This window comes from Cupressus sempervirens, chromosome 7, assembly GCF_028749045.1.
Source record: "Cupressus sempervirens isolate cs-2001-9-10 chromosome 7, ASM2874904v1, whole genome shotgun sequence".
Taxonomy (NCBI): domain Eukaryota; kingdom Viridiplantae; phylum Streptophyta; class Pinopsida; order Cupressales; family Cupressaceae; genus Cupressus; species Cupressus sempervirens.
The window spans coordinates 300,788,579-300,860,667 of NC_143124.1; the positions used below are offsets into that span (position 1 = coordinate 300,788,579).

A 72,089-nucleotide genomic window follows, 5' to 3' on the forward strand; every position below is an offset into this window, starting at 1 on the left:
AGGCTCTATATTTGGGAACAAATCTAACAACATATTTCTTTATGGCTTTAGCAATTTGTGCCTTATTGAATTCAAGCATAACATGAGCAAGTGATGTCTCCCTAATCTATCTTTCTAGGTTCAAACAATAATGTCATTTCTACTCCACTCTTTCATATAAAATTTTAGGCATAGAGTTTGTAATCTCTAGAGGGGATTTCTTAAAATTTGTCATCATGGCATATATTGCCTACTCTACTTGGTTCTTTTCAACTTTTCCAAGGTTTTCAAAATCAATGTGAGAAAATCCTGATAAATCTACATTATTCCTAACATTCTCACATATGTTGTCTAAATTTGAAGATGGATTGTGACTCACCACTTGGAATTGGCTGTTGTCATCAAATTATGTTCTTTCTTCATTAGAATTAGCTTGAGAAATGTACTTTCTCCTTGGTATTTTTAGTGCTCTTCCTTCTTGCTCTATAGGTTTTGCTTTCTCTTTAGCCTTTTGTGTTGTGACACGTGCACTAGCCCTTGTGGTAGGTGCAATAGGTTTGGGTTGGCTTGGTTTAACAATCTTCTTGGATTTTGTCACTACTTGTGCCTTAGCCTTTCTCTTCTTCTTATCAGTAGGAGTAGGTGCTTCCTTGACTTCTTCTTCCTCGGCACCTTCTGCAATTTTCACTTCTTCCTCTTGTTGATCTTCACCCAGTCGTTGAGTTGATGCAAGTGGTGCTTGAATTTGACTGTCTTCTTCTTCTTCGTCCTCTTCCTGCTCGACACCTTCACCAAATTTAGCTTTCAATTTCTTTACTAATTAGTCCTTCTTCTTGATGACAAATGTAGTCTTTAGTTCCATGGTAATCCTAGACTTGGCCATTTCATAATTACCAAATCCTTTAGCATTTTTGTCTATCTCTTCTGCAATTAATGTTGTTATTGTTGGAGAGGCCTCATCTACATTAATTTCATAGCCTAATGTCCTTATCCATCTTACTCTTGGAGTTGTTACTTGAACAAATGTATATTTAGCATCAACTAGAAAACAAACATCATCATAATGTTTTTCCACTAATAATACTGGAATCCTCAATCTTTTCTTCATAGATTGCTTGAAGTCCTCAAATTAACTGGTCATTACTGACTCAAAATTTTCACCTAGCTATTCAATGAACTCTCCTATTTGAACTGTCATAGACCAATTTGTCTTCCATGCCACAGTGCCAAATGTAGGAAATGTGTTCTGAACATAAAAGAAGATACATATCAAGATAGATACAAATTTTCACTAAACACTCTTTGTTCTCCTTATTGCTCCTAGGTTTTCAATCAATTGTTGTAGTTGTAGCTTGGCAAGATCATATGTATGATCCTTCTTCACAATCTTATAACCTACATCTACTGCAATATAGGGCACATTGTTTAATTTGCTTGATTGGTAAAACTTATGTGCAATTACCCTTACTACAAAATCTATCAAAGGATCTGTGATGGTATCTATAGTCATTCCCCTCTTATTTCACACAGCTCCTATGTTATTCTCAATAACTTCCTTAGATTAACTCCTTGTAGTCTTAGGTCAATCTAGGGTTTATGAAAATAGAAACAATGTAGCTTGACATATGATAAATACCTTGCAAAACCTGATGAAATGGTGTCGAATTGTTGTTTAGATCTTCTGCAATTGCTTTGGATGAATTTTTTGATCACCTCTAGCTCTTCTTGCTTTGTCTCAATTTTGAATGATGTAAAATGAGCTAAAAATTGATCAAATACCCCTTTGAAGTACTACAATTAATGCTAAGTGCTTACACGGTTGTAAGCTTGACATCAACCAATTTCAGGCTCACTTAGCATCCACTAGCATTTTCATTCGTTTGGGAATCATTACAAGCTCAGCAATAACTAGCCATTAGGTTAGCTCGACATCCTCTAGCATTCTACTCAACAATCAGAGGAAAGCTTTCATGCTCGGTAGTAAAATGAAAAACTTAAAGATTTTTCTTTGATTCCTAATAACATCTTGCATCTTTGTTCATCCTTTGGAACTAATGTATGATATAACTTTTGAATATCAGTCCCACATACCTCTTGATTGCTTAGTTTGATGAGGTGTGATCACCTGATCCATTGGGTGAAGTGATCCCTTCTACACTTGATGTGCTGCAATCCTCTTCTTTCTTCCATGTCTTGTTCATTTCATTTCTGACATCTTCAATATATGTCTTGCCTTTGCCTTTATCTTTATCGAACTCACAACTTAGTGCCTTTGACCTTGTTGGACAATATTGACTAATGTGACCAATCTTCAAACAACTAAAACATGTGGTTTGACTCAACCACCTTTTGTAGTCACTTTTGAAGTGTGTCCTAATACAATTTTTGAGGAACATGTCCATACTCTTAAAAATAATGATAGCTACACCTTGTATTATAATCCCAGTTATAAGAGTTTTCATTATTCTTTACCTTTGTTTGCTTGATTGATGACCACATGGGTTTGGATTTGCACTCAAACGCTCTATGTCCATACTTCTAACAATTATAGTAATATCCTTCAAATCTTTGAGTGTGCATGGTCATGGTTCAACATTCATGTGTTTGATGACCTTGTTTGTTGCACTTATGGCAGTGAACCATGCTCTTACGCTTGACATTCTGATTTACAATCTTGCTCCTTCACACATTAGCAATATGTCCTTTCTTACCACAATTATGACAAGTAGGTTTGGAATTCTTACCTGTGTTGCTCCTTTCTTCAGTAGTTTTGGATGACTCTCCTTCTTCAATACTTGTGTATCCCAATCTAGATGTATCATTATTGGATCTAGGGGATCTCAATAATTGCTCAAAGTATTTGATGGCTTCACTTGGTTTATTGAAACTTCCAGCAAATTCCTTTTCCCTTTTTAGGTCATTATGCAATTGCTCATTTTGCAACTTCAATGTTGTTATCTCAATGTCCTTGGCATTCAGTTCATAGTTGGCATTCATCATTTGACTCAAAGTATCCAATTGCATGTTAGAAATCTTAGTTAGTTCTGATGATTTCTCTTCCACTTTGTTGGTCAAAACTCTTTTGTCATCTTCAATCATGGCTTTGTCTTCCATAGCTTTCTTTTTCTGTTCAGTTATCTCACATAGTAGTATGGCTTGTGATTCTTGCTCTAACTTGAGATTTCTAATTTCTTCAGCTTGGGCTTTGTTCTTTTCCATTAGATCGACAATTGCTACATCAAATTCATTGGAGTCTCCATTAACAAATTGCTTAGTAGTGTCCATCTCTTTGTATTGTGTGTCATTCTCCTCAATAGCAATTTCCTTCCTTCTCTTCAAAGATTTCTTTAAATCTTCTCTTGCTTCATTCAGTTGATGTAGAATGAGTTGTATTTCAATTCCCTAATTCGCAATGATCTTTCCCAACTTGTAGACTTCCATTTTCAAGATCTTTCCTCAAAGCTGCAAAGCTTCTCTTTTATAGAACAGGGCTCTGATACCAATTGTTGGAATTACAATAGAAAAGGTAAACTTCTGAGGTGGGGGGGTGTTTGAATTAGTAGTTTAAACTTTGACACACAAAACATTTGCCACACTCATCTCATGCATTCAATAAGCAAACTAAAATACAATGTAAAGCATGTACATCTAAATCCTGTAAACAAGTAAACATTCACACATATATGACACCAAATATGATTACCCAGAAACCCTCCAATGAGAAGGTAAAACTGGGGTGGGGATGACACCCACAAATCTTCACTATTGCAATAATAAAGTGTATCCAATGAAGGTTACAATGTTTGATCATGAGACATGATATACCCTGTGAAAGGTTTGCCTTGTTAAAGGCTTACAAAGACTATTAGGTCTTACCTTGTTAAAGGATTTCAACACCCTATTAGAAGTGTGCCTTGTTAAAGGACTTTAACTCACAATTAAGTAAGCACCTTGTTAAAGGATTTCAATATAGCCTATTAGGACTACTCTGTTAAGAGATTTAATTGATTCACCTGTTAGAATGTCTCAACATTGATCCTATAGTTAGCACTTTGTTGCTTGATAATAGATCACGTCTAAATTGATGTATTCTTGATCATTCTTGATCAAATGACTCTTTGTTGTATGTTATTCCCTTCCTCTATTCTCCTTTAACTAATTCTACAATGCAATTTCAGATCACAATACCTTAGCCACCATGAATGCTCTGTTTGCACATGCAAACTTCTCTCTTCACTTCTTCCACACGCAAATGAAGTTTAGGGTTTGTCCTCCTTAAGAAGATCTTAGTGACTTAGGGTTAGGTGTGAATCAATGGCTGTGATTCATCCATTTTTCTGCTTAAACCTTCCCTTTACCTAATTGGATGCATGCACTTCATAGGGATTCCAACTTAAGATTCATCCTTGTCATCAAAATATCGTAATTCAATGTCAGTTGGTTCAAAAATAGTTTACATAGCAGTTTGTGCCAATACAAACAACTATGACAAAACTGTTACTCAACATCTGAAGTCTTTGATGCTCATCATATATTGATTTCTATATTGTGACTCATCATTTGAATGACTCAGCATGTGCTGCTTACTTGGCTCCTCAATCACTCAGCATACACTATCTGCTCGACACTTGAGTGACTCAGCACATGAGTGACTTGACACTCATTGTGGACTCGACATGCTCTATCTTATGCATGTTGTGCTCGACATGTATGACTTGTTCAACATGAACTAAATAAATGACTTAAGTGTATAGACACTCACTTGTCAAAACCAATCTAAGATACACTTCCTTACATGTCTGTGGTAGTCGTGGAACAAGGATGGCTAGTAGTAACTGACTCTCATGATCTTCATTGTAGTGGTTCTTGCTGAAAAGTGGCCACCATCAAGGCCATCATGAAGCTCTTAAATCATTCTTTCTATTTGATCTGTGTCAATACATCTGAGCATAACTCCATTGAAGTCCCTCCTAAAAAGAACATCATTAACTATACCATAGGGAATCGACTATAGTCTGAACTGTCTTCTTTTAGCTTTATCCAACCCTTGAGGATAACCATTCCTAGCTAAGAAGGTCTTCATATCATCTATCCAACTCCTTGGATTATCATTTCTTGCCTCTTGTTGTTCTGTCGACACCAAGACAATTCCTCATCAGGCTCATGAAATGAGATCATTTGTTTACACAACCCTTTCCCTCTTACTAGTTTGGTAATTTGGATGTCCACATCATACTCCATCACCTTGGTGGTCCAACCAGCCCTTTTCTCACTAATGTCTCTGCTCAACAAGAAATCCTTAATACTTGCATGAGGAACCAACAAATGGATTTTGTTATGAGACAATAGGTATCTGAATTTCTTCAAGGCTCTTATGACCACAAGGGCCTGCTTTTCCACATAGTTGTACTTATTTTCATACTCTTTCAACCCTTCACTAAAGAAAGCAATAGGCTACTCTTCATTTTTTTTCATTTGATTGAGTCAAAACAACAAAAAACTTTACTCACCTCCTAAGGTGTAAAGAATGAAATCCTTATAAAAGTTTGGATTGATGAGAGTAGGGGTTAAAGTTATGGCCGCTTTGATTTCTTCAAAACATGCTTCCCCTTACTTGGTCCATGAGAAGACCATATCCTTTTTAAGCATTATTGTAAGACATTTTACCATGGTAGCTAGATTAGGAATAAATCTTCTCATAAAATTTATCCTACCAAGAAAACTTTGCAGACCTTTTTTGTGACTAGGAAGAGAAAGGGCAAGTGTTGCCTTTGTTCTTTCCAGACCAATGGTCAAACCATCTTTAGATACAATATGTCCTAATAATTTCCCTTGATTAATGGCAAAGACACACTTACTTGGATTCAAAGATACTCCATACTCTCTACATCTTATAATCACTTGTCTGAGATGACCAAAATGTTTTGCTACATCTTTTGAATATACTGTGATATCATCAAGGTAGACCAACACAAACCCTTCAATCATGTTTTTGAAGGCTATCTCCATTTCTTTTTGAAATGTGGCACCTGCATTTGTTAGTCCAAAAGGCATTTTACTATAGGCATAGGTGCCCCATTTGGTGGTGAAAGTAGTTTTATATATGTCAGTTTCTTTGACTAACACCTGATTATAACCCGAGAATCCATCCAAGAAGGAGAATCTATCTGAACCACTAACTTTGGGCAATATCTATTCCATGGAAGGGAGAGGATGATGATCTTCAAGGGAGACTTGGTTAAGATCCCAAAAATCTACACATAGTCTAATTTCTCCATTCTTTTTCCTAACAAGGACAAGGTTTGCCACCCAAGAGGAGTGATTAATAAGGAAAATGATATTGGCCTTAATTAATTTGGACAACTCATTTCTCATTAGTGGCTCAATCTTGGGATTTACTGCTCTCTATTTTTGCCTAACAGGCTTGACATTATCCATTAGATCTATAGTGTGTTGAAACATACTAGGGTCAAAATTCTTTAAATCATCATATCTCCAAGCAAATATATCAATAAATTCTTGGCATAGATGGACAAAACTTTCTTGCTCAATTTCAGAACATACCTTCCCCATGTTTAACGTCCTTCCATCAGCAACTATAATTGGCGTATGATCTCCTTTGTTTACAACAAGATTCATGCCTCTATCCCTTGCTTGGTCATCAAGATTGAAGACACTATCTAAGGTAATGAGACCCTTAGGTAACTTATTGGAGCTAAGGTTGATGATTTGATCACCATATTGGCCATGCAATCTTGACTGATTTCTATCTGAGAACTCTGCTTCATCTACAAGAAACTCACAATTTGCGCATCAAATTCAAAGACCCACCAATTAGTATTATTATCAGGGATAGTAGGTTTAACCACCACTTTAATCTTATGACTCTTCTCATCTTCGAGGCTCCTTGGGACATCGTAAGATGCACCTACTATCGCAAGTCTATCAACATGTCTATTTCCTCTTTTAGGGATGCTCTAATTATTAAATGCATTGAAACCTTCAAACAAATCCCATACACTATGTTTATAAGACCTAAGCAAACCATTCTTAGTAACATTTTGATTCCTCACCTGATTAACCATGAACTCACTATCTCCATACACACTTAATGCTAGAATTCCTCTTTTTTGAGCAAGAGACCTTGAATCAGTGCCTCATACTCGGTCACATTATTGGTACAATAGAATTGAAGCCTAAATGAGAAGTAGTACCTTTCTAGTGCAGGAGAAACCAACATCACATCAGCCCTTGATCCATTTTTATTTCTTGATCCATCAAAATACATACTCCATATCCCACTTGTGTCTTCTTTGGTTTTCATTAAGTTGGGGACCAGAGCATCCTTTTTTTGATATACAATAGGTGCCAAGGCCTACCTCCAAGGTCTCTGATATAGGATCAAACTGATATGCATTAGCCCACTCATCCAAGAGGAAATCTAGTATCTTCGCTAAAGAAGTGGCAGACTCATTTTTTGTGTCATTTTCATCTATTTCTAGGATGGTACAATTCATATTGATGAGATTAGGAGTGTAGGGTTCAATATGATGGAGGGCTAGTGGTTCTGCTCTGATTGAAGCTTTAGTTCCATATCTAGTTCTAAGAACATATATGACCAATGAAAAGATATGTAACTACCTATTTGGGTAGTGAAATCTCTTGAAAGACAAATGGCAAAGTGTAGCTTAACCTCAACAATTGATATATATTGAACTACAATACAACCTAGGCATGCATGTAAGGCCATTTCAACATTTCTAAGGATTCCCACAGTCTTGAAAGTACTAACATCTAACTGCAATACATCTTTGACAATGGGTTCATATTTTACCTCTAAAATATTAGCAACACATTTGGGCATTACTGAACTGCTAGCCTCTGAATCAATCATGAGTTGTGGACCAACTTATCTCCTACAATCAGAGAAACATAAAATGGAGGAGGTCTAACCTTTTTACTTGTTTCTACCTCCTTTGATGGTTGTAACAAACTCATAACATTCTCCATGCTAGGCGACTGATCTCTGAGTTCAATGTTTTCCAACTCCTATTGCAGTAGCCTCTTTTGGGATGCTATAGTAGCAACAACATCCCACATAGAAATGTTCACATTGGTCTTCCTCATTTGATCTACCACACTAAAAGAGGCACTAGATGTTCTAGTAGAGGCCCTAGAAGTAGAAGCTTGAGGTGGAACAACCTGAGGGTTATTCACATCTCCTCTAGTTTCATTCTGCCTTTGTTGTCGAGGGACATTGGTAGGCTGATTCACATTGTGTTGTTGGGCAACTGTTTGTGCATGAGGCACTGCATTTGATGTTGAAGTTTGATTAGGAGGTTGAGGAGTAACCTCTTCCACAACTCTTCTCTTGCTCCTAGTATTGTAAGCACAAGAATCTTGGTTTACATTATTATGCTCTTCCACTAGATGGTTCATGAAAGAATAACCATCATGCTAAAAGGTATCAACAAGTTGATTACCATTGTGTTGTTGAGCAATTGCTCATTCTAGTGTAGTTAAATCCAAGTAAGATTTTGCCTTCTGACACATGCAATATCCATAGGAGTAGTTACAAGAAGGGAATAAATCTTGATCTTGGGCAAGGTTGTTCTAAGGGACTAAAGCCCTATTTAGGTTGGTGTTTGAAGACTAGGGGTGGGCAATAGGTTTATTCTGATTGTGAGGGTGGTCGATAGGTCTATTTTGATTGTAGGGGACATGACTCTGGTTTGGGGGTCTACCATGAATGGGACCTTGACTTTGGAGTTGGAGAGGCTTATTATTTTGAGCTTGCTGCCTCCTCATAGTCACCAACTCATTTCCCATCTTTTGTACTACTGCACTATTGTCCTGCATCTTCTTTTCTTGATCCAACATCCTTTTATCTACATTCTACATCAATGTCTACATCATGGCCTCAATCCTATCAATTCCATTAGAGGATGTGGAGGCTGTGGGGACCATAGCAAGAGATTGACTTACAGAGGAGACATGAATAGGGGCTATAGTAGGTTGATGATTAGTCATGTCGGGGAAGAAAGGAATTGGGGGTCTTGGAGCTAACTTCCCTCCCTATATCAAAATATTTTCTGCTCTTATGGCAACCTCATAAGCATTTGGTAGAGTGTCCCCTCCCATAGATTGTAGAGTGGTAGCAATATCACTGTTGAAGGTTCTGAGATAATACAAGAATGCATGACTAGGAGAGGGCTTCACTACAGTCGATATTATGTCCCATGTCTTCTGAAATCTATAATTGAAATCAATCATACATTCATAGGGGCCCTTTTGGAAGTTGTCAGCTGTTCTAAAAGTGATAGGTGATCACTTTTGTCCTCAAAATGCTTGCATAGGGCTGCCCCTAACCCATCCCAATCAGTAATAGAATTATGAGGCAAACCCTATACCATTGTAGTGCCTTCCCTTTCAAGGATGAGGCCAAAAGCCTGTTTGCTACATCATCCTTAGTGATGCCATGAATATTGTAGATGTTAGACACCTCTTGAATATGCTCAAAGGGGAGATGGAGGTTTCACCAGTAAACTCAGGTATACTTTTGAGAGCTGATACTAGTATATCATGCCTTTGGGCTAATAGGAGGGGGCTCCCACCATTAAAGGTGGTGAAAGCATGAGCTCTAGCCATGTAAGCAAGTGATCTATTGATATGAGCAGATGGTATTCTAGGCTAAGACCTAAAAATAGGAGGAGTGGAGATGGATCTTGCAAGGGTACGTGTTACTGTTGCACTTCTAACTAGTGACAAAGATATCCTAGTCTTTCTTCTCGAATTAGAAAAAGAAAGCTCTTGGTATTGGAAGTTACCTCTGGAAGATGCCCTTGTGTGTGTCTTGGGCATGAATCACATCAACTTTGGTTTGGAAGCTAGATTATTTTTGAAGGTTAGAGTCGCCAAGTACTTTTGAACAAATGAGCCTACTAAAGGCTTTATACTGAAGGCAGTACTATCTCCTCAGCATGCACATGGAATCTTTCTTCGATGCCAATGAACTTTAAATGATTTTATATATTGTCTCATCGGGCATGCCAAAAACTGTTGTCACAAAAGATTGCACCCTTGTCTAAAGTTTTTACCTAAGGACAACCTTGTGAAACATGGAAACAGCCTCCAAGCTGTGGGACTTGAACTACGAGGTTGAGTCTCCAAAGAAGGTCGGCTTCCTCTACTATTAGGATGCACTTAAACTATTCTTGAAGAGAAAAGGGAGAATGAATACATGAAACTACCTAATCTATTCTAAAAAGGTGATGCACCAAAGTAGAGTGTTCAGACCAATCTCTGCCCATACATGCACAGTATCATTATTATGACAGTCCAAAGATATACGAATTCAGACTTGCTTTAATCTATTAACTACATAGAGATCAAAAAACTACATGAGTGACACAAGGAAAAAATGTTTCACTTCTTACCATTCACGGGCCAATAGAGATACATAAATGTAGATTATAGATATCCACAGTACATTGAAGAGAGACAGAGAAAGCTTGCACAATACATCGATAGTTGAAGGAGATAAGACAGGATTTCATATAATTTAGAGGTAAAGAAGGAATTTATGGTAGCATGCTTAGGCAATATCATAGAATCATAGAAGATCCGACCCTAAGAAAGAGTACAACATTTGCTTTTATAGTGCAAGCATAACTTAGATAACTTCCACCCTAAGATATAATTCAACTACTTCAATCAACTTTACAGAGAATAATTACTGCAAAATTGGAAAAGATCTGATCACAACACAAATCCATACAGAAGAAGACCGCTTCCTCACCAAACAAAGCTCTGAGAGGCTAGGAACGGCGGTCATTAACTTCTGAGTGAATGGATGGATCAACAGGCAACGATGGAGCGTCTCTTTGCATTTATTAGACCTAGGGAATGATGAAAGTGGTTGCAGAAGGTCGGACAGATAAGATTCATCATCAAGGAGTTGCTTCCACCGTCATCAACTTGCCAAGTCAGTTGTGTTATTTGGTCAATTGGAGTTAACCATCAAGCCTTGCCATGTGGACCAAACATCTCTTACCATTCTACCACTCCATCAGTATTCAACTTTATATCTTATGTTTGACCGCCTGTGATCGCAGCTTCACCACCACCTTTCTTCAATAATAGTTCTCGCTTGCAAAACTGCGACCCATTGGTTATCGCTACTTCACAAACTGCCTCTAACATTTTTCATTAATCGCCGCAACCCTGCGAAGATTGAGATCCTGACCGCATCTGCACCATTGCCACCTTAACCCGAGGCTCACCTCCTATCCTTGTGACTGAGCGAACACAAGGCAATCACACCTTCTCCGCCTTGACCTTAGGTTCACCTTCTAATCCTTGCGACCAAGCGAAACAAGAGGAATCACTTGATCACGATTCAAACCTTAGCCTCCTCTTAACCTGTTGCAACCATACGCTGGCCATAGATCTGAAAGATCTAACAGTGTGAAATGTATCTTTAAAACACTGAAGACTTGCCCTTTTCACACTGTCGCGACTTAAGTCATAGTATATTAATATAATCTTGCGATCAAGTGAAATCAAAGCAAAATGCGCTTTTGCCACCCTGACCTTGGTTAAGCCCACTAACTCTGTGACAATGCGAACACAAAGTAATTGCGCCTCTGCCATTCTGACCTTAGTTAGCACTTAATTGACCGTGACCACGTGAATCACACGGTTGCAACTTGAAATGTTCTAAGGCATGACATGAAATAAAGGATATAGCCAATGTTATATTATTTCATAAAAAACCCTAGGTGACCGTTGAACGGATTATTATTTGAATTTGAATTTCTAGCGGGAGGGCACTTTTGGCTAACAAGAACATCAAAACACTTTGCATAAACTTTGAAAAATAATGACTTCCTAGCAGACCAAAATTGTCCAAACTCACTCTTGGGCTTGGAAACTTGAAAATATTGCCAACTAAAACTACCTAAGACAATGACTCCTACTTGCTCAAGTAAAAAGAGGGGGCTCCCATTTGCAATGGGGGGATGGTGTAAAAGCCCAACAACACTTGCATACAATTATAGTTGTGCAAATACTATGATTGGTTTCCAAGATTGAGCACGAGCGTGGGATGGTGTAAAAACCCAACAACACTTGCATACAATTATAGTTGTGCAAAGACTATGATTGGTTTCCAAGATTGAGCACGAGCGTGGGATGGTGTAAAAACCCAACAACACTTGCATACAATTATAGTTGTGCAAATACTATGATTGGTTTCCAAGATTGAGCACGAGTGTGCATACAAAATGTACCTTTGACTAAGATTTTGGTGGAATTTTCATTATTTGTATTCCCTATGTTGTAAATTTGTATTCCCTATGTTGTAAATCCACCAAAAAAAACTGGAAAAAAAAAGTGTAGCTTGGGCAATTTGAAATCCTCCATGAAGATTAGCTACATTGAAGAGAGTTAAAATGAGGTTTTTTTTTATAGTTTTAAGAAAAAGTATGGGGATTATTAAATCTAAACCTGGTTTTATTAGGATGGCTTTCTTGGAACATCTTGAAAATGACAACTTCTCGACTTGCGGTGCTAAGATCTCCACGTGGAAGGAAGTCGACAGCCTGATCCAGTCACTCTTTCGGACCAATAAAATTGTGAAACAAAATTCACACATCAATAATTACTCTGGTGTCGAATATGCGATCCCTAATGTTTGAGCAGTGCTGAGTTTGCACCTCTTCCGTTGGTCTTCCCTGCAATGCATATTGGGTCACTCACTCTAATGATACTCAACCACGTACCATCACTCTGCAGATTTAACTGATGTTCAAGAAGGGCACACCTGGTAAGCATTCAATCGACTGAACCATTTTTTTTCTGATGGTTTCTGTTTGAATTCCTGCCACATGTTAAGCATGCTTGAATGAATGCAAAACCAGACCTCCATTTACGACTCTACAACACGTAATAATAGTTTTGATAGACCATTGGTTTAAAGCATGTGTGCTCTGGTATCTATTGTAATTTGGCAATGGTGTTTTGACATTGCTATGTGTTTCTTAGTGGGTTTATGATACAGAGTTTCTTTAAGTGGTTTTTGCCAACCGGGTGTTGCATAGCTGGAGTAACTTTGTAAATGCTACTATGTTGTCCAGGGTTAGGAATGAATATTAATATCTGGGTTTTTCTGTTGCTTAAAGTTTTTTGATCACCGTTTTCCCAGTTAAGAATTTGAATGGGGTTACAACAGACAAAAAATGGACTATCTCGAGTCGTGTAAAGTTGTGCATGAGGTTTTAGCTTGGTATTTAAGATAGTTGTCCCTGTTATATGTTTCATGCAGTGGCATAAGACTATAGAACTCTGTTAACAGTGACGAGCAACTGAAGAAAGACAAAAGAAAAACGGTTCACATTTCATGCTTTCAATTTGTTGCCGAAGGTTATGATATCGACCAGCTTTCTAATGTCAGGGTTTCTTCTATCTTTGCAGGCAAAGAATAACTTGACTCTGTAAACTTTTTTTGTTAGAGCGTATTGGCAATGGCTTCAATGGCCATTGCGGGCAGTGGAGCTGTGACAGGAGTTATTTCTCTAAAAAACCCAACAAATCCATCTCTTAGGAGCCCTCTCAACCATTATCAGATGAGTTCGTTGAAACCCAGTTGCCGTGGTTTGTGCTTTTCAAATGCGAGCACCGTTGGAGTATCTTTGTCAAAATTGTATTTCTCCCTGCCCATATTGAAGAACAGAACAAGAACGGGTCCAGGAATTGCTAGATGCAGTTTATCTTCATCCAGACCAGCTTCACAGCCTCGGTTTATTCAGCACAAACAAGAAGCGTTTTGGTTCTATAGATTCCTTTCCATTATATATGACCATGTTATTAATCCTGGTCACTGGACAGAAGATATGAGAGATGAGGCCCTTGAGCCTGCAGATCTTTGGAGCAGAGATATGATTGTTGTCGATGTTGGAGGTGGCACTGGATTTACAACATTGGGTATTGTTAAGCATGTTGATGCCAAGAATGTAACAATTTTGGACCAGTCTCCTCATCAACTCGCCAAAGCCAAGAAAAAGGAGCCCCTCAAGGATTGTAAAATCTTGGAGGGTGATGCAGAGGATCTCCCATTTCCTACAGATTATGCAGATAGATATATATCTGCTGGAAGGTTGCCCCTTGCTTCTCTTTTCTCTGGTATTTTTGTTGAATTATCGCCCTGTTTATTTGCTTTCCAAAACTACAAAATTACTTGCGCAACCTTTTACACCGACTAAGGACAAGATTGCCCACTTTGTCATTTTTCACGAGTGTCTAATAGACTTCTAATCAAAACCAGTCTTAGCCCTACTGTAATTCAAAATCAGCACTAGAACAATCACACTGATACCTATATAGAGCGATGTCAAATATCTGTAGCAGTTAGTCGTTGCCAAACTCATTTTTTTAATCACATTGACAGTTCATAGAAGATTATGCCTCATGTTCTTGATTTTGTTGTTTTTATCTCTTGTTTGCATAGAATGTCCAGCGTTGACTCTTGTTTGTTGGGTGTTGTTTTTTAAGAAGTATAAATGGTGTTTATTCCAATCTCAGTTTTAATCGCCAAAAAATGAAGTCAATGGATGTGACTGCTCACATATTTTTTGTTGTTGCAAGGAACAAAATGTTCTTAATGTCATAGTTGTTCCCAACTATTTCCTGAAAAAATAGCAAGAAACAGAAAGTAGTAGTTTGATTAGTTACATACAAAATTGTACAAGTGATAATTTAAATTTTAAATTTCAGTTGAAGTATAGTTTTGAGACTAAGTCTCGTCTAGAATTCTTGTTTTATGTAAGGAGTTGAGTTTAACTGTAAGAATTCATCAACAATATTGTTTTCAAGTTCCTTGCATTATCCAGTGGTCTAATGGTTTTCATTTTGTGGCTGTGGTTTTTGGTATGAAAAATGGGGCAGTATTGGAGAATTTTAATGTATGCAAAATTATGCATTTAAAGCATTGTTTTAAATGAGGAAGTGAAAATGTTTCTAATATTCGCCTGTTTATCTTGAGAAATACACATTTGCATGCACTTATGTTGACATGAAGTTTCAAATCCATCCACAGTCCCTTGAAAACCATCATTGACTTCTCTGAACTTCCATTCATGTGTTACATCCCTTGGGCATTATAATGAATATTTTCTATGCTTATTGGTGGCTATAGAATGAAGCAGATTTTACCATCATTTAGATGCCCTAGCACAAGCATTCCGCACCATGAGCATTGTGATGAATGTTTTTAGTCTTATAAATGTTAAAGAATGAATTCTGATCACAATTTACCTTCTTTTGCATGCTCTGAGAAATACATGGTTCGTCATATCATCTCTGGGTTCCATAACCAAAGAATATAATTTATGTTCAGTCTTTTTTTGTCTCTGAAATGTGTCATCTCTAAAGATAAAATACATAACAAAACATTTAAATTTTGTTTTCTCTGAAATAAATAAGTTTATTTTCTTTTCCTTGCAATTGTGACAATATCAGAGTATTTACAAATAGAAAGTTGTATTCCTTAATTTTCAGCATAGAGTATTGGCCAGATCCCCAGAGGGGAATTAAAGAAGCCTACAGAGTTTTGAAGCTGGGTGGAAAAGCATGCTTGATTGGTCCAGTGTATCCAACTTTCTGGTTATCTCGCTTCTTTGCGGACATGTGGATGTTATTCCCAAAGGAGGAGGAATATATTGAATGGTTCGAAAAAGCAGGTTTTAAAGATGTCAAGTTAAAGAGAATCGGACCAAAGTGGTACAGGGGTGTCCGTAGGCATGGCTTGATCATGGGATGTTCTGTCACAGGTGTAAAACCGGCTTCTGGTGATTCTCCTTTGCAGGTATTATATCAGATTAGAAGTTTGTTCAGTCAATCATTTGATCATGAATTATGCTAGATTATGAATAGCATTGCTTAGTGAAATGACAAATATGTTAAGCATTGCATCATACAGTTTGAATTGATTACTCTAGAAAATCATCTATACACTGTGATGCCTTCTTTTAAGATTACCCTATATTTGGCCATAGAATCACAAGTTTAATAAAATTAATGTAATGGGCACCCTGGAAATGCCCAAAAACTGAACCAACTGCTGAAATAGATTTTTTATGCAAACTGAAGATTGAACCGATGCTGAAATTATATTAGTTCTCAAAATGATAAATCAAGTACAAAGCAATGTATTCCAAAGGCCAAAACCCAAGGGAATGATGTCTAGAATGTTACAAGAGAGGATGAACGTCCTCTAATGCCAAGAATGATATGTGACTCACACATCCAAGCTTTATCAAATGCAATTCATAATCATCTGATGCTCAACAATGACTCTCCCACCTCTATTTATACTTTTCCTACACCCTTCTAGAAGGAAACCAAATATTAATTAATTGCATTTACTAGAAGCTTCCACCTTCCAATAATTAATGCATTCTCTAGAAACTCCTCTCTTGCAATACAATAATTAATTGTGCTTTCTAGAAAATTAAATTACTAGAGGCTTCCCCCTTTCTAATAATTAATGCACTTTCTAGAAGCTTTTCCCTTGTAATACAATAATTAATTAAATATAAAGTCACCTTTTAATTTTAATTTATTTAATGACTTTATAATAAATTAATTTAATCAATTTTCCCGTGTTTCTCCACTTAGCCTTTGGAGAACATGAAGGCTAAGAACACTTAGTTGCTAAAAAAATGGGGACATTATAGTCCGCCCTCCTTGAAATTGCTTGTCCTCAAGCAATCTAGCAATACAATGAATTCCAACCTCCACTCGGATCCCAAATGAAGTAGTATGTGACATCTCTGTGGACACTAAACCAACTGCAAACCAACATCATCAAGACCAACCGCATGTCTTGTAGCCTAGCACCCAAAACTTGTTGTGATAATGTAGAAGTCAAAATGTCACCAGAAGACGGCTCCTTAGAAGATCTATGAAATCGCTTCTTCCTAACTGCTGCAACACAAAACTGAATCTTTGTAGATGGTAAAAACTGAGTCCAACTCCACTTAGGTGAGTGATCAACATCAACCTCAAACATCAAATTGTCATATGACAATGTTGCATCCATGTTGAACATAGTACTATCGCAGAAGTGAACATCAACATTTTGTTGATTGATAGTATAATATGACTCTATCACTATATCACTCACCTCATTAGCAATAACAAGTGTACTATCATCAGAGCACACATCTACAACCGCATGCATACTGCTAAACTCCTCGTTGGATGGTTCAATTGACACAGAAGCTGCTGCTAATATGATAGTTTCCTCGCATTCTCCTAATCCAACTATTGTTGCATCGCCATCCCCTGACAAAGCCTCACATGTGGACTCTTGACTATCAGCAACATCATAGCTGGGTGGCTCTATACATGTCTCGATCCCACCTGAAGAATCAACTACCTCCTGCACTGGAGCAACACCATGAGATCTCACATACAAATCTTCAATATTGATGCCCATCTGTCTAGCCATAAGCTGCAACATCATATCCATTTGCCTATTCTGCTCCTGTTGCATATGCTGCCCCTCCTCTAATGTACTCAGTAATCGTCTGAACATCACATCCTGATATGAACTGATATATATTTTGTCAAACACTTTTTCCTCTATTCGGCGATCCCAAATTCCCTATAAGACCTCCATAGGATGGCAGGACTTATAGCTCTGATACCACTGTAATAGGCTCCTACCAGTTATAACTTTGTGAAACACTTTGCAAGCAAGCTCTGATACCACCGTAATGGGCACCCTAGAAATGCCCAATAACTGAACCAACTAATGTCTTTGCATAGGTTTCAATCCACATAACATGAGCAAGAAGGTCTTTATGCAAATTGAAGGATGAACCGCTGCTGAAATAATATTAGTTCTCACAATGATAAAATCAAATACACAATAATGTATTCCAAAGGCCAAACCTCAAGGGAATGACGTCTAGAATGTTACAAGAGAGGATGAACATCCTCTAATGCCAAGAAAAGATATGAGTCACACATCCAAGTTTTTATCAAATGTCATTCACAAAAATCCCATGCTAAACAATGAGAGTCTCACCCCTATTTATCCTTTTCCTTCACCCTTCTAGAAGGAACTAAAATATTAATTAATTGCAAGTGCTAGAAGCTTCCCCCTTTCAATAATTAATGCACTCTCTAGAAACTCCTCCCTTGCAATACAATAATTAATTGTGCTTCTAGAAAATTAAATTGCTAGAGGCTTCCACCTTTCCAATAATTAATACGCACTCTAGAAGTTTCTCCCTTGTAATACAATAATTAATTAAGTATAAAGCCACTTTTTAATTTTTAATTTATTTAATGACTTTATAAGAAATTAATTTAATTGCTAAAGTGGGGACATTATAGTCCGCCCTCCTTGAAATTGCTTGTCCTCAAGCAATCCAGCAATACAATGAACTCCAACCTCCACCCAGATCCCAATTGAAGTAGTATGTGACATCTCCGTGGACACTAAACCAACTACAAACCAACATCATCAAGACCAACCACATGTCTTGTAGCCTAGCACCCAAAACTTGTTGTGATGATGTAGAAGTCAAAATGTCACCAGAAGGCAGTTCCATAGAAGATCTATGAAATCTCTTTTTCCTAACTGCTGCAACACAAAACTGAATCTTTGTAGATGGTGAAAACTGAGTCCAACTCCACTCAGGTGAGTGATCAACATCAACCGCAAACATCAAATTGTCATAAGACGATGTTGCATCCATGTTGAACATAGTACTATCCCAGAAGTGAACATCAACACTTTGTTGATCGATAGCATAATATGACTTTGTCACTATATCACTCACCTCATTAGCGATAACAAGTGTACTACCATCAGAGCACACATCTACAACCGCATGCATACTGCTAAACTCCTCGTTGGATGGTTCAACTGACATAGAAGTTGCTGCCAATATGATAGTTTCCTTGCATTCTCCTAATCCACCTATTGCTGCATTGCCATCCCCTAACAAAGCCTCATATGTGGATTCCTGACTATCACCAACATCATAGCTGGGTGGCTCTATACATGTCTCAATCCCACCTGAGGAATCAACTACCTCCTACACTGGAGCAACACCATGAGATCTCACATACAAATCTTCAATATTGATGCCCATCTGTCTAGCCATAAGCTGCAACATCATATCCATTTGCCTATTCTGCTCCTGTTGCATATGCTGCCCCTCCTCTAATGTACTCAGTAATCGTCTGAACATCACATCCTGATATGGAATGATATATATTTTGTCAAACACTTTTTCCTCTATTCGGCGATCCCAAATTCCCTATAAGACCTCCATAGGATGGCAGGACTTATAGCTCTGATACCACTGTAATGGGCTCCTATCAGTTATAACTTTGTGAAACACTTTGCAAGCAAGCTCTGATACCATTGTAATGGGCACCCTGGAAATGCCCAATAACTGAACCAACTAATGTCTTTGCATAGGTTTCAATCCACATAACATGAGCAAGAAGGTCTTTATGCAAATTGAAGGATGAACCGCTGCTGAAATAATATTAGTTCTCACAATGATAAAATCAAATACACAGTAATGTATTCCAAAGGCCAAACCCCAAGAGAATGACGCCTAGAATGTTACAAGAGAGGATGAACGTCCTCTAATGCCAAGAAAAGATATGAGTCACACATCCAAGTTCTTATCAAATGTCATTCACAAAAATCCCATGCTAAACAATGAGAGTCTCACCCCTATTTATCCTTTTCCTTCACCCTTCTAGAAAGAACTAAAATATTAATTAATTGCAAGTGCTACAAGCTTCCCCCTTCCAATAATTAATGCACTCTCTAGAAACCCCTCCCTTGCAATACAATAATTAATTGTGCTTTTAGAAAATTAAATTGCTAGAGGCTTCCACCTTTCCAATAATTAATACGCACTCTAGAAGTTTCTCCCTTGTAATACAATAATTAATTAAGTATAAAGCCACTTTTTAATTTTTAATTTATTTAATGACTTTATAAGAAATTAATTTAATTGCTAAAGTGGGGACATTACAGTCCGCCCTCCTTGAAATTGCTTGTCCTCAAGCAATCCAGCAATACAATGAACTCCAACCTCCACCCGGATCCCAATTGAAGTAGTATGTGACATCTCCGTGAACACTAAACCAACTGCAAACCAACATCATCAAGACCAACCACATGTCTTGTAGCCTAGCACCCAAAACTTGTTGTGATGATGTAGAAGTCAAAATGTCACCAGAAGGCGGTTCCATAGAAGATCTATGAAATCTCTTCTTCCTAACTGCTGCAACACAAAACTGAATCTTTGTAGAGGGTGAAAACTGAGTCCAACTCCACTCAGGTGAGTGATCAACATCAACCTCAAACATCAAATTGTCATAAGACAACGTTGCATCCATGTTGAACATAGTACTATCCCAGAAATGAACATCAACACTTTGTTGATCGATAGTATAATATGACTTTGTCACTATATCACTCACCTCACTAGCAATAACAAGTGTACTATCATCAGAGCACACATCTACAACCGCATGCATACTGCTAAACTCCTCGTTGGATGGTTCAACTGACATAGAAGTTGCTGCTAATATGATAGTTTCCTTGCATTCTCCTAATCCACCTATTGCTGCATTGCCATCCCCTAACAAAGCCTCATATGTGGATTCCTGACTATCACCAACATCATAGCTGGGGTGGCTCTATACGTGTCTCGATCCCACCTGAGGAATCAACTGCCTCCTGCATTGGAGCAATACCATGAGATCTCACATACAAATCTTCAATATTGATGCCCATTTGTCTAGCCATAAGCTGCAACATCATATCCATTCGCCTATTCTGCTCCTGTTGCATACGCTGCCCCTCCTCTAATGTACTCAGTAATCATTTGAACATCACATCCTGATATGGACTGATATACATTTTGTCAAACACTTTTTCCTCTATTCGGCTATCCCAAATTCTCTATAAGACCTCCACAGGATGGCAGGACTTATAGCTCTGATACCATTGTAATGGGCACCCTAAAAATGCCCAAAAACTGAACCCACTGTTGAAATAGATTTTTTATGCAAACTGAAGATTGAATCGATGCTGAAATTATATTAGTTCTCAAAATGATAAAATCAAGTACAAAACAATGTATTCCAAAGGCCAAACCCCAAGGGAATGACGTCTAGAATGTTACAAGAGAGGATGAACGTCCTCTAATGCCAAGAAAGATATGTGACTCACACATCCAAGCTTTATCAAATGCAATTCACAATCATCCGATGCTCAACAATGACTCTCCCACCTCTATTTATACTTTTCCTACTCCCTTCTAGAAGGAAACCAAAAATTAATTAATTGCATTTACTAGAAGCTTCCCCCTTCCAATAATTAATGCATTCTCTAGAAACTCCTCTCTTGCAATACAATAATTAATTGTGCTTTCTAGAAAATTAAATTACTAGAGGCTTCCCCCATTCCAATAATTAATGCACTTTCTAGAAGCTTCTCCTTTGTAATACAATAATTAATTAAATTAATTAAATATAAAGTCACCTTTTAATTTTAATTTATTTAATGACTTTATAATAAATTAATTTAATCAATTTCCCCTTGTTTCTCCACTTAGCCTTTGGAGAACGTGAAGGCTAAGAACTCCACTTAGTTGCTAAAAAGATGGTGACATTACAATTAAGGAACATATTATAGTTAGAGATATACTTTACTCAAATAATGTAAAAGCAAGATAGATCCTGGTTGAGATCTTGCAATCGTGTTAGACAATTATTGAAAATACAAATCATAAAATTAATTATTACTACTAGGGTTGAAGAACATGTATTCACAAGCATTTTCATTAATCATATAATATATATAAATCATTATTTCGGTTTAACCATAATGCAGCTTGGACGGGGTGACATGATAGAGTGTCCAAAGCGGTCCTCTTGCTAGGCAGAAGAGCAGATATACCATCTCTCTTGGTCTCATGTGGGTCTTCCACCATCCATCCTTCATGAGGTGGTGCACCTAGTGATGAAGCTTGTATCTGCCCTTCCTATTCATGCCACCTTATTCCCCCTCCTATGATTGAGACTCCTTTGAATCCATTCCAACAATCAACCACTGTAGAGGTTGGAGGGGTAACTACAATAGGGTGCCCAAGGCATCCTTCTCATCTAAGTCCAAGGGCAGGACACACCTTGGACCCCTGGCCTTATGTGGCAGGCCACCAGCCATCCACCATGAGGTGGTGTACTTAGAAGAGACCTCTTATCAGTTTCTCCTTCCTTGTATTCCCTTCCCTTCTCTACATGATTACTTGCTGGGTTAAAAAAAATATACATTTTATGCCAAGCACATAAGGACTTGCATGTTAGTCGATATCCTTATAATGCATACACTAAGTATTCATCTCATGCATACTACAAATGGATAAGATTGCTAGTGTCTACAGTCTATAGCGATCCCTGATCTGATCTATATGCTTGATTTCTGAAGATTGTTCTATTCTCTTATTCTGCTGACTGTATTGTTCTTCCCTTGATCGGTCGATCTATTTATAGGGTAATTGGATATTGTTTTCTCCTTATGAGGTTCAGTGTTCCTTTGAAACGATTTTTGATGGTTTGATGCTCTTCTTCAATTGAAGTCTTTTCTCTTTATATTTCAATATCTAGTTTGAGGAGACAGGTCTCTTTGAAAAGAGAAAAGAGGTATGTATCCCTTTAAATGGTCATATCTCCTGATCGCTTCCCTTTGAGAAAAAATAATTGTTATCATTATCAATGACTGCTTTATACTTACTAATTTCTGCCTTATCTAATATTTATTCATCTGTTATTTATTTGTTGTTATGATTTTATATAGAATCTCTGTTCTCTGCTTTCTGTATTCTTGCTTATAAAAAGCTTGGTGGAAGGGGCTGTCCAGGATTCCACACTTGATCTTGTTATCTGATTTTCCTTTTTTCTACATAGTACAAACATTCTTTAAGTTATCCCTAGCCTCGATGCCTCTTGCTGGGTCCCAAAACCATAGCTCCAGTATCCTAGTACACACTTCCACTTTCAAGGCTAGAGGGTGTCATCAAGAAGGTAGAACGAGGTTCATCAACAGATTGAAGAGGGATAGAAGCCAATTGACAAGAGTGACAAGCTCTCTTGCACTCAAGGCCGATGAGATGAGGTATCCCACATAGGATTGAAGGTGTTGAAAGACTAGACAAACGTTGTACTTGTATCCAATGCATGTTTGTCTCCAAAGATTGTCACTGCATCGCAAACTAACCAACTACATAAAACCTCTTATATAAGTGACGAGAAAATCATTGTAGGAAACAAAGATGAGGGCAAGTAGGCATGCTAGATAGTTCCTTGTTTGTACTGCAACATCACGAACTACAGATATACTAGAGCTAATTCTAAACTATAGGTAAAGGATTTTGTTTGTTTAATGTGTGATTGAATCATTTGTTTTCTAGACTGTCGATTTTCAAATGGTTATAGAATCAGGGTTCCGAGTGGGGTTTGGGGCTAATAGGAAGTTAAAATTGTTAGCAAGAATAGGATAGGGATGAGGAACTGTGGAGATTTGATGCGAAATAGACTTGGCACAAGGAATTTAGTGCCGAGGTTTGGGGTTCAATTGAGGTTTTGAGGTGTGATATAAAAGATAGGAGGAAAGTTGGAAGGGATGCAAAGGTTGGGGATTGTGGAGGACCTATTGGGGATAAGGTGTTAGTGTTTGGAGCTCCCTTGGAGGTTTGGACTCCATAGGGATAGCGATAAAGGGAGATGGGGAACTTGGGGGAATGAAGAATGCAGGGATTGGAGCATTGGGGAGACTGGGGACCTCAAGACATTATCCCTCGGTCCTCGTTCCTCTTGGGGGTCTACACTTGGTCAAACATTATAGAAGAATGAATGTTTTGGGGTTCAAGGAGCTCCAAAACTGTGTAACAATATTGTAGTCCGCATACAATGCCTATTGTTATGTTTGATAATATTGGTTATTCATTAATGCAATAATTGTTTGTTGGCTGTCACTCTTGGGTGGTTGTAATTATCGGTTGGTTGACAGTTGTGTCTCTCTTGGTAACCGTCAGGTCCTTTAAAAAAGTTGTGTACCGCCACGGAAGGGAGTAGTTTATACTCAGATGAATTGTATTCCATGGCCGTCCATCTATGGTGTTCTTTGTAATGAGTTAATGTTCGAATAAAGACATATTTTACTCCTATATCTGGTATCCACTGCCATTTGTATTAGTATTTCATGTTTGTAATTTACCAAGTATTGCAGTAAACAAATACATTGTGGGGATTGGAGCCTTTTAGGAACTTGAACCTTGGGACAGCCCCTTGGTCTTAAGTCCATTTGTGGCAATAAGAGAAAGGAAGGTTTTGAGGCGTGAGAGCTAGGGTCGTGGGGGAACTTGGAACCACAAAACTTGGTCCTTAGGTTCCATGTTTGCTTGTAAGTCCATTGCCTTAGGAAGAGAGAGACCAAAAGAACACACAAACACTAGAGACTTCACATTGAACATTTGACCTTAATGATACGTGAGGAGCCAAATAGGACCATAACAAGGCATAATTGGACAAAATTACCAAGGGCTTAGTTGGTTTTTATAAAATTTTGATGGGTCTCTCCTCTTTCAACAATGGCTCTATTTGGAGATGCATGCCTCTTGTAGGCAAGGCAAGAATCTAGTGAATTTCTTAGGAGAGACCACAAAAAAGAACGTGACAACAACACTTCATTGTGACAAAATAAAGCTCATGTCCGCACAAATATGAGAATACATATAGGACAATACAACACGAAACAAACATGCAATTCACAAGGCAAAACAACCTTTAACCAATGATATGGAGTTATGATTTGGAAGTACCATTGTAGACAAGCTGCTGCAACCACTTGCCTTTGTCAAAGACAAGCCTGATAAAGAAGTTAATTACCCTCAAATATTAACCATGTTCACCACCCAGCTACAACAAGTGATGCCTTTATCTGCATGCATCAACGTGTGAACATGGGCCAAGAAGTGGAGGTTGCAACCGCAAATAATGAGAGCTGGACATGTTCCATAGTGCACTGTTCATGTCCACAGAAGGATGTGTGTAATATACTCAACAACATGTCAGAAGCAAAAGAAATAAAGCACATGGAAGAAAGTAAACTTTCGTCACCTATGGGTGCATTGTTTTAATGCTTGTCGACCACTTTTTTTTTTTTATTGAAGAGCTTGTCGACCACTTTGAATGAATTGAGGCAAAAAAGAAAATACCTCAAATTCACAAGGCCTAGAAAAAGGTGCTTGGTCAGATTGCTGTTTTGCCCAAAAGAGATCACCTGCTAGTAAAACCAAACTGAAAATTTTGAAGCTCTGACTCATCATTGAATTGATTTACAGCTTTATCTTTAACTTCGCACATGTTTTTCTATGCAGCTACACAAGATCATCTTCACATGCATGTTGAACCCATAAAAAGGATTTCAATTTAGGCATAGAATTATCATCCACGGGAGTGTGACCTTCAAAAAGAAAATCCTCATAATCGGCAATATCCAGCAATATCGTTATCTAATTCTAGTACAATAGTTAGCCAACACACACCATTGTCATATTTGCTGATGGATTCCATGTTTAAATAGATGTCTTCATTAAAAGCATAAGAGTCATATTGAGACATCTCTAATGATGGACCAATTCCATCCCATTGGCTTTTTGTATCAATTTCATCAATACAAATTTCTGCATCATACATACTACTGTAATCATAGATTGTTAAGTTTCTCATCCTCCTACACATGAGCACAAAAGTCAGTTGTGAAGCAAGAAAGTAGCAGCTGGTATGGAAGTGAAATATGAAAGTGGGTATGACTATGAAGGCATATAAAAAGGCTAAATCATGGGATGGAATGGAATGTGAATGGCTTTCACCACTTGGATGGTGGATTATAGCAATTCAACAATATCTGTGAGCTTTCTAGCAATGTAATGATGACTTGATTCAGAAATTCTACGTTTCCAAAAATGGACAAAGATTTTATTCAATTTTGTTGCATTTTTCTCTTTCTATCTCACTTGGAAGATGAAGGGTTGATAAAGTTATAGTTACTCAGTAAAAATATACACAACCAATATTGATTTCATTGATATTAAGGACTAAAAACTTGATTTAGAGTTAATTAGTTAACTGGATTGATTAGTCAACTAATGTAACCAATTAACTAGCCTGATTGATCAATTGGTTGACTTGATTGTTCAGCCAATTAATTTGATTGAGAGTTTAAGTTGATTAACTAATTTTATTTTGATCAAGGTTGAAGCTTTAAATTGGAGGCATTAATTGGAAAGCACAGGAAGAACTTAGACCTAATTACGAATCAGCTAAGAAGGTGACGCTTGTCTTGCAAGAAAGACAAAAATCAACACAAAAAAGGGGACAACAAAGATTGATCGATGTGTTTGATTAGATCATGGAACTGAAAGTTGTCTTTGAAATAAATGCAAAACCAAAAACAAGGCTTAATTTAGGAGATGATTGATTGATCAATCTATCAACATTACTTTATAAGAGGGAGTGAGTTTAAGTAGCTATATAATATACTCAATTAAATGACAAGGTGAATTAACATGAAGTCGATAAATTGGTGGCATGAAAAGAAGATGAGAATAACTTAATAACACAATTATTCAATAGCATTAGAATGATGATACTATTAATTGGTTTGAATGACAAAATTAGTTGACAAGATAAGACTGGGATAATTATGCCAAAGTTAAGATAGAAAAATCTAGGTGTCTACCTTTACCCCTCATGGAAAACGGTTTTGCATCTAAAAGAAGTTGTGGCTAGTCAAAGATAATAGAAGGGAAAGAATAGACTCAGGAGGATGCCCTCAGTAGAACGATGTTTAGAGGGACACCCCCTTGAGAGGGCGTCCAAGGATGAAAGAGACAGATGAGTGAAATGTGAAATTGACTCACCAGTTAACTAACTTTGATTGATGAATGAAATGTGGATGACGATAATCAGAATTATTTATTTATTTTAACTGGATACACATGCATGGATCAATTAGAAACCAATTAATGGATAAACAATGATTAATCAATTTAGGTGGCAGTCTACAACACAACAGTAAGCTGTGAGCCTCTCATCTAGGAGGTCTTGGGTTTGAGTCTACTCAAGCTTAACAAATAATAATAATAACAATTAATCTCAGCTTCAGCCCATTGCCCAACAAAAAATAAAAAATAAAATAATGATTAATCAATTAATCAGATGTGGGGTGATACAGAGGGAATGCACTTTCTTAGTTAATATAATGTAATCAATTTATCAACAAAGCAAATTGATAAGATGAAGTTGATAGTTCAATAGAGTTGTGAGACAATGAGAACTACTTGGTAATAGAATTAGTCAATTGACAATGGAATGATGGTAGAATTAGTTGGATGTAATGGAAGATTTAGTTGATAATATGGAACCATTATATAATGACAGCTAAGATGTCAAAATGTAGGTGTCTACAGGGGTAATGATGCAGTTAATTTATTTTTCACTATTGCTTTTATTCATTTTGATCTTCCCAGTTTAGTCAATTTAGATTTGGAACCAGATTCTTGGACAAGTTGGATGCAATGTTGAAGAGTTAAACTGGTTTTAATTCACAAAAAAATGGAAAATAGGAGCGATGAAAGAGACATTGGTGCAGCTCTTGAGGGGTTATACTAGGAAGCATTGTAAAGCGTAGGATGAAAATTTAGCATATATCTAGCACTTACACGATAAGTTATATCATTCTTGCAATATTAAATCTGCTCTTGAAAAATACTTTGGTTACTTCTTTATAATTCTTTTGATGTGCTCGGACCTCCATATAGAGAGTGTGATTCAATTTTGAAATCTGCAAGTTGAAAATGTCATTAAGAAGAGAAGTTGAATACATCTCTAAGTGTAAGTGGAGAGTCTTGTTGATGTGGGTTTTAGTCCACTACAACATGCAGAATCAATAACTCAGTTTTTCGAAGTGAAACATCAAACATTGAACTCTCTCTTGATATAAAGTCACTTCTGCTTGTTGAACTTGTAGCATCTGTTGGATATCTAATATCTGATTATTGTTCAGAAGAAACAATATATACTCTCAAACACACACACACACACACTCAGACACGCACACAGAGAGAGAGAGAGAGAGGGAGAGACACACACACACACATACACAGAGAGGGAGGGAGAGAGAGAAAGAGAGAGTATTATATTTAACTATTCAAAATGATTTGATATGTTTGAATACTGATTGAATCTTAGTTATGATGCAGTGATGATACTGTGATAAGCATCACAGTTTGCATGAATTGTGGATGTGATTGTTCCGTCACATATTATTCTCCCACTACCGTGGGTTATATTATTATTACTCCATTCACCGACTATGGTCAGGTGCTCATGAATTATTAGAAACCAATTATGATCGGGCTCATGAGATATATAATCACCGAATGTGATTTGTGTTAATGGATTATAACAAATGTTGTAAGGGGTCGTCTCATGTAGAGACATGACCCTATGGGCCCAAAGGGCACGTATAGTCATGTCTCTACATGAGACATAACTGTTCCATCCCTTATATATATTGATTGCTATGATCGCTTGGAAACACATCAACTATCACATGTTAATACCTGCGATCTGCATATAGATTCATCAGCAATCAATAAAGGATTAGTATTGTTCATTGGAAGATTCAAACACAAGTAAGATATCAGAATTCACATAAAGCATTATATCTATATCTCTGCAGTTGATTGATAACAGAATTGAAGCATTCATAAACAGTCAGATCTATTGTTATCTGGAAATTAAATTGAAAGATAAACTCTACCATTGATTGACATTCCTTAACATGGTATCAAAACCAGGTTGGTAGAACAAGCATTAAACCGACTGTGATATTTGCTTCAAGATCACTGAAATATTTTTTTTATTCAAACAAATCAATCATGGTGAACAATATTAGAGTTGAGGATAGATTGGAAGGCGCCTCTAACTTTGTTTCATGGAAAATTCAAATTATAGCAATACATCAAGAACTTGAATTGGAGTGATTTATAGAAGAAAACAAGAAAATGCCAGAAGATGAATCAGAAAAGACAGCATGGAAAAGGTGTAATAATAAGGCTAAGAAAGTAATCATTGATGGAGTTAAAGAGCATATTCTTCCATCAATAGCAAAACTAACAACTGCTTATAAAATGTTCAAAACTATTCAAGTGACATATGAGATAAACATTGCAAGTAGATTGCTTACCTTAAACAGCAACACATAAACATCAAAATGGATAAAGGAGATACAATTTCATCCTGTTTCTCAAACATTTCTGAGTTAAAGGGACCACCTCTCTACTATTGAAAATAATGATCAAAATGGATAAAGGAGATACAATTTCATCCTGTTTTCAAACATTTCTGAGTTAAGGGACCACCTCTCTACTATTGAAAATAATGTAGACGATGTGGAATTATCACTAAGACGATGTGGAATTATCGCTAATAGCCCTTAGAGGATTACATGGTAATCCTTTATCTAGTGCAATTAGTTGTCCCACTATACCTAAATTTGATCAACTCAAAAATGACTGCACTCAAGAAGAGCCTCGACTAATCTCAAGAGGTATCATCTCTAATAAGGAGCAAGAGATCTAAACATTATATGTAAAATCAAATAATAAGAAGGGTAAATCCAAAATGAAGAGAGGGAAGAAAAATAAGAAGAAAAGAGATCTATCAGAAGTTCAATGTTATAGATGTGGCAAATTTGGACATACTAACGTGTATTGTCTAGAAAGGAAGAAAAATCACGTCAACATGGCTGAAGTCAAGGAATCAGAAAACTCACTATTCCTTCTTGCCCGTTCAAGTGAGTTAAACACCAGTAAAAACACCTGGATAATTGACAATGGAGCCTCTGGGCACATAATCGGATTTAAAGATCAATTTGAAAATCTTGAAGGATATTCAACCGAGGAAGTAACAATTGGAGACAACTCCACCTACCCTGGGAAAGGAATTGGAACCTGTTCAATACAACAAGTGCCAGATTTAACCTACACTTAAAACATGTCCTATTTGTTCTTGGAATCAAGAGAAATCTTATCTCCATATCTGGTCTAGCAGATCAAGGGTATCAGGTTGCTTTTCAAGAAAAATAAAATCCTATGCTGTCCTAAAAATACAAAGATTAAAAATGCAATTTCTATTGGATTAGAGAAGGGTGTCTATACAAATTTCGTAATTTCTCAATTTTAGCCCTAAACCATGAAATTGGGAAAACAACGAGATTTGGCATAGAAAACTAGGACACCTAAATTTCCAAGCTCTACCTTCTATAGAGAAAATTTAAAAGGCTTATCTAACCTTAAACCTAAACATGAAGGGATATGTAAAGGGTGCGCATTAGGAAAGAACTCTAAAACTTCCTTCCCTCATAGTGAACATAAATCAAATAGGATTCTTGAACTCATTCATACTGACCTATGTGGACATATGTCAGTACCTTCATTAGGAGGATACTCATACTACATCGTCTTTGTGGATGATTATTCTAGAAAAACATGGATATATTTACTTAAACTAAAAGAGTCAAATGAGATTCTATCCAAATTCAAAGGATTCAAAGTCTTAGTTGAAAATCAAGTTGGGAAGAAGATCAAAATTCTAAGATTTGATAATGGAGGAGAATACATTTCCCAGAACTTTATAGAATTTTGTATATTTGTTAGGATTAAGAGGGAGTATATTGTACCATATAATCCTCAACAAAATGGAGTAAGAAAGATAAAGAATATAACTATCATTGAAGCAGCTAAGGCAATGATGCATGATCAAAATATACATACATCATTTTGGGCCGAAGCATCTAATACTGCAGTATATATTCAAAATAAACATTGTCATGCAATTCTAGAAAACATAACACTTGAAGAAGTCTTCTCAGGGATCAAACTTGATCTAAGTCATTTACATATCTTCGATTGTCCTGTATATTCTATATTCCTAAGGAGAAAAGACCTAAACTAGAACCCTCAGGAAAGGAAGGCATATTTGTTGACTACAGTGATTCTTCCAAAGCCTACAGGGTATATGTGCTAGGGTCAAGGACAATTGAAATCAACAGAGATGTCAAGTTTGACAAAGATATTGCATACAAGACTTCTAAAGATATAGAATAACCTAATGATGATTCCATTCCTAAGAATAATGAAAGTTCTATGATTGAGAGGGAGAGTGGTACAGAAAATAATGAACCCACTACACCTAATGATAAGGATAATTAAAACTCATTGAATAAGAAAAGGTCCTTATGGGCAAGGAAAATGATTGAAGAAAACAATGTGGCCCTTGGTTGAATCCTTAGAGAAACCAAGAGGACAAGAAACCATTCATGTTATGAGACTCACATAAATGAGACTACTAATTCAGAACCTTCTGATGTTGAAGAAGCCCTAAAAATCCAAGCTTGGAAAGATGTCATGATTGAGGAATATCAATCTATATTGAAAAATAATGTTTGGGATATTGTGCCAAGACCCAAAGACAAATCAATTGTCTCCTCAAGATGGTAATTTAAAATCAAATAGGCACCTGATGGCAGTATTGAAAAACACAAAGCCAAGTATGTGGCTAGAGGATTTTCACAGAAGGAAGGAATTGATTATGAAGAAACGTTTGCTCCTACTACCCATTCCACATCTGTTAGATCTATAATTGCAATAGTTGCATCCAAAGGTTGGAAGGTACATCAAATGGATGTAAAAACGACATTCTTGAACATAGTCATTAATGAAGAAGTATACGTGGAACAATCAGAAGTGTTTATTATCCATGACAAGAAATCACATCTGTGTAGATTGAAGAAAGCTCTCTATGATCTTAAACAAGCCCCAAGGACATGTTTGAGAGAATTGACAGCTACCTTGTCAAATTAGGGTATTCAAGAAATGAAGCAGATCTCAACATATACTTCAAGAAATCAGAGAGAGACATGCTGATTCTAGTTCTTATGTTAATGATCTTCTGATTCAGGCAAAGACCACCTTATTGTTAGATGTAAGCAAGACCTCATATCTGAATTTGAAAAGATTTAGGTCTCCTACACTACTTCTTAGGATTAGAAGTAAGACAAAAGGAAGAATATAATTTTCTAATTCAAGGGAAGTATACTATTGACATATTGAACATATTTGGCATGATGGATTGCAAACTGTTATCCACACCTATGGAGACAAATCTTCATAAACTCAAAACTAGAGCACATGAGTGTGAGGCCATTGATCCTACATATTATAGACAGATAATTGGATCCTTGATGTACTTAGTGAACACATGTCCTGACATTTGTTATGCTACAAATACTTTAAGTCAGTTTAAGTGTGAACCTCAGAAGATTCATCTCATGGCAGCAAAGCACATTTTGAGGTACTTGCGAAGCACTATTGGACTTGGTCTAGAATATGACAAAGTTGAGTTATAGCGTCATGGTTTTTCAGATTCAGATTAGGTTGGATGTTCTACTGATCAGAAGAGCACTACAGTATGTTATTTTAGTCTTGGATTTGCAATGATATCCTGGTTTAGTAAGAAGCAATCTCATGTCGCTCTAAGTTCCACCAAAGCTGAGTACATAGTCATATCAATGGGTGCTCGAGAAGCAGTATGGTTAAGGAAGTTACTGGTTGGACTATTTGGGAATCCTCTAAAGCCTACAGTTATACATTGTGATAATCAAAGTTGTATCAAACTCTTAATGAATCCAGTCTTCCATAATAGATACAAGCATATAGAGATACCCTTCGACTACATCAGAGATATGGTAGATAAGGGTGTCATCAAGTTGGAATATATCAGCATCTTAGTTATCGGATTCGCGTATCGGACCCCGGATCCGGATTCGGGTCCAATCTAGATCCGGATCCGGACGTGGATCCGTGAGGATCTGGGCAAGGTCCGTGATCCTGCCTGTGGATCCGTGCCCCAAGGATCTTGACAGATCCATAGGCAGAATCAAGGATCCTGCCCGGATCCTCAAGGATCCAAGCACGAATCCTAAGGATCAAGCATGAATCCGTGGCAATACAAGGCACAAAAACATAAAATCATGAATGTGAATGATCTGATTTTCTTTATAATCATGAAAATAGATCAATTATCAAGTATACTAGATTCATAGATGCATACTAGAATCACAGATTCATACAATGAAATGATTTCTCTTAGTTTTTAGTGTGTATATATATATATATATATATATATATATATATATATATATATATGTACATGAATCCTCCACAGATCATTATTGGAAAAAATAAAAATTTCCCGAATCCACAGATTCGATTCGTGAACCCGAATCGGATTTGTTTCACAAATCAGCAACTAAGATCAGCATTGAAGAGCACATTGCCGATATATTTACCAAACCTCTGGCAAAGTTAAAAGTGGATTATTCCAAAGGAAAATTTGGTATAACAAAGTTATAATTGTAATTGTAACTCCTGAGATCTCAATTTTGTTTTTTATATATATATATTTTAATTTTTTTAATTTTTTAATTTTTTATGAGTTACTATAGTGCACATGTGTTTTATCTACGAAAGGTGATGATCTTTCAATGATGAGATGTTAGGTCTCTATTGTGAGGTGACAACCTTAACAATAGAATCACCTGTTATCATAGACTTCATTAAATTGTTGTCTCAGAATGTGTTGGATAGTATGATAACAAAAGCATCATGATTGACTTCTATTGTTGTCGTGGAATGAGCCGGAAGTCATGGCATTACTTGTGTTGATAATTTGAGTTCTTGATCCATCGTCATGATAAGACTACGTGAACTTGTTGTCATGAAATGTGCTAGAAATCATGACAATAAAAGATTCACGATAGACTACCTTAGTCCTGGAATGAGCCGGATATCACGATTCTATATTACCTTAAGATCAAGATGGGCATCTGATAGACTATACCTAGTTATTGTCCCGGAATGTGCCGGAGATCAAATTCTAAGATAATAGTGTTGATGAACATCTTAATGATGCCAACATAAGATTGATAAAACCTAGATCATCATTTTGTGAGATAGTCATATCCTCCCTCGCTAAACTTAGTGAGGGAGTGTTGAACTTGTAGCATTTGTCGGATAACTAATAACTGATTATTGTTTAGAAGAAACAATATACTTACACACACTCACATATATAGGGCTATACATATATCTAGAGAGAGAGTATTATATTTGACTATTCAAAATGATTCAATTTGTTTGAATACAGATTCAATCTTTGTTATGATGCAACGATCATCCTGTGATAAGCATCACAGTTTGCATGAATCGTGGATGTGACTGTTTTGTCACATACTATTCTCCCACTATCGTGGATTATATAATTATATTATTATTACCCCATTCACCAACTATGGTTGGGTGCTCATGAATTATTAGAAATCGATTATGATCAGGCTCATGAGATATATAATCACCGAATGTGATTTGTGTTAATGGATTATAACAAATGTTGTTAAGGGTCGTCTCACGTAGAGACATGACCCTACGGGCCCAAAGGGCACCTAAAGTCATGTCTCTACATGCGACATAACCCTTTCATCCCTTATAAATATCGAGTGCTATGATCACTTGGAAACACATCAACTATCACATGTTAATACCTGTGATTTGCATATAGATTCATCTGCAATCAATAAAGGATTAGTATTATTCATTGGAAGATTCAAACACAAGTAAGATATCAAAATTCACACAAAGCATTATGTCTATATCTTTGTAGTTGATTGATAACATAATTGAAGCATTCATAAACAGTCATATCTATTGTTATATGGAAATTAAATTGAAAGATGAACTCTACCATTGATCTTCATTCATTAACACTGCTAAGCTTGCAAAGTAAGATCACAAGGTGACTTCAAGGTTCCTTCAATCGTGAGCACTCGATTAGTGAAACAATGTATTTGCTGGTAATGACTTAGGGGACTTACGCTATTCATTCAAAGGATATCAACTCTTGTACTTCTAGATTTGGCTTTACAGTCCGCAATGAAAATATTTCCAACTTTTCCACTTCAACTCTAACTTAAACTTTGGACCTCGATTTCTACTTCTACTTATACTATGAATGCAAGGAATCATGGATGGACTAGGACTCTATTAGATGTAGCTTAATCAACAACTCCACCCACCTTGTGCAAGCTTCTAAGGATATACTCAAATGGTTTTCAAATCAATATCTACCCTCTTCAATCCCATCAATGGATGCAAACTAAAGATTGGATATCAATTGAAGTTAAGTACTCTCACTAGCTCACTACACAAGGCACTCCTACCATCAATAAGAGGCTGGTGGCCTAGTTTATATTCGAGTCAAGCAAGTAAACATCCACAATTCTTTCATTCAACTAAACTACTTCTAAACAACATGGAATGAAATCCTAAATTGAGGAAATATGGATCACCATACAATAATGCAAACTTGATCACAACAATTCACCATGCAAGACACAACAATGAAAAGTGGAGCCAATTTGGTATTATATTAGCAACATTCTCCAACTAGTCCTACTTTACAACTGAGAGGGTTAGGGTTTATATAGGAACCCCAATTACAATGAATGGCCAAGATTGATTTGAAATCAATGACGCAAATTAATCCATTACAAACCCTAATTAGGGCAACCAATAGTAGCCAATAGAAATGAAGCACCACAAAATAAGCCAATGAGAAAATTCAAAGGCTTGAGGACCAATAAGAATGAAATTGCCTAGTCACCATACAACTCATCATCCAAGATGCATACTCCTCTCACCTTTTCCCTTTTAGCAAAATCAACGAACTGAAGTAAAATTTCAGTAAATTCCTCAATGTCAATAATGGGAAGGCCTCCATGCGATAACCCCATGACCTCTAACTTATACGTGCAATCTTTATCTTAATTCCACCACCTTATCCTTGGAAATTTTTTATCATTCTTGGATTTCTTGCTCTTGGATGACTGGACTATACAATGCTTGGACCTTCGGTATTTTCACCTTCATCATTTGGAATTCTTCTTTGCTGCCTTCATCTTTGGATTTGATCCTTAGAGCAATCCCATGAACACATTAACTTCTTTCTTGGCATATTAAATTTTCCTTAATCCACTTCTTTGTATTGGATAGACATCATCAAGGTCACTCCCTGGATGAAAATCTTGTCCTTGGATTCTTTGTTGCTTTCGATCTCATGGCCTTACATGATGGAGGTTTGAACTTGGGATGATTCCTTAAGCCTGATTATCGCTGTGATTTCACCACAAACATTGCTCTACCATTATTGATTTTTTTAGCACTGGTAGAGATATTCACACACCCAAAGCGAAATGTTTTTTCTTTTCTATCTCATTTTCATTTTTTTCTTTCTTTTTACTTTTTCTTTTGATATCACCTTTTTCTTTCCTTTTCAAATTCCATTTTGGCCTATAAACAATGAAGCTTATAATGGGCTTAAAGCAACCACAGTACTACTGAAGCAGACGTATAATTTTCACTAACTCCAACTTCACTTTGAGAACTTCCTAGAAACTCGAATGCAATTAAGTGCAAGCAAAGTGTTGTAACTAAAAGACCTGGGTATCCCAGACACAACAACAAACTTCATACCAAATTTAGTACAAATCCTTTTCGAAAGACGAGCTATTAGGAGCAATTTCCAATTCAAGGAATCCTTTCAAAGAGATATTCAGGAAATATTGTGAGCACAACTATCAGGAGAAAGCCAGAGTGTTTTAAGAATACATCACTCTTGTTACAAATGGGATCCCTTGCCAACCTAGCCAACTAAAGTAAGGAAGCCTAAATTACAATAACTAAACCACCAAGCCACTAAATCGACCCACCAAAGGAAACTAAATGAAAACAGACCGAGCCACTTAAACAAATCTCAAGTCAATTGACTCAAGGCAAATTATTCTCTTGGCTGCTAACGAACGGAAAGGAAACCTATCCTACCCTTTATTGAACCAAGTGGCCCAAGACAAATGTAGTCTTTGTACAAGACTCTAAAAGGACTACACTTGAAAGAGTTATATACATGCTTGAGCTAACATAGCTTCTCAAAATGTTGAGGAGCAACAAGGCCTGGGTGATAGTTCTCATATGGAAAACTTATCCTTGTACTCTAAATTTTTTTACTACCTCATTTTCAAACTTAGGAAGTTTATCATGTAAAATTAACAACTAGGGCATGTCATGAGGTCCATGCTTGATCCAAATGGAAGTTGTCTTTCCTAAATCACTGTAATCGAAATAATAACTTTTGAAAATTTCAAGAATAAAATCAAGGAAAGATACAACTTGACGTGCTTCGAAAGGCATTTCTTGTTCAAATCCTTGTTGATCATCCACAACTTCAAGAGGTTGAAGTTGGTGATGGATCATACCACTAGCATCAACATTAAACTTGTGCACGATCAAGGCAAGATCAATTTTGAGATCAAGCCCATGAAATATTGCCTTTGGAGGCTTGTCCTTGTGTAACATGAACCATGCATCCTTGTGAGCCTCCTCGAGTGCATCCTAAAAAATAAAGGATTCCTTGACAATTTCTCCCTCAAATATGTCCTTAAGTTGTTCAAATGCAATATCAAATTTTAGCACCAACCCAAATTGTTCTTCATCTTCACCTTCATCTTCCATGAGATTTTCATTCGAATCTTCTTTAGGAACACCATGCAATTCTTCACACAGAATCTCACCAAGCATGGCTTCTTCACAATTGATAGGAGGATCATTAAACATTTTCATAAGTGGATCATCGAATAGTATCTCAAATAGCAATCTCAGAGGTTTGAGTTGACAGTGAATAATGCCACTTGTAACTTGCAACAACTAGCCTGTCTTGATATGCCTTTGGTGCCTTTGGCAATGATTTCCTTCATGAGATCTTATAGCACCATCCCCCCCTCGCAACCCCCCCCCCCCCCGCCAGCCCGCCTCCCAAAGAATATGGTGCTTATGACATCTTGTGTTACCTTATCGAATTTTTCTTCATATCTGGACCCATCCAGTGCTTACTTGAAGTTCCTTGTTCAACTTATCTATTTGATTGCGTTCATCTCCTAAGGCACTTGAAATTTCTTGCAATTAATCTTCAAGGATTCGACTTTGTAGCATCATGGAAAGTTCACCACTTGTGATGATCTCTTGCTAGTTCATGATGATGTTGTTCTTTGTCTAATATGTCTCTTCTTCCTTGGATGAAATCTATCACTTCCTTGATTTTCTTGTCAACTTCTTCTCCTTGTGATTCAGTGCATGAAATTTGATCCTCCACTTAGTTATCTTGGTCATTAAACTCAAGTGTGCTTCCTTGATGCAACCTATTTCCTTCTTCACCTTTTGGTTCCCAGCTCGGGTGATCAATGCCCTCTTTATTTGATATCCAACTTGGAAGCTGAAAGAAATCCTTGTCCCCCCTAGCTGATATTTCCTCACACCAACCCATTTGAAACTTGATTAAATCGATGGTGTCTTGGCAAGATGGACAAGTAGACTTTGAATGCCAGAGGCAATGTAAAGTACACCAAGAATGCTGACAAGTATTTCCTTAATGTTTCTTTAGTGGTTTACTATTTATATCTTCTTTGAACTCAATGAAGTTATGAACTCTGCCTCCGAATTGATAACTACCACTGCCTCATATACCTGTGGAAAATAAATTCTTCTCTGTAATGCCAGGTCCACTCGCAGGAGAAAAATCAAACAATGCATCTCATGATCTGTGGTACCATGGATCCTACACTGCCCTGATGCTGCAAGTTGAGTCAACCCATATGGATGTAATCGCTTGTTTAAATCAAAGCAAATTGGAAGAACATCAACCTGCCTATCCATTGAGAAGCTTTTCCTTTTTTATTTTCTAATTTTTTGGAATTTTGCTTTTTAGAGACATCTTCCTTTTTGCTTTTTAGAGACATCTTCCATCCCAAAAATAACTTGAAAGCTCATACTTGTTGATAGCTCCATGAACAACAATTTTTGTTGATGTGACGATGGAGGGTATGTGCACCAACAATGCTCAGATTGTCTAAGCTGTTCCAAGAATGAATTTCAATTCAGCCTTCCATCGTCACATCAACAGAAATTGGCGCTAGAGGGAGGGTTGAATTGAAATTCATTCTTGGAAGTTGGAACAACTTAGATAATCTGAGCGTTATCTGTGCACATACCCTCCATCGTCACATCAACAAGTCTCAAGTGGAAAATAATGCAAGATATGTTTAGCATAGTATTGAGCAGAATTTTAAATTGGGAACAAAGTGTTAGTAAAGTTTACCAAAGAAAGACTATATTATAATGCTAAAAGCGGAGTGATGAAAGAGACATTGGTGCAGCTCTTGAGGGGTTATACCAGGAAGCATTGCAAGTCTTGGGATGAAAATCTAACATGTATGTAGCACTTACACGGTAAGTTATATCATTCTTTTAATAATAAATCTGCTCTTGAATTTTTTTTGGTTACTTCTTTAACTCTTTTGATGTGCTGGGATAGCCACATAGAGCGTAATGTATTGATTTTGAAATCAGCTAAGTTCAAAATGCCATTTAGAAGAGAAGTCAAACACATCTCTAAGGGCAAGAGAGGTTGAGAGAGTCTCAAGTGAAAAATAAAGCAAGGCATGATTAGTATAGCATTGAGGACAATTTTAAAAAGTGTGGGTTTACTTAACCACAGAAAGATTTTATTATAATGCTAAAAGGTGAAATCAGTTTAGTTCATTCAAGATTCTTGAATGATCAAGCATGTATTCATTCAATGTATGATGTTCTATGTAATAGTCGGTTTTAGTCTTTTGTGGTATATGAAAAAAGAAAGAAAGTCTTTTGTTGCTTTACATTGGAGACTTTGCACCTAATGTTCAATAAGAGTTGGGCAAGGATGTTATGTAGAAGAAATGAGGACGTAAAGCAGGTACACTTGCTAGTTTGGTTGAAAAGACAATTACTAAGTAAATTCAAGTGGAATTCTAAGAACAATGTTGGAGATTATGTAACATCCCCAAATAGGGATAATGGAAATACAAAATCTCCAAGAATATGCTATAGAAAATTCGAAAATTTTCTTTGCAAATAGATAAACCTTCAGCATACTCAGATCTATAATCAGAATATTTTTCTGATTTTTCTATGAATTTATAGAAATTTTTGTATATCACAAAGATATAGAAAACACACCAAAGTTGCCTAGAAATTTCAGATACTGTTTACACAATTTTCCAAGATGAATGTAGTAAGCCATGTACAGGTTAATGCTCAAATACCTCAAAAAAAGTCTTTACAACTCTATATGTCCAAGACCTCATAAAATCAGTATCATGTCTCTCTAAGACGTCACCCTTATCCTTGTTGATGCTAGCCTCAAAGATGCGCAGGAAAATGCAAGAACTTTGCTGAAGATTGTCTAAAATCTGATTCTGCTATCTCTAAATCGCACCTCCATAATAGTTTCCAAAACCTGATAAGAATAGGCAACTCTGAAAATGATGTGCTAGGGCATCACAAACCAAAGCCCTTCCATCAAAAACACACCCTACTAATTGGGGGACTCATATGTCTCTTTGAAACCAAGGTTTCTCAAGAGTTTCAAGCCTCAAGCCCTGAAATTGTTACCGCTCTTGACAAGATGTACCTTGTTGGCCAAGCAAGACAACCGCCATACAGATGATGTCAGACAAGGAGTACGAAGAAGGGAATTCTGAATTGACAGACGCACTCCATTGCATTGAGTATCTTTCCATCTCAAGGGATCTTAGAATTGGAGGATCCAAACCAAAGACTCCTGGACAGAGGGAATACAACAACGAGTCAAAGCCTGCAAGTACCCAAGGTGTTGGGGATGCGGAAGGTGGACGTGTAGAGGATGCATGTGTGGCTGAGGTTGCAGGGGAAGCTCTGGAACATAGTGGTTGAATAGTGTATCCAGGCCGAATGCACAAGGGAGCAAGTAGGCGAGAAAGATGTTGACTCCTCTAACAAAATCAGTTTTTCAAAGAATTTAATTGGATTAAACATTGAGTTTTCCCTCTCCACCCACTTTTCAATAGTAAATCTGTGTTATACATAAATACTTTTGTGGTCAAGGTTAGAAGTAAACATAGATAGCTACAATAATAAGATATCTGAAAAACCATGAAGTCTTCTGAATAAGACTATCTTCTGAATAACATTACGAGATATAAGTCAAATTCCAAGAGGAATGATGTTCACATCCACACCATCAAGGCAACGATCACGTTTCTGGAGAGAGATGGTAAGGAACATGTTCATCACACCAAGTAAGGAGAACATTGGATAAAGACCATCTGTCGTATATGGGGAATATACAAGGGTGCAATACCCTCATCAGCACTTCATCAAGGAAACAACGTGATTGTCGCAATCAAGAGACATCATGAACTCTATGGAGATCAATCACATGCATCCGATAGATAATACATGTCAAGCAATTGTTCACTATGTAGACAATCATCATGGCATTGCAGCTCTACTTGAAGATATATTGACAGAAGATTAGAGCCAAACTATCATAAAATATAAACATGATAGCAGTTGATATATGATGACAACATTACCAGCATCTGATCTATCATGATTCTGTATCATGTTAATTATCAACTAGAACTGGAGAAGACCAATAATCAAGTATTAATAAGCCCATGACAATGTAATGATTATCTCTGAAGATGACAAGCACTATATGATATAGATTGGTAATCAATTAAGACATACAATGTAGGGAAGCAAAGATATAGATGAAATCTAGGAAGCATTGATTGATGAGGAGCAGCAGTGATTGTATCAATGGTTAGCAAGGCCAATAATGGGTAGAGATTATTTTTATCAAGGACGATGTAATTGCAAATGGAATATGATTACAAGTAGATTGATGAAAGCATCCTAACAAGCATCAATGAATGATGAAGATTAACAGATCAATCTAAGGTGAAGACGCTAATCAAGTGACAAGACAGAAATGATTAAGCAGAGATTTGCAAAGACAGTGACTTGTATAATGATTAATGATCAACATCTGTTAATTATAGAGTCAGGAATAATCGAGCATATCTAACCAATGATCAGAGGGAACATAAGAATAATCTATATTTATGACAGCAATTATAATTGGGTCATGAAAAGGCACAAACTATGGTACCAAAGGCAGCAATTGCAAGAACAATTGTTATGCCTTAAAATAGAAATGATTATGGTAATCATATTTCCTTGATCAAGCAAATCGTTAGTACTTTTGAGGAAGTTTGATTAGAAGAGAGGTGTCTCATGGAATTCCATAGAATGCCATCCTTTCGGTTTGGGAGATATAAGAGCGAGTTCAAATACATTCAATATATCATCAGTGGAAACTTATTGCTTCCTTAAATATCTCTTCGTTTTATCAATTTTTGGATCTGCTCAATTGAGCAATTGTCTTATTGGCATTACTGGTTGCATGCATACGAAGTAAGATTAGAGACAGCACCATTGTTGCAAGGATTACTCTGACATATTAGAAACAGTGACACATTAGAAACAGCTTCAGTACTTGTTGCAAGATTATAACTCCTTTTCTGAAGTAGTAACCATATTGCTATAAGCGATACTAACATTTCATATATTGCATATTTTTAAGGATTATATCAGCTTATTCAGAAATTGCACGAGCATATCAACATATCAGACACAGCAAGTACTGCTAGAACCAATAAGTGGTAATCAATTATACGATTTAGAGATTGTACTAGAGCCAAAAATTCATTTGCTATAAGCGATTATAAAAAAAATATAATATTATATCTCCCATTGCCAAATCAGAGAAAGCTATTGAACATCAAGATCATCTTGTGTATTCAATCAATCATTTCAGATATAGCAGAGATCATCTTATTGCACTAAAGGCAAATATATAAGATCAGTTTACTTGGCATATATCTAATTGTCCAATCAGAGATGGCAGGCATATTGATGAGAACAACTATCCTATCTTATAAATTACATAAGTTATAGGTAATATCATACATTGTAATCATAGTAAAAATAGAGAGTTCAAGGTAATGGTCTCAAATTCACTAGTTGTCGTAAAAGGGGACAATACAAATTCTACCCTCTTGCATCTCCTCAAGGTTTTTGCCTAAGCCAAGGATGGAGAGAACTATGAATTCTCATAAAGATAATCTTTTGCACCTGCTGTCTGAACACTTTTGCCATCTTTAGGAAGGTAGTAAGAAACTTGTTGAATGTGTGGACAACCTTTTATACAGCCACCATGAATTAGTCAACCTTATTGAAGTTATTGAGGTCATCTTAACTGCTGAAAAGAAAAAGAAGGAATTAAACAAGACGATTCAGCAGGTTGCACCCAAATTAAAAAAAAAAAAAAAAAAAACCATTGCATGTACACAGTTGAGCCAGTCACCTCGCCTCACCACTCCCTTATTAGTTTCTTTAAACCGACTGTCAAGGTGTCTGCTGCTCCTTGGAGATCAAATCAGAGGAGCACTGAGCCAAGCAAAACAATGAAAGAGACAGTAGGAGACTCCATTGACTGAAAGCACCTGCCCAAGACATACTTCTTTCTGTGATAGTATGATATATTGACTGACAACACCTGCTCAAGACATATTTCTTTCTGTGATAGTATGATATCTATACCTGTATCTCAGTGCTACATGATGTAGTTTTTATAATGTAACGTTTTCATGATTTTTTGATGATCTGGGAGCCTCTTGTTATCTTTGCAGTTTGCTTTGTCGTCCTTTAACTACTTACAGTTAACAGTTAGGGCATGTTGTAAAAAGCAACTATTTATCTAGTTCTAGAAATTCCATTTGCGCTGGGGATTTGTTTGTTGAAACTTAACTTTCTTAAGGCAAGAGGCATGGGAATGTTGTAAATATATAATTAGGATATGCCACATCTCAAACATTTTGAAGAATATTGTAAAGACTGACATATTTCATTGTTTTGTTGGTTGAGTGAGAATTGTTTATAATGGTAGTGCCCAATGAAAATTCCGCTCATTCCACTGTTCCGACTGGTTCAACCAATTTTGTGCCACCTACAATCCTCATTGAGAAGCCAAACATCTTTGCTTCTTATGGGTATGAAGGGGAACTATACATTGCAAAATTAATAAATATGCGTAATTAATAGGTTTCAACCACCCGTCTTATAATCTCCTATCTATTTTGGGATTGAAGTCTAAGTAGATGTTATATTACCACCAATTAGGAATGAGTATGCACCCTTTCAGACCTATAAAATACTTTCTTGATTTGTTGATTATGTTCAAGTGGAACCTCTGTATCAAAAGAAATATCCCTACTAATAAAATTTGTCAAAGTACTTTGTTTAATCTATGGCTGATAAATTATTTGCCAAGTTGCAGAATCTTTCTGCCACTCCTTATAGGCTGTCGATACAAATGGATCCTACATGAGAGATGGATCACAAGAGTAATGTGTTTTCCTTTTCCTGTGAGAGAGAATTTGTAATAACATTATCTTTGTTGGTCTTGTACAATGTAAATAATCTCAGTTATGGTGAAGCATTTTGATGACCTACTTTTTTGCCCTTTTGTTTTCAACTGTTGTTCTAAACATACTCGAATTTTTCATGGTGGGTCTCATGAATATCTTCCAGTAAGACATTCAACCAACAGCTTAACTTAATGCAACATGGACTTCGTTCTCTCACGAGTAGAATCAACCAATATTTTTCTTCTAAGTTGTCTACTTTCAAAAGCAACATGTTTACATTATGACGTCAAGGTTTCAATAAACTCTTGTTGTGAGGCATCACAATCAGATCATGAATTTCTTTCTGAAATCTTGCCAGAACATGTTTACAGGTGGTATCCTTGAGACACAGCATTCTGGGGTATCTGCATCAGAACACACCAAAAAGTTTTTCGTTATGAGAGTTCTTATTGGTGGAAAATGCAAGCATGATTACTAACAAAATGCAGTAGTAGCCAATATATCCAGAAATCTTTAGAACCCTTTAATGTTCTTAACTTCTTGAGGATAGGGAACTCAAACGGATGGGCGTTTGGTGCTTGATCAGCTGCATGATCTTGCACCTTTGCAAGTAACAATCCCTTAAAGCATCCTGGAAGACCTTTTAATGCTTATTATGTATTCTCTACAGGTCTTCTATAAGGTATTGCTGGACTATTGAGCAGCCATAGCAAATATTTCTTTGAGTTCATGCAAGACATTCAACCAACAGCTTAACTTCATGCAACATGGACTTTGTTCTCTCACGAGTAGAATCAACCAATATTTTTCTTCTAAGTTGTCTACTTTCAAAAGCAACATGTTTACATTTTGATGTCAAGGCTTCAATAAACTCTTGTTGTGAGGCATCACAATCAGATCATGAATTTCTTTCTGAAATCTTGCCAGAATTTACAGGTGGTATCCTTGAGGCACAGCATTCTGGGGTATCTGCATCAGAACACACCAAGTGTTTTTCGTTATGAGAGTTATTATTGGTTGAACATGCAAGCATGATTTCTAACAAAATGCAGTAGTAGCCAATATATCCAAAAATCTTTAGAACCCTTTAATGTTCTTAACTTCTTGAGGATAGGGAACTCAAACGGATGGGCGCTTGGTGCTTGATCAGCTGCATGATCTTGCACCTTTGCAAGTAACAATCCCTTAAAGCATCCTGGAAGACCTTTTAATGCTTATTATGTATTCTCTACAGGTCTTCTATAAGGTATTACGGGACTATTGAGCAGCCATAGCAAATATTTCTTTGAGTCCTCCTTGCACCCCTTTCTGATGAAGCTTCTCAGTTATATGGGAACTAATAACCTAAATGGTTGTGAGCACTTAAGGCTGCTAAGCTGATCTTTTTCTTTCAAGTGAACCACATGAATAGTTATCATTCTATTTGATAACATGCCAATTAACCTCACAGTCGATAATACTCCTCTTAGCAATTATCACTTGAAAGTTGGGAGAGATCATGTAAAGCAGTTTAGTTGACCACATGCCTTCTTGTCAATGAAAATTTTAATTATCCTTAAAGCAATTAAGAGGATCACTTTCTAATTCTTATTATAGCCATCAATCATGCTTGTGTGTAGTGTGTTGTCCCCTAGCAAGGTATGGAGGGAAACAAGGTATACCTTTCTGGGGAGGACATCTTGATAGTCACTTATAGGCTTATGCCTCCTCCTTTGGCTTTATCTTCTTCTGTTTTTTCAAAAAATCTGGCACCTCTTCTCAACAAGTGTAGGGGGCCTTGGCCTTGGGACCATTTTCTTTCTCATAAATAACACAGACCTTTTAGCACTTTAAAGTCAGATCCTGATAAATTATTTTTGGTTTCTTCAGTATTGTATGCCATCATAATTTGATCTTTTATGTTAAGGGGTTGCAGCTTGGTCTATGTGATCACTGAGAGAAATAAAGCAACTTTTACCTATCATTTTGGATTTGATGTTAGGATTTGCTTGGCTCAGAGGATATATGAGATTTCTCCAACTTTCAAACAACCTAAACAAGTGTGATTATTGCAAACAAACATATTTGGCACTTCCACAATTTTATGAAGCATCTCAATCTCTACTTGTGTATAAATGCTTTCTGAGTGTTTATCTGTTTTATCATTCATGTTGCACAATTATATTTTCCCGAAGATGCAACTAACCATTTTTCTGTTTTGTACTGTTTATATACACAGCTTGGACCGAAAGCTGAGGATGTCAAGCGCCCTTTTAATCTTTTTGTGTTTCTCACGAGATTCATTATAGGAGTCATTGCATCAACATACTTTGTCTTAGTCCCTATTTATATGTGGATAAAAGATAAAATAGTCCCAAAAGGTCAACCTATTTGAAGTGATGATGCCATCCTGAAATCATATCAGCATTACCATCGGCATGTAGTAGATAGCAAGGTAGTTGAGATGATTGTGCCAATAACGCCAGAGATGTATTGTGGCAAAAATATCTATTTCCCAGGAGTGACGAAAATATCTTTTAGCTTTGGAACTAGACCTCTTTGAGGTGACAAGTCCTTCAGAGTGGAATTACAATTTCAATCTATTTTCTATGGATTGAAATATTGCAGATATACAGAGCACTTTCATCTCCTCATCATAGATGATTTTAATTCATAAATTTTCTTGTGAAAGTGACTGAATCATGAAGCTTTGTTTCCTATTTGTCTGCTGAGTCCTATTGTGGATTTAATTTTTTTAATAGTATGATGTAGTTATTGGACAGGTTGGCCAAGTCCTTTCACTGTTTTCAGCAGCTCCATATTATATCTAGTCACAAAGATTTTGTGATTTCTAGGAGAGCCCACATGCAAAGTCATAAGACATGACAACTTCAATTGGTCTATAGAGGTTTTATGTTCTAATAAAGAGCACTTGTTAAGTTGCGTTTTCCAAATTTATAATCACAATTTATGGCTTTTGGAATATATTTTGCTTCAGTGTATTCCAGGGTTCAGTAGTCAAATTTTAAAATTATGATTGGTATAAACTAATACAATTTAAATGCTTTTGGTATAAAGCAATTGACCTTTACACAAGCTGCATTTTGGCCTGAACCTCGGGTGGGGACATCTCACGGTAGTTCAAAATTCTCATGTAATCATTGATTTTAAGTTGCAAAGTTAACTATTACAACCAGAATATGATGCATTCCAGTATTGCATGCACCTCACCCAGCTCACATATTTTCTCAAACTCCTATTAACAACATATTGCATGGGTGAAACAGTAAATGGTAATACACAGTAAGGAGGAACAATCCAATTTGTTCAATTCTTTGACATTTTGGAATTGCATTGTATTTGTATGCGGGCAACTCAATACTTTAGAGGGAGTCTGGTAGACAGATTTTTTCATATCCACAAACTTGGACCTGGGGCTATCCAACCAACTAAAAGCAACCTATAAAAGGGGAGCTTTTAAAAATGTCATATGGATTGCTTTTTAGTTGGCTGAATGACGTTTTCCAAACTGGCTTATGGAAATAAAGAACACCTAATAAGGTATAAATGTGGCATTCCAATGAAATAATACGTGTGTACTAAAGAAATTGGATAATTGTCTTTCTAGTATTTTTCTGTTAATTAGAAGGAACCAGAAGACTAGCAGTTGCTTATTACAGAGAGCTTCATCTACTTGTTGATGGACACGCAATCTGTGCTTGGTATTCTATTACACCATTTGGGCCCGCAAACAAATGTTCTCAGATTTAGTGAGCCATTTATTGATCATCCTAGAATCTGGATTTGAATCCCTCAGGTAGATGCTGTCTATACAGGGACCAAAATGCACTTTTATTAATTAATTTAAAAATTAAGTATAACAGTTTTATGTATTTTAATATAAAATAAATTGGTTATGCATGTGCATTTTGGTCTCTCCATAGCCAAAATCCATATCTTTAGCCATTGTTTGAGATTTAGAGTTTAGATGCTGAACCCAAAGAAAGACGCAATAGTTTCATTGTCTACCCAATGTAACACACAAAAGCTGTTTAATAAAGTTGAAATTTTAAAGAAAAGTTTAACATAGATGATGAGGAAACCAATTACCATTGTTCGAAGCTGGATAAAAAGCCATTGTTTGAGATTTAGAATTTAGATGCCAAACCCAAAGAAAGACGCAATAGTTTCATTGTCTTTAATAAAGTTGAGATTTTTAAAGAAAAGTGTAGCATAGATAATGAGGAAACCAATTACCATTGTTTGAAGCTGGACAAAAAGCATTAGCCATAGTTTTTTCTTTTTAAGTCAATGTATAATCCTGCCTTTTTTTCCACCCATAGCTGATCCCAATGTGACCTCGTGGTAAGTTGGGCAATTTGCTGCCTTCTTTATAATTGATCATCAAATTGAATCTCTTTGACACTAAAGAGTTCTTTTTATTCATTATTATTTAACTATTTCATTTATCAAATACCCATTATAATCTTATTATTTATTTAGCATTATTTTGTTATCAAGTAATTAGAACAATTTCTTGTTATTTCATAGAAATCACAAAATTTTCACTTCTAAATAAATAATATAAATTCTCAATATCAATCTATTATCGAACAATAATTAAATAAAATATTAAAACCCATCTCATACTTCATATGTTCTATTAAATCAATTATCAAAATCTATAAAATCTATAGCATGAAATAACTGTACGATCAAAGTAGATGATTCACTAATCTACTAAATGCTCATTGGTCAAAACAAATTACTCATGAACTTGTTGGTCTGATTTTTCACATTTTGCAGAAATTATGAAGATTTAGTGAAAAATCATTTGAGTATTTAAATATTGCAGATTAGGGTTTTGTTCCTTGTATTTTTCAAACCCTTAGATTGCCCTAGTTTTGGAAAACCCTCAAAGTATTTTTAGAAAAATGTTTTAATGGTATATCTTTTCACCTAAGGAAGGGCTTGTGCAAGCATGAGTTCATTTTAATTTTGTTTAAACCTTACGTGGCCGTGCTTGGCTTGAAAATTGCTTAATCATTTTATTAGGAAATACCTCTGATAACACAGTTTTTATAATCGTTGATCTTGTTCTGATCAACGGGTATCGCATGCCCGCAATTTCGAGATGCAAGGTTTTTAAATAATGCGGGCATGCGACTTGGTGACACGTAGCCCTTACTTTTCTAAATTCCAGTAAACCGTAAAAGGAGTCATAAGTTGTCAGAAACTTTTGCAGGTTTGTTAGTACTTTTGAGCACGTTTTGGATTTCCCGCGATATCATTGGTTGAGTCACCAACAGAGATGTGCCTTTATCACCAAGAAGCGTCAACCATTGATTTCATTTGAATCAAGGGCTAGCGCTTTCCCGCAAGAAGAAGATGCTCGTCAAATAAATAATGCGAGGAAGCGAAAATTGGACAAGTGGCAAGGTCTGACAAGATGGGCCCACCAATCTCAAGGATGAATGTCTTCAATGGCAAGTGTCAGACAAGTTGGAATGGTTGGAGAATTTTATTCATCACTTTGCCCAACGTGGTGATAAGGATGCTTGATTCTATAACCGTTGATCTGTCAAGGATCAAAGGCCAGCGCATGCCCACAATTTGAAGCTGCATGAGAGATAAATAATGCGGGCAAGCGGTTTTTTGACGAGTGGCAAGGTGGGGTCAGATAGTTTTACTTGTATGTTGTAGTGTGCCACACTGTAAAACGATTGCTGACATGTACTGCCAGATGTGCCATTGAAGAAGTTTGACTGCCGAATGGAAGTGAAGTCCTATTAGCCGTAGATCTTTCAAAGATCTACGGTTAGTGCAATCTCGCATTATGAAGCTGCAAGTCAGATAAGAAAAGTGGGTATGCGCCTTTGCGACGCGTGTCATAGTGGGGCCAAAAAATGGAAGAATGCTGAGTGACGCCATGTGGTCTGCGACTTGTGCTTAGCTGGAAATACTTATGATGTGGGCACGGAAAGTGTTAGAAATTAATGCAATAGTCAGATGAGTCAGAACACACGAATTGAAAGCAATCATTTCATTGGCCCAAGTGGATGATGCAAGTGTAGAATGCAGAGTTGTTTCTGATCGTTGATCTTATCCTGATCAACGAAGGGCGCTTGCTTGCAATTTGAACCTGAGTGAAGTTTAAACAAAGCGGGAATGCGCCATGCAGACACGTGTCCATGGTGATGTTTGAATTTTTAACTCAGAAGCTCTGCAGGGTATAATCAGTGTCGCCGTTGATCTTTTGAAGATCGACGACTGGCGCAAGCCCGCAATTTGAAAATGCTCGTTAGATAAGAAAAGCGAGAATGCGCCAGCACGACACGTGGACTAAATGATGTCAAGTACTTGCTCGCTCAGAAGAAGATATGGGATCTGCTGGCGTGGAATGTTATCAAAAGGTGCAAACTCATATGGAGGTTTCCTATTGGTCAGTATAGCTGACTGGATTTTATTAGAATGTGAATTGACTTGATCATTGATCTTGTCTTGATCAACGAATGGTGCTTCCCCGTAATTCTAAGGTGCAAGGAATTTAAATAATGCGAGTAAGCGCTATTGTGACACGTAGCCTTGTTTTTAAAAGCCATAAGGCTTGTTGCTTTTTAAATCAGAGCCGTCCGATCTGGTGAAAATCTACGGATAGGATTCAAATTTGGTTGCAATTTGGAGGTAACGGTTACTAAGAGTAAATATGATTCAGATTTCATGCGTGCGATTTCAATGTATGAAAAGAACCCACGATCTCACCATTAATGAATCACCAAAGCACAGAAAGAACATCAGGGCATACAAAGTTTTTAGAGCCAGGGCATAGAAATTCTTAGCTAGCACTCCAGTAAAACTGCAGAAGATATCACATAGTGTAGAAGTGCGAGTTCTAGCGGGTAAGTACTCTGTGACTTTCTAAGAATTTCAAAGTATCTGCTATTGTGAAATTTCTAGGGTTTTATTCAAAATGCCTCCTTGAAAAGAGTTCACTGGGCAAACAGATTATTTGAAACGTTCTATGCACGATGACTTTCTTGAACAATTCCCCTTATCGGTACATGAAATAACTAAGGGAAGGGAACTCATTCCAAACATCCAAGAGTAGTTGTAGCAAAAGGTTCTTACGACAAAGCTAATTGGGTAAGAGATGCCTAGGTTTCCATGGGGGGTCTGGAGTTGTTTAAGAAATGGTTTTCAGAATGAAAACTGGACACTCCTATGAGTAATGTACGGGAGTTCGATATTGGTAAATTAACAGTCCCCACAATTTTCTTTGATAGTGATTTATTGATGGATCTGGCACAGAAATATGATCCAATTACAGGGTGGGTAAAAAACCATGTTGGAGTGAATCTGTTTAGGGTTTGTCCTGAATTATTTAGTGAGGTTTTCAACCTCAATCCTAACCATGCCGTACATGAAACTATTGACACAGATGACCTTCAAGCAAGGTATGATGCACAAAGAATTTACCTGAGAACAAGGCCACTGCAAGATCATGCTGCTACAATTGGCACTTTGCCTGTAATTATAGCCAGTACCCCAGAGCCATTGTTGAGAAGACATTTCAACCTGAGAACTCAAGGATTGTATTTTTCTCTTTGCAAGATGTTTGGGATAGATGAAGTTGATCAAATTCCAGGCTCTATTGTCCTTATCATGGCTCAAACTCTTCAATTTGGAATGAGTACTATTCTGAATTTTGCTACTTTTCTTGCAAAAGAAATTCACAATGGCCTAGTGGAGATAGCAAGGGAAAAAGTGGGCAAACCATTCTGTTGGTATTCATTGCTTATGCATGTATGCTTGTACAAGGGATTCACTTTTTTCTCCAAGGGTATGGAGCTAGAAACAACCAGGGATGGAGAAAGGAATCCAGTGCAGCTGTGGAGTGTAGATATGACTTCAAAAGCTACAGATGCCAGCTATGTGAGATTTGATAGATACTTTGCTTCAAAGCTTAGGTTGCTCTTGAAAGGTGACAACCCCAAAATTCCACAAGCATTGTTGGAATTGATTAGACCTAAGGACCATGCACAAGGACTATTGGTTAGTCATAATTGGGGGGATATAATCCCTTATAATGTTTGAACTGTAATAAGAGTATATGGTTTTGTGGGAAAGCCACATGTGTTGCCCTTTCATGTGCCTTTGAAGATAGGGATTGCTGAGCTCTTATGGCAGATAGGTACTGTAGATGAGAGGGAATTGTCTAAGAAGGGCACCTTCTTTCCAATTGTTTTTATTTATTTATTAGATTGCAGGAATCGGGTGCAACACGACCCCCCCTATAAATTGCAGTGCGTCGGGTAAACTTTTTAATGTGATCGGTAGTGCTGGCGCGACATGCCCACCGATACCATGGGGATGGAGGAGACTAGAACTCGTGACCAACCCCCTGCAACAGGGAAGATTTAGCCGACCGAGCTAGGGCCCCCGCCCACCTTCTTTCCAATTGTTACTGTAGTGCATGATTTTGACTTTGTCAGAAAAGGGTGGAAGCACCTTAATTTGTTTCTAGATAAATATAATATGGTAGAATCTCATGCCAGATTTATTGATCCTGAGGGATTCTATGACCTCTTAAGAGAGAGGGTGAAAGCTTCTCGCATGGTACAACAAGTCTACTATCCAGAGGATATAATCATAAATATTTTCACTTTGCAAGAACAAGAATTGAGGAAAGAAAAATGGATAGTATTCAGTAAGACCCTAGAATTCATTAATGCTTTTGAACCCTAGTATGACCCATTGAAAGATAAGAAATACTGGGGAGCTAAAATGCAAGCATTAATGAATAATTTTGCTGTAATAATTCAAACCATGAATGAGAAGAAAGCCATATATGTTGAGACACATCCAGACAAGGCTGCAGAGGTACAAAGAAGAATAAGCAACAGAAATGTGGTGGCTCCTGGCCAGTATACATTGCAGAGAAGGGCAGGTTATGTCATGATTCAGAATGTGCAACTGGCACCCCTTCATCAAAAGCCAAGGTCAAGAAGTCCATCTGCAGCCAGCTCTCCAAAAAGGCAAAAATTAGAGTAGGGGTCTTCTTCTCAAAAAGAACAATACTCCCCAAGCCAGTCCCCAATCTAGATAGATGATGAAGTATCTCTAATAGAGCAGCTTAGACAAATGGGTGGAGAAGGGGATGTGATTGTTACTTCTACATATTTGGATGTTGGAGAGCCACCAGAACCTCCTACACCTTCCTTGGACCTAACCATTGCTGATTACCAAGGTAAGGAAATTGATCCAATAGTTGCCCAAGCTTCTGAAAGGTTTATTAATGATGAAAATTTTGTAAAGTCTAGGGCTTTTGCTCAGTTTTTGTGGAGATTAAACATGAGCAATATTGAGAAAACCTGTGAGAAGATAAAAGCAGAATAGCCAGACAAACTTGATCTAGATATTAAGGAGGTAAAATCTAAATTTTTGAATGATTTTTCCCATTTTACTCCTGATGCTGGGAGGCAAATAGTTAGACAGTTAGGAGTCCTCCTTTTGCCGGAATGAGACATAGCAAATGCCAATGTTTTTGATTCAGTAAGAAAATAGAGGGATGTTCAGCTGAGGACTACTGAAGAAATACTACAGGCTCATAGAGGAGTCAAATTTAGTGATGACCACCAAGCCCTTGTTATATGGTCCATGGAAAAAAGGGAGAATACCAGAATGCATGAGATTCCAACTACAGAGCATACTGGTGCATTGACAATGTTCAGGGCTGGTGAGGTAGGTAGTAAACAAATAATTGGAATGGCATCAGAGATGCTAAAATTTGGTAGCATAGTGTCTGGCCAAGAGGAGGATAAATTTGCCCAACTCAATGCTAGGTTTGAAGAAGTTTTGAAAGCATATGAGGAAAGGGGTATGCAGATACAGTCACTGGAAAACAAAGTATCTCAAATGGAGAAGGTCCTTGGGAAAAGAAAAATAGGAGAATCTAGCAGACCCAGGATTGTATACCCTACTAGGCCACCTATTGAACCCTTCAAGTCTACTTCAATTATTGAGATACCTGATACTCCAGAAAGGCCTCAGTTCTATACTGCAGAGGATTTTGAAGAGGAGAAGAATAAGTTGTATGCAATGCATGTAGAGCTTAACAATCAACATGAAGAAAAATTGAGGCAGGATATCATGTATTTAATAGACAGGATAGAATGGCCCACATTTTTTGATCAATTATCAAGGATTTCAGCAATTAGGGATGAATTGAAGCAAAATGAAGCTATATTCAGACCCATTGTACAGAAGTGGACAGAGAGAAGTTCAAATATCACTGCTATGTGTAGATCTATTATTCATCTAACATATCATCAGATAGAAGGAATTTTTGATTTACTAAATAAGATGCAAGGTTTTGATGATAAACAGGATTCTTTCTATAGAAAATTAACTAATTGTTTTTCCAAGTATTTTGCAGAAAAAATTGATTTATTCCCTTGTGTTCTAAAGTCAGTTGATAAAATAAAGGAAAAGGAAGAATGGAAGAGGGAGCTAGATGAAGCCTTCTGTGAGAGAATAAATAAGGTTATAAATGAAGCGGGCCATCTGTTGTGGGCAATGACAAATGAGGAGTTGGTAAAAGTACAATTATTCTATAATATCATCAGAAAAGATTTTTTTGATTTAGAGGCAAATGCAAATTCTTTAGTAACTGTACAAAGAGAAATTCTAAATTTTGATTGGCCGGAGGACATTATTTACAATAAATGGAAGGAAGAATTTATGTCTACAGAACAGACAGAAGGAGATGATGAGGTGGAAGATGATGACAAAGAAGAGAGTACAAAAGTAGAAGCCACCTTTGCTACTAATGATAAAGACAAAGAGGATCCTCAGATAGTGGGAGATGACTCGTCACTGTCACATTTGATGGCCACCTATCCTGAGGAACCAGAACAATAAAAGAATCCGATCAAAGTATTCTTGCCTTTCCAAAGGAAATAACAGAAGCGGACCCACAAAGGAAAGTTTGGTGTATCAGTTTTTCTATTATTCACAGTTTTGTCCTTTTGTTACAGATGTATGTAAAAATCTTTTTGAAGGACACCTGTCAGTCACATTTGCCCTTTTCTTGTTGCAACTCATGCCTATATAAATGAGTTTTCGAGGCAATGTGAGGTTCTGAATTTTGTACAATTTTAAGTCTTTGAGAGAATACAGTCGGTCCAATAGGGTGTAGCTGTTCTGAGTTTATTTTTTAGTTGTACTTTCTGAAGATATATTGAAATGATAGAACCAACAAGTTGTTCTGGGCTGTTCTTTGAATTCTATTGGTCACCGTATTAGTCATCTGAAAGGATAATACAAAGGGGCATTTACACTATATTTGTGTCATCAATTTTTGTCTCCTTTTTATGGGTTTGTTTACTTTGAAGTCATTTTAAATAAAGTTTAATTTGGCTGAATGCAATTTGGATGGGTTGTATGTCGATATCACTGTTGCTTTTAATTCAAGGAATTATGGAAACACTTCAATGAATCAGTAGGGTTTATGAGTTTATAGAAAGGATATTTCATAAGAATGGAAATGGGTGATTACAATTGATTAATTCATTTACAAGTTAATTAAATTAGATCTCCCACCAATAGTCAATTTTCTACCCAATGGATAAGGCACTGGTCATATAAGTCAGAAGTGAACAAGAATAAATTCTGCTGCTGCATATCATAACAATTATAAAATCAAAATCATTTTTCATTCAATATTGTTCAAAGTTATAAATGCTGGTCAATACTCGTTTATATCTATTCTCTGAATCTTAGGTAGCTGCTATTGTCAGGAATATTTGTAAATTCAAGGAGAATGACAACCAAATCTGCTGATAAGGGATGCATACAAGTTTGAGAACATTAAAGGAGGCGAAGTAAACTGCTCATGTGTTAGTAGGTAATAGATGAGAATCATAATGAAACTAAAAGAATCTCTGCACAATAGTTTGTACTAAGAATCATCCCTAGGTATACCTGCCTTGGTTTAGCAGAGCCAAAAGTGTAGGAAACCATCCTTTAGTTTTGTTGAAGTTGGGTCCAAATGGTTTACTTATATAATTGATAATAGGAATTGGCTGATCCTTAGGTTATATGAGTGTTATCATTCTGGTATTGAACATTTTGTTGTTCAATAGTTTTCAAACACCAACATAACTCATGCATGCAATTTGTGGATTCCTTCATGCAACTACTTAATTGCTTTATACATTTAGTCAACTTTTTTGCACAAGCACTCTTTAGTGTTAGAATTTGTAAAAGTAAATATTAAATCACAATTTCATAAAAGAGTTAAATTAATCATTAGGAAATGAAATTGACAGAATAATAATCTGAGACCAGTTTCTAATGTAAATGTTCAAAGGCATAATAACATCAATATCTTCTGATGTGTTCGAATACAAAGAGCTAACATATTTATATATGCAAGAGCCACCTACCAAAGTTAGGTAGCTCATGGTCAGGGTGCCACTTACCAAAGTTAGGTAGCACATGGTCAAATAGTGTATCACCTAGCAAAGTTAGGTACCACCTACCAAAGTTAGGTAGCACAAGGAGAATGTGTAACTTCCATAAGGAATTAAACCTACGACTCATTATTAGCCTAATTAAAAAACTAACTTCACCTAGGTACACCCAACAATGAAATGGAAATTAACCACTTATTCTAACACCCCCTCTTAAGTGCAACTTACGGAGTACATGAAGGCAATATATAGCTTATGGGTTTGACAACAAAGACATGTTAGACCCCCATTTACAATATGCAAAAACAAATGCACTATCTCTTAAAGTGGAGAAAGAGGGAAAACCTCATGGGAAAAACCCTCCCCACAAAGAGATGAAAAACAAACAAAATGTATGGATGGATGAAGTAATCAAGACCCCTCTATTATGACATATATCATGTATATACAATCAAGAATCTCCCCATGGAAAGTATGAGAGGAGATATGATATCACTCACATAATGAATGGATCTCCTACAAGAATGGTGAGTGCTTGAAAATGAAAGGTAGAACAATGCCACAAACAACATTTCTCCCGTTAGGAAGAAGATATACCAAATACAAATGCAAGAGTGCTTTCCATTGTAGATAAGAAGAAGGAAGATAAATCCAAATGAAGTCATCTTATGTGCCACCATAGCCTTAATGATGAATATGCCACTAATGCATTCGAATGATGCTCAAAGCTAGCCAAGCCACTCCTAATGTGTGACTTATCATGTACCATGAATGACTCAAGAACGAGGACCATGGATGCATGATGATGTTTGGCCCAACGTGAATCTGATACTGCTGCAAATGAAGATAGTTGAGTTGGATATTGCAAATTATGAATATTTGCACAATTTGTCACGCATGGAGCTGATGTAGGCACAATAAGAGCAATGCCCAAAGATGGAAATGATGAGGCAACTTCATTAAAGTTGTCATCAAATTGAAAACAAATGTCTTTAATATTGTCATCCAAATCTTCAAGATGGATTTATGGAATGTCTGATAGAAATTGAACCCAATGATTTGAATCTAAAACACAGAGTATTCAACTATAGAGAATCATCAAAAGCTTTCAATGAAGCAACTCTAAACTCTAAAGGAATAACAGGTGGATATGGGTTACTAGTATTATGATCATCCAAGAAGGACGTGTCCAAATAATACAGAGAAACATAAATCTTAGTATCATTCATAGAAGCCTAGATATCCAAGGAATCATCACTTTTAGATGAATATTTGATGGCTCTATACAATTGTTGGATGATTGTCCAAGTAATGAAAGGACACTCAATGTGCTCAATATGATATAAAATATCCTCAGAAATAGTGAGACATATTAGTCTATAGACCATATCATTACTATTGGACCATGCATTTTTTTATTCATAATCATTGGGCTTAGGAATGTGTCCAAGGAGCTATGGTAATAGATCCTGCTCAAGGCAGTGATTCTTTATCCCTTGCTTCTATGACATATAATTTTATGAAGTTAGCTTGACAATAAAAGGATGAAAATAATCACCAGATATGATTCAACTCCCCTTTGTAGTAGATCTAACAATCACCCCCCTCCCCACAAAATGTGATGATTTGACTCTTTACAATTCAATGCACTTACAAATGCTACTTGCCCAAATGAATCAAACTTGACTTCTACTTTTGATGTTTACAATAACTAATATGAAGCTATAGAAGATCATACAATCAAGACACTTGATCTCTAAAGGCTCTAATAAATTACAAGTGCCAAATTAGGCCAATTTTGATGTTGTTATGCCTCTGAGCATTTACATTAGAAGTTGGTCTTATTTTGTTATTCTGCCAATGTCATTTCCCATTGATTAATCAAACTCTTTCATTATATTCTAGTTTTATATCTATTTTCACAAATTCTAACATGGTATCAGAGTCTTTTTTGAGTTAAAATGTTTAATAGGATCATAATGGTCAGAGCTAAAATTTCTGATACAAAATGAACCAAAGATAAAATTTAGGAAAAAAGACCTCTATACATGTGTAGCACTCTTAACCAACTTTTAAACGATATATCGCTTTCAAAAAATAGAGCAACAAGGAAAATGTTATGGCCAAATGAAGCAAGTGGTGGGCGCTAGAAGTGGACCCCACAAGAGGTGGGCCCTACTAGAGGTGAGACTCGTTGTAGGATAATTCTCTATTTGGATGCTATCCTCAAGATCTTAATCCTTTAAAGTCTTACAGTCTCCTGATCAAGAAAAACAACGTATATGCAAAATAAATTAATGTGATTTCATAAATCTTTTTTTGTCTTCAATTTGTGTAAAAATGCAATAGAAGAGCATACAAGAATTTTCAAGACCTCTAAAAAATATACTAATATTTTAAAATAGGCTTTGACACCATGTTGGAATTGTTAGAGTAATAAAGTATTTTCTCATTAATTAAATCATATTGATTTAATTATTAAGTCACTTATTATCTCTAATTTACTTAAGCTAAACTTTGGGCATATAATAATAATAATTTTTATTAATTAATATCATGCAACCTAGGTTAGTTACCTGTTAGGGTTTTGATCTCCTTTTATAAGGATTGATCTCTTTGTAGTTCATTCATTCACTTTTGATTATAGCAATCTCTTTTTTTGCTCATCAAGAATGTCTCATCTATGGATTTGACAATATTAGTCTCCTTAACTTTTTGCTTCTCTATTCTGTGACAGGTGTTTACATGCAGGTGATTCTTGGGAGTTGTGGGGTTGAGCTTTCATCAACTTCAACATAGTATCAAAGCTTCAAATGTTCATGCCCATGATCCTGTTAATAAGAGGTTTTGGCTTGGCTTTCAGATTTGTGCTTTTTTTTTTTTTTTTTTTTTTTCCAAAGGGTTTCATTTTTCAGAAGATATTTGTATTGGATTTGAAGGGGTCACTAATTTTTGGTGCACTTTGAGCCCAAATGGACATCACCATTGACCTCAGAGTGCCCAAAAACCAGTATTTTCATATAAATTTTATTGAATTTGGACATAGTTGGAATATGAGGCAAACATATATTTCCTTGAGATTGGGCACGTTTCCTGAGGCAGTGATTTTTGGCATGGTAATTGAGATTTTTTGGCATGGAAATCATGATTGTTTTTCTCAAAATTTGAGATTTTTGACATAGAAATCGAGATCTATTAGCATGAAAATTGAGATTTTTCAGCACAAAAGCCGAGAATTTTTTTGGTACAAAAATCAAGACTTTTTGGCATGAAAATCAAGATTTTTGACATGCAAATTGCGATTTTTGGCATGTAAATCGAAACAATTTTATACAAAATTGGCACACTTCTTTATGTAATTTCTGGTGCTCGTGGGTACGCTTTTTGAAGCATTTTGGCACGGATCCTATGGTGGTTTTTTGCCCTTCCAATGCTCTTTTGACCTACATGTGGTTTTTTGGCCATCACTTGCTCATCTAGACTCTGTTTTTCACAAACACGATATCGTTAGAAAGTTGGTTCCAAGCCCGTCGTGATGGTGTAGTTTGTTTGGACTTTTGATGTTGTTTGGTTACCAGTTTATGTGGTCAAAGTTGGAGGTTTTGTTTTGCACTTCGGGAGACATATCTTCAGGCATTTTATTTCCAGATTTTGCTCCAAGCACATCCCATTCAATTTTTTTTCTTTTTTGCATTCTAGTAGATATCTTGGTTGTTTCAAGTCTAGAGATCGATTGTGTTGCTCTAGATGATTTTTCATGGGTTGTACTATCTCATGTATAAGCCTTATGTCTCTTTTAATCTTTGTTGACATCCTTTTGTAGTATATTTGCAAACACATTGAGATAAAGTGTCCCTCTATTGCATTTTGGGATTTACCACATCTTTGTGTTTTGTTGTACTCACACTACATTATAAAGTGCCTTGGGGGGTTTCATGTTGGCCATATTCGCCATCTTCCTTTGTCAAGCGAGTGTTCCTTCCACTACATTAGCCTCATGATGTGTCGATGACATGTTCCATTATAGGTGTTTGTACTTCTTTTGCACTCTCGATGTTCCTAGTTCTTCTTTCTGCAAGAGATATTGCATTCAGTTTCAATGTTCATGTCTTATCTCTCAACATTATAGGGGGGTTATGTTGGTTCTAATGCTTTCTTGGTTTGATGGAGTGAGCTATGGATTCAATATTTGATCCTACGTACTAGGCGATTGCTAGTGGCTGGTTACCTATGCATTTCAGTAAGATAGATCATTTACCATATATACATTCTTTCATTCCTATTTTTGAAGGCCATGAAGATACCTTCCATCTTCGATTGATCAGCTCTTCAGACTTAGTCTTCTCTACCTGGTCATGTTCTATATAGTGAAGGTTCTTCAGATCAACAGTTTGGCAATGTTCGCAGCTTCATGCTTCAATGATGTTCTTCATGATCATCCTTTTGTTCCTATCTTTTGGAACATTCTTTCTATCTCTTTTTGGAGTAGGGTTTTTTCGATGTGGTTTTCTCTATTTTTCCTCTTTTCAAATATTTGGTTGTGCTTGGGTACCTCATCAGGCCTTGTTACTGGGACCCAAATTTACTTTCAATAGTAGTTTCTAGGTTCTTAGCTACTCCCTAAGTTTATCTTAAGGGGGGGTGTTAGAGTAATAAAATATTTTCTTATTAATTAAATCATATTGATTTAATTATTAAGTCACTTATTATCTCTAATTTACTTAAGCTAAACTTTGGACATACAATGATTAATTCTTTTATTAATTATTATCATGCAACCTAGGTTAGTTACCTGTTACGGTTTTGATATCCTTTTATAAGGATTGATCTCTTTCTAATTCATTCATTCAATTTTGATTATCGTGATCTCTCTTTTTTGTCATCAAGAATGTCTCATCTATGGATTTGGTAATTCCAGCCTCCATAGCTTTTTGCTTCTCTCTTTCATGATAGGTGTTTGTATGCAGGTGATTCTTGGGAGTTGTGGGGTTGAGCTTTCATTAACAATTTGTGAACAAATATAAAACTAGAATCAAATGAAAGAGTTTGATCAATCAATAGGAAATGAAATTGACAAAATGACAATATGAGACCAATTTTTGTTGTAAATACTCATAATAACATCAATATTTTCTGATGTGTTCAAATACAAAGAACTAACATGTTTATAGAGGCAAGAGCCACTTACTAGGATTATCACCTACCAAAGTTAGGTAGCACATGGTCAAATAGGGTATAACCTACCAAAGTTAGGTAGCACATGATCAAATAGTATACCAGCTACCAAAGTTAGGTACCACATGGAGAATGCGTAATTATTATAAGGAATTAAACATCCAACTCATTATTAGCCTAATAAAAAACAAGTTCACCTAAGTAAACTTGAGAGTGAAATGGAAAACAACCCTTTACTCTAACAAGTAGTTAACTTCTTCTCACCCACTCATTGATTTACACAACATTATAACCATTATTTTAATTGAATATTAAAATTATTTGTAATTACTTTACAATTGCCCTATCTCCATAATAGTTGTAATTTACAAATTTTGATTAAATCATAGATATTATTTCCAATAAAAATCTATAAATTGTGCTTCTTACTCATCATATGCATCACTAATCATAAATGCAATGTAATTATTGTTGTCATCATTCAATAACAAGTAACTAGAGATTGACACTTTGAGCACATCACATTTGATGCTCAATAGTAGTCATGCAAGGATTAGAGTAATATTATTTTAAATTATTTTTTAATACATATTGTTTTTTTTAAGTCCTTGCTCACATATTGAAAAATCTAATGTGAACATGTCTTGTGCTAATTTGTCGATTAGAGGGTTGATTTTTTATTAATTAGGTGTTAATTGTTGGATAATAATCAAAGTGAATCCTTTTATTCGTTGTGAGCATTGAATGACAAATTACCATCCTTAATATTATAATACATTGAATTTATAAAGCTCAACAATAATTTTGAAATGTGATAACCCGACATGTTATCCTCTAAATGAATGTTTTTTTTCTTTATTTTCTCAAACTTATAAATGTCGTGTCCAACTATTACTTCCCTAAAATGTTTAATGCTTGAAAAATCCCATATTGTTAAATCTCTAAACCTTTTCAAATTCAGTAGTCAAGTTATTGATGATGCATTATTGGGCCTTGGCCTTTCCCATCATACTAGCAACAAACATTACCATCCATTGGGCCACCAACTTTACCAATTGTACCACAAAAAGTTTGAAGACCTGCCCTTAACTATGAAGAAAAAGAGGGACTTACAATAAGCAGAAGTTCACACATTTCTTCATAAATTTTCTAGCTCCACAAATTACTCTTAAAATAATTTGCAATGATTGTTAGCAAAAACAAACTAACATCATGTTCTCATGCGACTCCTTAAGAGCAATTGAAGTGTTCTCACATGTGCGAATTTTTAACTATGGAAAAAGGTAAAAATGGAATCTATTTCTAGATTAGTGGAGCAACTATTGTTTAGGAATGATAAATAAAGTATGGAAGAAAAATGGGGGCTTAAAATAAGCAAAAACTAATTATTGAGAAAAGTTACACTTGTATTCTCAAACAAATTTATTCTTTTCTCTATTGATCTAAAATCTTGCTTTTACATTTTATTTACAATAATTAATATTTTAATTTCATTTGAAAATACTATTTAAGATTACCACTTAAAATAAACAACCTATGTTCCCCCAAGTTTTTGGGATGGGGACGATAGGGACAGCGGGATGGGTTTCGAGGACAACAATTTTTTTCTTCTTCTCATTTTGGGGATCGGGGGGACAACAAATAGGGATGACAAAAGTAACATTTTTGTTTATTTTTAAAATTTTTTGTGTTAAAAAATTGGGGACGGATGCAAGTCCCCAATGAAGTCCCTGGACGGGGATGTCCCCGTCCCTAAAACACTGGTTTTTGGGGGGACACATCCCCAGGGAACATAATAAACAACAAACTTTATTCTATTGATCTAAAATCTTGCTTTTACATTTGATTTCTTTCATGGCAAGTTTCTTAGAAATGCACATAAGAATTGCATGATGACAAATAATTACTTTTATAACTTTTCATCTAAAATCTTTATTATTATTCAAAGTTAGTTAACAACGAAAAAATTAAAAAATTAAAAAATTAAAAAGATGCCAATAGGTGCCATGAGAAAGCTGAAAGATTCTTATCAATGAAGAGTTTTGATGAGTGTAAAACTCCAACATAAAAATAAATAAAAAAATGTTAAAATCTTAGAAACTCCAATAAATATACTCGTAATTTCCCACTATTATAAGCATATTTACTTGTTGTAAGACATTGAAAAAGTAATTTGCAAGCGCATGTATGATAACATGTGTTTAAAGTATAAACATGAAGGCCCAACTACTCTCACGCCCTCAGCAGGCGGCAGTCTTAGGGTTTTCGCGTCGTTAGGGTTAGGGTTAAAAGTAGGACCGTGCCTTTGTATCTCGTCACATTTAAAGTCGAGCAGTTGTGATGCATGATGAAGGGCGTCGTTCCTTGCTTGAATTGTTGGTAAGGTAAGGATTTTGGTTTAGAATTGTTTGTGGTTATGGATGCTCTTTAGCTGCGATTTAATTTAAACAACCTATTTATTAATGCAATCAGATTTCCACAATCCATGATTTATAATGTTGATTTTCTGGAATAGATTGTGTAGAGATGAAAAATCTCTACACAATCTATTTCAGAAAATCAACATTATAAACCTATTTATTACTTCGATCGGTAGTGGGCTTCCAGACCAAGTCAGGTGGCTACTGTATTACAAATGTCGGTAGATGCCGTTACGTGTCTGGTACATAAAGATTGGGAGAAGCGATATCAGGGCTTGAGTTTTTCAAGTTTTTGGTTTCGGATCTTTCATGGCGGACTTCTTTCTCGTTGCTCAGTTGGTCTATCACGTGACTACCTGAGTTCCAAAAGAATTCCACATTTCATAGATGTACGAGTTTCCTATTAATCTGCAGTGCTTGCAAAATTCGTTTTACATTTAGAGTCTTTGTTGCTTTCAGATTTCACAACCTTCTTGTTGTTTTTTGCCTCCGGCTTTCTGCCCTCTCGTGAGGACAGCAGCCGTGTGTTTGGTACAGTGAAATTGTATGAATGGCTTTGCGGCTGAACTATCTAAATTACGCATTTAGGATCACCCTACGGGAGGTAAAGCTTTATTCTTTATATCTGTTAGATAGTTAGTTGTAGGTTCTTTTTCTTGATAATTTTAGGGTTTTACAGATCTTGCATTTAGGATTCTCCTACGGGAGGTAACGCTTTATTCTTTAAATCTTTTAGATAGTTAATTTTAGGTTCTTTTTCTTGATAATTTTAGGGTTTTACAGATGTTGCATACTCTGTGCAATGTCATTATAATTTCAAGTGTTGTAGCAGGGATAAAAGATTTTGCGCAGTCAGGATATGATTCTGTTAGCCTGTTTTTAATTTTAAATCAAATAAATACATATAGATATTTTCTTTTTAGTGCCCGCTTGGTCTCCAGGCATCCATATATTAGAAGATGCGGGTTATGGATGGCCTTCTGGGAACTAATGGGTATTTTATGCTTTTATCGCTTGTCTATTAGAAGCATTAGGCATTTGCTGTCCATTGAAGTCGATTTTTACATTTGAGTCGATTCTTACAATTGTGAGAGTACTACTAGGGTCCACTGTATAACATTTTTAGAGGACTCTGGTTTCATTTCACACTTAAGAGCTGCCAAGAGCTGCAGGGCAGCATAGACTTTGGCACGAGGACAAAGTATAAACAAGTATGTGCTGGGGGTTCGTACAAGATAATATAGTTATAGAAGGTTTTAAAAGATAGATTATAGTAAATTTTGTTAGAAGTCAGGTTATATAAATCCGTCTCTTCAGGTATTCAAGAATAATTCATAGAGCAAAACAAAGCACAAATGTATTAAAGAATAATTCATAGAGAAAAACAAAGCACAAAGGTATTAAAGAATATTTTCAAGAATAATTCATAGAGAAAAACGAAGGACATGCATTAGACCAAGTCTACATGGTGTCCAACTTGCATGCATATAATTGGAACAAGTTTGATAAAAGTATTATGCTGTATAAGTCGAAACCTGAAGCAAGTTTTTATAATTTATGAAGTAAGTTTTTATAATTTATGAAATATAAATGCTATGATTGTGGGAGTCTCTAATTCATATTAGAAATTTATAAAATAATGGGATTATCTATTCATATTAGATTCATAAAATTACCGTGCACAAAGTCACAAGGGCCAAGGACCGATGCCATACTATAATCCCCTGCAGTCATGTAATACAAAAACTCTATTTCTTTAAGATTTTCGCCTTCCACTAAAAAAGTAAAGACAATTAATGACAATTAATGAGCTGGGCTTAAATAGTGCCATCGTCTATTGCAGGACTCCAAGAGATGTCCTTTTGATAAGATTTTGAAGGTATTTTGGACAATTGTTTTAAATAGTGTCCTGGTCTATGGCAAGACTCTATAGAGAATTATGTCCTTCTGATAAGATTTTGAAGGCATTTTGGACAAATGTTTTTTTTACTATCTAGTCTGCAATTAATTAACAAAAATATCTTGTCTACATGAGTATCTATTAATTTAGCACTCAATTTGATACTTGGAATGGAAGGAACTAAAGTTCAATTTTAAAATAAATTTCATAAGAGTTTCAAATTTAATAATTTAATCTATAGATCAAATTTCATAATGATAGAAATATCAATTCTTAAATTTATTCTCATGAGAGGTGGATTAGCCTATATTCAATGAGTGCCTAACTGTTCCATTTATTCATTTGGAGAGATGGATTCATGTTGAATCACTACTCATGAAACATGGGTCAATAAGTTTGATTGATTACTACTCATGAAAAAACATGGGTCAACGAGTTTTGATTGATTACTACTCTTGAAACATGGGTCAATGAGTTTCCTACTATTCTAAGGGGAGGGGGCCCAACAAGAAAGTTAAGCCATTTCTCAGCCCAGCTCTAAAATTCTATGGTCGGTTGGATGACACTTTCCTTGCAATACTTCTTGCCATCTTGCAACCAATTTATATGCTGGTGAAAATAAAGTTTTAGAAAATGTTGAATGCTGATTAGCCCCAAAAAGACATGCAACTTCACCATTGTAATGAAAAAAGAAAATGAAGTTTTAGAAAACGTTGAATTCTAATTGGTAGCTGAGCCCTTGACAATAGTTAAAGTAAAGAATTGATGTCTACATCAGGACTTGAATCATAAAGATAGCTTTCTATTGAACAAGGTGTACTCGTGCTTGCTTTGCTATTCAAAATCTTCTCAATGACTTCCATCTTCTTAGGATAATTTAGGGTATTTTTAATTTTTCATTGACTTCAAAGTTGAATATAGGTGAAATAGCCATGTCTTTAGGCAATTCAACTTCAAAAGCATTACCAAAATCTTACGAGGGCCGAACTTCTTTCTCTTTAGTTTATTGTGAGTACCAAATGGAAATCAATTTTTCTTCAAGTGAACCATTAATTTCCAACCTTGAAAGATTTGTGTTCTTCCTTTATGTGCTCTTTGTTCATATCCAAGGTTATTATTTTCCAAATTCTTCCTTTCTTTATCATGCAAAGCCTTCATGAAATTGGCAAATTCTTTAGCTTCAACACTTCTATCTACCTTAGTGTTTACATCTTTCAATTTATTAGTTTTTGTAAGATTCAGTCCATTAACAATTTGAAAGGGTGTCTTCTTGGTGCTCCTATTCACAAAACTATGCAAATTCAAATTTTGCCTAGTAGTAGAATCAATTCCCAATTACCAAGTTTATTACCAACCAAACATCTCAACAAATTAACCAAAATCCTATTTACTACCTCGGTTTGTAGATAGCTCTCTAAAACAATAGTATCAACTTGTAGATAGCTCTCTAAAACATGTATTGTATCAGATGTCTTCTTGAAAGGTATGAAATTAGTCATTTTTAAAAATCTGTTCGCTACTACAAAAATATAATCATTATCTCTTTGAATTCTAGGCAAACCAAGAACAAAGTCCATGCTGATATCTTTCCAAGGCTTATTAGGTATAAACAATGGTGAATACAATCCCAAATTCTGACTAACTACTTTTGATGTTTGGCAAATTTTGCAACTTCCAACCATCCTTTGTACATCCTTATAAATTTGCAGCCAAAATTGCCTATCTAAAATACACTTCACTATCTTATCAACCCCAAAATGTCCAAGAAGTTGATTGTTATGTTTATCCTACATGATATTATCTCTCATAGATTCTATAATATGCATAATTGAGTTCCCTTGAACAACATGCCTTCTTGAATGAACTCATCAACTAGTTCTTACAAGCTTTCCAAGGTTTTGCAAAATTAGTATCAGTTTCATATAGATGTTTCAGATCATCAAAACCAAGTACCTTGACTCTCATTTTTGTTAGCAAATTCTTTCTCTTGCTCAAAGCATCAACAACCTTCTTTGATTGTCTACTTTTATGTTTCAACACAAAGGAATTTTTTTCCAATTACTCAACCCACTTCATATTTCACTTATTTAACTTGTTTTGACTTCCCAAATATTGCATATAGTGAGTGAACAACACAAAATGTTTAGGTATCAAGTAATGTCTCCATTGAACAATAACATATAATTTCTGATCGTAACTGAATGTCTTTTCTTAGCATCACTCAACTTCTCACTATAGAAAGTTACATGTATTCCTTCTTGAATAAAAAAACTTCAATGACACTTCCACTAGCGTCACAATCAACTTGAATTTTTTTACTAAAATCAGGCAATGCAAGTGTAGACAATTTTGCTACTTCCTATTTCAATGTTTCAAAAGTCTAATGTGCTCTATGTGTCCACTTGAAATCCTTTGTGACCTCTCATAGCTTATGTCATAGCATTCAAAATTGAATTGAAATTCCTTACAAACTTCCTATATAAACCTGCCAATCCATGAAAGGATCAAACTTCAAATCCATCAGGTGAAATGACAAAACTAGGATACACAATCTCCTCTTTCACAAATGAACATTTCTTCAAGTTAATCAACAATTTATCCTCCTTCAATCTTTGTAATACTTGTCTAATATGTTCAAGGTGCTCTTCTTTAGTCTTATTGAATACCAAAATGTCATCAAGATATATGATCACAAATTTGCCCAACAATTTCTTCAGAACTTTATTCATCTTCCTCATGGAAGTATTGTAAGGCATAACCAACCATTCGTACAAATCTTCATTAGCCTTAAAAACAATTTTCCATTTATTCATCTTCCTCATGGAAGTATTGTAAGGCATAACCAACCATTCGTACAAATCTTCATTAGCCTTAAAAGCAATTTTCCATTCATCTATTTTTCTAATTTTGATTTGATGATAACCACTTTTCAACTCAATCTTTGTAAAATACTTTGCTCCACTCAAACAATCCATTATGTCATCCATCATAGGCAAGGGAAACTTATACTTCATTGTGATTCTTGCACTCGCCTATTCAACTCAACATTTTCACGAGGTGTCAATTTGTGTGGTGCTTTGTTAGGCAAACTAGCTCCAGGTATCAAATCCATATAGTGACAAATATTTCTTAATAAGAGGTAAACCACTTCGCAACAAAGATTTAATCTCAAGAGCATGTTCTAGTTCATCTTGTTTCTCAAATTTTCTAGGAATCAAACCAAAATAAATATTTCGTTCCTTCACATCTTCAGGAAACTGTTTTCCTTCAACTAAACATACTAATTGTGGTACAATTATTCTCACTAGTATTTCTACCAAAGGCAATAAAATTTGCATTTTCCCATCAATCCAAATAGTATACTGATTCAGTCTACCATCATGCGAAGCTTGTGTATCATACTGTCAAGGTCTACCCAATATAATATGACAACAATCCATAGGCATACTGTCACATAAGACTTCATTGTGATAAGTTCCAATTTTGAACTTAAAAAGACATTGCTCACTTGCAAGTATATTATGGTCGTTCGAGATCCAAGCCACGAGCAACATGATAAGGTTTAGGATGTGTCAACCTTTGCAACTGCAACTTGATAATCAACTCCTTAGATGCCAAATTATAAGAAATTCCATTATCAATGATTGCCTTGAAACACTTCCCAACGATCTTACTTCTGGTCTTGAACAAACTTATTCTCAAAATAGGTTCTTCATCAACTTCCTCATTTTACAAAATTCTTCTTATCATCTGGTTCTCACCATGCTTAGGTTCATTAGGTGTTTCAACCACTTCTTCACAAGCTAAATTACTTGTATTGCTACCTCCAATCTTCTTACTATAATTATTGCATTCAAAAGCTCTGTCATTCTTCTCCATATTTGAAATAAGTTACTTTAAACCAAGTTCTCTCTTCTCTCCTACCTCCATTATTATTCTTATAGTAAACAATATAGCTACCTCTTGTGTAATTACCTCTTTTCCCAACATGTTATCCTTTCCATTCTGTCTTTCCTTTATCTTGAATTGCATTACCAAATTTGCTACCTTCTCCATAGGTTCTGCCTTTGCCACTTTTAAATCTACCAACTTTACCTCTATGTCTTTGATCACATTTCTTCGTTAACCTGTCTTCAACTTTCAAGGTGTACTGATATGCTTCATCTACACTACCCATCTTCACATAACTGATCTCATCTTGAATTGATGTCCTCAAATCATTCAAGTATCTAGCTACCTTTTCAACTTCATCATCCACATATCCAGATCTGATATCCAATTTGTAGAATTCCTAAGTATATTCCTTCACACTCATGTCCTTTTGTCTCGATTTCCGCATTCTTCTCAACAAGCTATCTTGGTAAATTAAAGGAAGAAACTTCTTCATTTTGCCAATAATCTTTGCCCATGTCTTGATCTTTTCTTTTCCTCTTTTCTGCCTTTCACTTTGCAAGTGATCCCACCAAAGTGAAGCATGTGCCTTCGACTTTGTGATTGCTATCTTCACCTTCTTATTATCAGGAGTGTTTTCATACTCAAAGTAATTATCCATTTCAGAGATCCAATCCAATACTGCATTAGTCTCAAGTCTTACATCATAGAAACAAACTTTGACAACACGTCTAGAATTTTCCCTAGACAAGACTCTAAGAAGTCCTTCCTCATCTTCTTCTACCTCAAGTTCAGGATTAGGATTAGGTGTTGCTTCTTTATCATCACTAACATCCTTGAGATTTACACCTCTTCTCTAGGTTGTCTCAACAACTTCAAGTCTTACTGCAATTTGCCTCAACATGATAACATTGTCTGCATTTTCTTTGCCTCAAACCATTTTGACAATAGTTCCTACAAGATCATAACCTTTTACGAGTTATAGACCAGATTTTAGATATGCCACCCTACAACTAATTCAATTAAGATTCTCCATGATCCAACTTACAAGAAAGAAATCAAGCCCTGATACCACCTGATGCAGGGGATGAAAGAAGATCTAAGTGGAATAAAGCCAACTTAAACCTACTAACACCCTTCTTAGAGTATACACGAAAGTCAAACATTCATAGATTTACTAATTGATTTTATAAGATAACAACCAACATGCCCAGCTATGAGGCCTTCTGAGTTGTGACCTTATACAATGAATTACAACATCAAATTCCAAGTGCACGGTCTTTGCCTGCCTTCTATTGGTTACGCTACTGCTATAACATTTTTCTACTTACTTTCTTATCTCAAATCCAAGTGGTTATATAGCCACCTAAGCCACAGGTTGACCACACACATTTAATCATGATATAGGTCCAGTCTTAGAGATGTAAACTATAACCCAAGCTATGGGCATCAATTGTTCACACATTTTTTAAGGATAGGTCCAAACACATGTAGGAGTTAGCTTCTAGCTATGCATGATGCCGCATAATCATAGGAAACATCACAAATAGAAACAATAGGAAATATAGACAAAAAACAATGGCACAAAACTCTAGAAATATAACACATCAACATTTGTGTTCTTGGGGTAAGGACTTAAAATA

At 36.0% G+C, this 72,089-nt stretch overlaps 1 protein-coding gene across 1 annotated transcript; it reads left to right on the plus strand.

Moving 5' to 3' along the window:
- The first annotated feature begins 12,668 nt into the window (after positions 1-12,668).
- On the plus strand, positions 12,669-47,278 carry LOC149546608 (2-methyl-6-phytyl-1,4-hydroquinone methyltransferase, chloroplastic-like). The gene is made up of 4 exons (XM_089791297.1): positions 12,669-12,805; positions 13,453-14,134; positions 15,535-15,841; positions 46,827-47,278. Exons 2-4 carry the CDS (start codon positions 13,503-13,505, stop codon positions 46,980-46,982), a joined length of 1,095 nt encoding a protein of 364 aa, XP_089647423.1. The 5' UTR covers positions 12,669-12,805; positions 13,453-13,502; the 3' UTR covers positions 46,983-47,278.
- The last annotated feature ends 24,811 nt before the right edge of the window (positions 47,279-72,089 follow it).

Excerpts from the sequence above, each read along its gene's own strand:
- LOC149546608 (XM_089791297.1), top strand. The coding sequence starts at position 13,503 with ATGGCTTCAATGGCCATTGCGGGCAGTGGAGCTGTGACAGGAGTTATT. Across the intron at positions 14,135-15,534 it reads AGATATATATCTGCTGGAAG|CATAGAGTATTGGCCAGATC; the intron begins GTTGCCCCTTGC and ends CTTAATTTTCAG. Across the intron at positions 15,842-46,826 it reads CTGGTGATTCTCCTTTGCAG|CTTGGACCGAAAGCTGAGGA; the intron begins GTATTATATCAG and ends TTATATACACAG.